Source organism: Helianthus annuus, chromosome 2 (assembly GCF_002127325.2).
Source record: "Helianthus annuus cultivar XRQ/B chromosome 2, HanXRQr2.0-SUNRISE, whole genome shotgun sequence".
NCBI classification, from domain to species: Eukaryota; Viridiplantae; Streptophyta; class Magnoliopsida; order Asterales; family Asteraceae; genus Helianthus; species Helianthus annuus.
The window spans coordinates 82388314-82460402 of NC_035434.2; the positions used below are offsets into that span (position 1 = coordinate 82388314).

The 72089-nt window shown below is 40.0% G+C and overlaps 1 protein-coding gene across 1 annotated transcript; it reads left to right on the plus strand.

Annotated features, from left to right (window-relative positions):
• Positions 1-16031: 16031 nt before the first annotated feature.
• Positions 16032-21788, plus strand: LOC110917705 (ribosomal RNA-processing protein 8). The gene is made up of 10 exons (XM_022162170.2): positions 16032-16198; positions 16711-16896; positions 16958-17019; positions 17707-17758; positions 19985-20099; positions 20185-20279; positions 20390-20496; positions 20579-20693; positions 21334-21378; positions 21465-21788. Exons 2-10 carry the CDS (start codon positions 16738-16740, stop codon positions 21531-21533), a joined length of 819 nt encoding a protein of 272 aa, XP_022017862.1. The 5' UTR covers positions 16032-16198; positions 16711-16737; the 3' UTR covers positions 21534-21788.
• Positions 21789-72089: the final 50301 nt, after the last annotated feature.

Sequence of the window (72089 nt, forward strand, 5' to 3'; positions counted from 1 at the left end):
AAACAAAATTAGGATTTTCATATGAAATAGGTAATTTCGTGTGAAATACCCAAACGAAATATGTTTTCAAACGAAATCAGCTAATTTCGTATGGAATAGCTAAATTTTCAAACGAAATAAGGAATTTCGTACGAAATTAAGTAATCTTTTCAAACGGAATTATAATTTCGTGTGAAATTATCAAACGAAATTACAATCTGAAACGAAATAATGTAATTTCGTGTGAAATAAGAACCTAATTTCGTGCGAAATTATGCTGATGTCATCATCTCGAACTGAATTTTGTCAAATTGATCAAGTTCTAGGCCGATTTTAGGTCTGATTCTTTCAAGGATTTGTTAATTCAATGTTTCGCACATTATATGTGAAAATCAGTCCATTTTATCCGTAAAAACTTGATTAATTTTGAAAAGAAGGTGTAGAAATCAGAATTTTCCAGCGAAAACGAACTAAACGGTAAGAACTCTTCCTCCTGAGCTCTGATACCACATGTAGGATCGTTTTGTGACCCAAACGAGTCGATCAGAAGAGTTCTCAGACAGAATCAGAGGCGGAATTCATTGATTCGGTCTTCGTTTAGCTTGTATTCACTATTAACTGTCTTGTTTATTGATCTGACAAAGATTTACAACACAGAGACACTTCGGCAGCACTTCGGCTCCGGAATACACCTTCGTAATTTCGTAACAAATGAAATCTCAAGACTCCTATATATAGGCTAGGTAATTTCGCTTGAATGGTTCATGCGAAATTATACTTCAAACGAAATTAGAATTCCAAGTGAAATTACCAGGTAATTTCGTGCGAAATTACTAGTTGGTAATTTCGTGTGGAATTAACTTCTAACCTATTTTTGTCAGTTTTCTCTTATTTTGTGTCTTGATCTTTCAATACTAATCTAAGACTCGAACGAAGACGAAGTCGACAGACGTATGCACCAACAATCTCATACGCAACCTCTTTGGCCTTTTTATGCCCATCATTATCATCAACACTTAAATCAAATGTGTTATTCAGATCATTCAGTACCACGTCTTTGGTCCATCTTCTCATAACGTACTTGTTGGGAATTTCTTTCACTTTGAACATCTTGAACACAAAATATATATGTTTGCACAACAACCCATATTGTTCAAACCTGCGACAACTGCATGATGCAATTACATCCTCCCCCTTCTTGAAACAAACCTACACAAAAAAATTTGAAAATTAAAAATCAAGGAAAAAATGAATGGTGTTATGTAATAAAGCATGTTAGCTGGTGTAGATAGGGTTACCTCTAATAAACCGTCACCGTGGGCTTTCCAATCCTTCATACTTATCTTCAAGAACGGTTCCTCGATTTTAGTCTCCATAGGAAGACTCTCGGACAGTGTTCCATATAACTCTGCCTGTTGATCAGCAAAGATGGACCTGGTGTAAATTTTCATAGCATCATCCTCTGAGGTAGTTTCAGACCAGTTATTTGAGGTTGTATTTCTAGAAATATGGTCATTTTTCCGATGGTTGAACCTTTGCACGTCCATTGCCCATCAAAATGGTTAAAAAACTCAACAAGGGTAAGTTGAGAATTCGCCACCTGACATAAAAAATGGTTTTCGCTCTCTAATCTGGAGGTATCCGCATGAGCCCAGACATAGGCTCATGACGATAGAAAGCTGGAATCCATGAAGATCTCATGCCAAACATATCGTCAATCCATTTATTCTCGGTTAGGCCGAATTCAGTCATTATCAGTTTCCATTCTCTCTCAAACATTTCTGGCGCAATCGAATCAGTCCATACAATGTCACACATACGTCTTTTGAAGTCTTCGTTGTTACACAACTCATGTCCCACCTATTAAAACAAAGGATTTGAATGAACAAAAATCAGAAATCTTAATAATTATTCACGCTTTAAAAAAATATGAGTGTAGGAAATAATAACGCATGCTGAACTTTTTGTACAAGTGCATATAAAAAAACTGAGTGTTGGAAATAAACCTTATCGGCAACTTTCTTCATTATGTGCCACATACATAATTTGTGCCTACTCTTATCAAACACCGACTCGATAGCTTGTTTCATTGTCGGGTCCTGATCAGTGACGACAACCTTCGGCTGCTTACCAAATGAGTCCAAAAATGATTGTAACAGCCATTTGTATGATTCAATACTTTCGAAAGCTAGCAACCCGGCTACAAGCATCACATTCCGACAGTGGTTATCAACACCAGTAAAGGGTACAAAAACCATTTTATACCTTCAAAATGATGAAATAAATTGAATAAAAAAACAACAAAATTATACAAAAAAAAAGTAAAAACATTAAAGTGAATACTAACTTGTTGGTTTTGAATGTAGCATCAAATGATATGACGTCTCCAAACTCAGCATAGTTACGTTTGCACAAACCATCAGCCCAGAACAGGCCAGTTAATCGCTTGTTTTCATCAACAGAATGTAAAATTGAATAATCAACCAGAAACTGCTTTTTATCGGTCAACCTATTTATAACCATATCTGCATCATACTCCCCTATATAGCTATGTATCCTAGCTCTAAAATTCTTGCAGTCGTCTTTAGTTGCGCCAACATTTTCAAAACCTTCGTATCTTTGTCTCATTATATTGAACGCTGTCACACCCCCAAAATCCACACGCGGAGTACCACCGCTTGGAGGCGTGACATGACCAGGATCAAGCCACCAATCATATCGAACGTATAAGTGAATAGTAATCGTAAATGTATATCAACCCACAATATGAAAGGTGTTCAAATAACATAGTTTAAGTAGCGGAAGCATAGTATGAAATCCGACGTAATTAATAAGTTTTCAACTGTCATAAGTGTTTATCAAAACGTCCACGATCCATGTCCACAATGACTGTGCCTCCCGTGCAAGCTCCAAGTTTACCTAAGGTCTTGCAAGGCATGTAACAGAGAGTCAACAACTAGTTGAGCGAGTTCCCAGTGGTTTGTTCAGTTATAGTAATCGTATTGTAAATCGTATGTTCGTTTAGTAATCCATGTATTGTATGCATTTGTATCACAGCCCTCTAGGCATGTGTGCGAAGATCAGTGGGAGTTTCCCAAGTATTTCTAGACTAGGTATATTTGTATCGCAACCCACCCGGCATGTGTGCGAAGTTTAGTGTATGGTTCGCAGCCATTTCAGGCATGTGTGCGAAGATTAGTTCTATTATCGCAGCCATTCCCAGCGTGTGTGCGAAGAGAAGTATTTGTATCACTAGTCTAGCAGTATCTATCAATATCCTTTCCTCTCCCGAGGCCCATAGTACGTAATCCCGATAATAACATAAGTACAAGAAATCTTCCAATCCCATTCCCGACCCTGGGAACCCATGCCTTGGTAAGGGTGTGAACTCACCTTGGTTTGCTCGGCAGATACACAGAAAAGTCAATCAAGCTATATGGTGGTCAACCACGTCCTACCATGGTTACCATACAAGTCAGGTTCGTGTTCAAACAGTGCACTTATGTTCTACACGTATTGTACACAAGTAACGATCATAGCATACACGTCTAGCATGGCAGTTCAACAACAGCACAAGTTCAACAGTGTCATCACGTAAACAAACAAGCCCAACAGTGCGGCCCAATTACTTGGGCCCGTAACAGTGTGCAAGTCCAAGTTAGTGTGCATGTGTTCGTGGTCTCGAGTCGAGACAGTGCGGTCTCGAGTTGTAGTCCTGGAGTTCTCGAGTCGCAACAATGGAGGTCTCGGGTCATACTTTCATCACTCGAGACTAGGCGGTCTCGAGTCGCAACCGGACCCGCAACCATGGTCTCGAGTTGTGCTGTTTGTGTCGGTGTTGTGGTCTCGAGTCGAGACAGTGGGGTCTCGACTCGCAATCCCTTGTCGAGACTATGAAGTGTAACCGATTTCCTGATTTCCTTAATTCAAGCTCATCAATTCTGTAACATCAGTTAACAACTTTGGCAGTTTCACAAATCAGATCAAATAGCATTCAATTCATAAATCATGCATATTCATACTACTATAATCATCACGAAATCAAGAACAGTCATCAAGCACCCAATCGGATCATATGATTAATGAGTTCAAAGACTATCATGCAATCCTAAATCATGATCTAAGCAAGAACAATCAATCCATTATCATGTGGAACATACAATCGGATCTTTAAACCAGCCGATTCTAAACTATCATGCACCCTAATTTATGTATACATCAAATCTGTTAACATGTTTTTCAATTCATTCGATTGATACGAACACCATCCAATATACATATATGAGTTGATTACCATATCAACATTAACAGTTTATACATCATTAACCATATTCACCACATAGAGCATGCATATCACAACATCATTAACCATGAAATCGGTAAACATACACTAACCGGTTAGGGAAAGGAATGATCCGAATCAAAGCTTCGAGAGGGGTGGGATGTTCACCGTCGCACAAGGGAGAGAAGAGGAGAGCTTTAGGGTTGATGTGTGTGTTGGTATTTTTGAAAGTAATGAGAAACTACACCCCCTAAGGTTCATGTATGCGTACAAGGAGTGAGTGGGCCGAACCCTTACTTGGGTTGGCCTCTTGGTCTCGAGTCAAGCATAGTGGGCCGAATGGGTTTGTGTAATCGGATTAAGGTTCAAACATTCACAAAACATAGCATTCGCTTAATCAACAAAATTCACGTAATGACATAGAGTTCATACAGGTTAACACGTAATACAAGAGACGGTTCTGAAATACGAGTTGTCACATTATCCCCAACTTAAAGGAAATTTCGTCCCGAAATTTGGTACGTACTCACTGAGGAAGCTAGGTAAGTTGTATCGTTTACTGGTTTTCCTGGGGTGTCACATCCTCCCCCTGTTGATCTGGAATTTCGTCCCGAAATTCCGTGGTAGCTTCAGCCTCAGTAGTGGTTGTGCTGTTCGCGAACAATTGGGGATACTTTTGTTTCATCTGATCTTCGCGTTCCCTGGTGAACTCTGGGCCATAACGGGAGTTCCAATAAACTCGAACAAGAGGGATTCTCATGTTCTTGAGGACCTTGACATCCCGGTCTGTGATTTCAACTGGTTCCTCGACGAAATGTAACTGTTCGTTGATAGTGAGTTCCTTCAGAGGAACTATGAGGGTCTCATCTGACAGACACTTCTTCAGATTCGACACGTGGAAAACGTTGTGAACTGCACCGAGTTCTGCTGGTAGGTTCAGTTTGTAGGCCACTTTGCCTATTCTTTCTATGATCTCGAATGGTCCGACATACCGCAGATTGAGTTTGCCCCTTTTGCCAAAACGAACCACACCCTTCCAGGGTGAGACTTTGAGTAGCACTCGATCCCCAACTTGGAACTCGAGTGGTTTCCTGCGCTTATCAGCGTAACTTTTCTGACGGTCACGAGCCGCCGCCATGCGTTGCCGTATCTGTGCAATCCGTTCAGTAGCATCAACTACCATTTATGGACCTGTGATTTGACTATCCCCCACCTCTGCCCAACAGAGAGGTGACCGGCATTTACGTCCGTACAATGCCTCGAATGGAGCGGCTTGGATGCTGGTATGGTAACTGTTATTGTACGAGAACTCCACTAAAGGGAGATGTTTTTCCCAGCTGTTGCCGAAATCAATAACGCATGCTCGGAGCATGTCTTCTAGGGTTTGTATCGTGCGCTCAGACTGCCCACCCGTCTGAGGGTGATATGCTATGCTCGTGTCTAATCGAGAGCCAAAGGATTTGTGCATTGCTTGCCACAGTTCTGAAGTAAATCGTGCATCACGATCCGAAATAATAGAGGTTGGCACCCCGTGCCTTTAGACAACTTCCTTGAGATATACGTCTGCTAGAGTGGAGAACTTGTCCGTTTCATTGATTGCCAAGATGAGCAGACTTTGTGAGTCGATCCACGATCACCCAAATAGTATCGTTCCCACGCTGAGATCTAGGTAGGCCAGTAACAAAATCCATGGAAATTTCTTCCATTTCCATTGTGGTATTTTGGGTTGCTGAAGTAGGCCTGATGGTTTCTGGTATTCCGACTTGACTCTCGCACAAGTCAAGCACTTGCTAACGTAGGTTGCTATGTGGGCCTTCATGCTAGGCCACCAGTACGTAGTTCTGAGATCGTGGTACATTTTGTCCGAACCTGGATGTACCGAGTAGCGTGACTTATGAGCTTCGTCCATTACCAGCTCACGTAAGTTTCCATAATGTGGGACCCAAATACGCCCCGTTACATAATAGGCACCGTCTTCCTTTTGTTCTAATCGTTGCCTTGAGCCACGTAAGGCTTCAGCCCTTACGTTTTCTGGTTTCAATGCTTCTACCTGAGCATCTCGTATCTGTGCAGGAAGACTAGACTGAATAGTGAGCTGTAGTGCTCGTACGCGTCTAGGTAGAGTGTCTTTTCGACTGAGAGTTTCAGCCACAACGTTGGCTTTGCCTGGGTGGTACTTGATGGCACATTCGTAATCGTTCAGTAGTTCAACCCATCGATGTTGACGCATGTTCAATTCCTTCTGCTTGAAGATATGCTCGAGACTCCTGTGATCGGTGTAGATAGTGCACTTGGTACCGTACAGGTAGTGTCGCCATATCTTAAGTGCAAAAACCACGGCTCCCAGCTCTAAATCGTGCGTCGTGTAGTTCCGTTCGTGAACCTTGAGTTGGCGCGAAGCGTAAGCAATAACTTTATCCCGTTGCATCAATACACAACCAAGCCCATGTATCGATGCGTCACAATAGACCACAAAATCGTCCGTTCCCTCTGGCAATGAGAGGATAGGTGCACTCCAAAGTCTATCCTTTAAGTGCTGAAAAGCGGTTTCCTGAGCATTACCCCAACGGTAGGTGACACCCTTCTGTGTCAGTAGTGTAAGCGGCTGTGCAATCTTCGAGAAATCTTTAATGAATCGCCTGTAATAACCCACCAAACCCAAGAATTGGCGTATTTCCGTTGGTGTACATGGTGCAGGCCAGCTCCTGATCGAATCTACCTTGGATGGATCAACATGGATCCCATCCTTGTTTACCACATGGCCTAGAAAGTGGACTTCACGAAGCCAGAAGTCGCATTTTTAAAACTTGGCATACAGTTGTTCCTTTCGAAGGAGTTCCAGAATAAGTCGTAGATGCTGCTCGTGTTCCTCCTGACTCTTGGAGTAGATCAGAATGTCGTCGATGAAAACAATCACAAACTTGTCTAGGTAGGGCTTGCATACCCTGTTCATAAGGTCCATAAAGACTGCCGGTGCGTTTGTCAACCCGAATGGCATGACAAGAAACTCGTAGTGGCCGTAACGGGTTCTGAATGCGGTTTTGGAGACGTCCTCATCCCGGACTCTCAGCTGATGATAACCTGACCTCAGGTCTATCTTGGAGTAGTAGCTCGACCCTTGCAACTGGTCGAATAAATCATCGATACGTGGAAGAGGGTAGCGGTTCTTCACTGTCACCTTGTTCAGTTCACGGTAGTCAATGCACATGCGGAAGGTACCGTCCTTCTTTTTTACAAATAATACTGGAGCTCCCCAGGGCGAAGAGCTAGGTCGGATAAATCCTTTATCCAAGAGCTCTTGTAGCTGTGTCGAGAGTTCTTCCAACTCTGATGGAGCTAAGCGATACGGTGCACGTGCTATCGGTGCTGCTCCTGGTGCTAGCTCTATTTGAAACTCGACCTGGCGATGAGGCGGTAGACCAGGTAAATCTTCAGGGAACACCTGAGGAAAGTCGCGTACCACTGGAATATCTTCCAATTTCTTTTCTTTTGCTGAAGCATCGGTAACAAGTGCTAGAATGGCAGTGTGGCCCTTACGCAAACACTTCTGAGCCTTTAAAAAGGAGATGATGCCAACCACTGTACCACTCTTGTCGCCTTGAACTTCGAGAGGTTCTTGACCAGAACGGGGAATACGAACTATCTTCTCCTTACATAGGATCTCCGCGTGCTGTTGGGATAACCAGTCCATTCCAATGACAATGTCGAAGCTACCCAGAACTATGGGAATGAGATCGATAGAGAAAGTCTGACCAACGAGGATAAGATTACAACCCTGAACTATGTGTGTGGCCTCTAGACTTTTACCGTTAGCTAACTCTACGACATGCTTGGTGTTTAAAGGAGTTGGTGCACGTTTTAACATTTGGCTAACTTTCAAAGACATATAACTTGTATCCGCAATACAGTAACATAAAAGTCGTCAAGGAGAAACTTACCCATAACTACGTTGGGATCAGTCCTTGCTTCTCCCTGCCCCAGCACAAATACACGTCCCCTAGCTTCATTGCCATTGTTGTTTCCACCGTTGTTGTTCCCATTGCCCTGATTATTATTATTGTTGCGGTTCTGGTTCAACTAGGGGCAATCCCGCTTGAAGTGGCCTTCAGCACCACACTAAAAACATCCCCTGTTGCCTCGTTGTTGCTGCTGCTGGTTTTGAGGAGCTGGTGGTTGTTGTTGGTTCGCAGGTCGTGAGTTCCTGCAATCTTTAGCTTCGTGCCCTATCTTGAGACATCTCTGACAGCGGCCCTTGTGGCACTGACCACTGTGGTGTCTGTTGCACCTGTTACACAAGGGGTGAATTCCCCGATATCCACCATGCCCCTGACCACCAAAAGTCTGCTGACCCGGGCTCTTGTAATCATTATTCTTGCGCTGCTGCTATGCTTGAGACTGAATGGTAGCTGAGCCCTTGCTGGAATCCCCGTCCCATTTCCGCTTGTTGTCATTAGGAGTAGCAGGAGTGGTAGCGGTAGTAGTAGCGCTGATACGTTTGGGCAGCTTGTTCTGTTCCACTGCCTGATCTGTGAGGCGATGAGCAAGACGCTGAATGTCTTGGATATTGTCGAGGTTAGCCGATGTCATCACGCATGCAGTATTCTCACTTGATCAGTTCCTTGAAATCGTTCCAAGGGGTGGCGTTAGCAGCTGCCAGCCCTAGAATCTGAACTTGCGCGTTCCACCAAGTCAGCGCAATTCCTTCCAAAGTACCAGTGGCGTATTTCACCCTGCGAGCCTCAGGGCATTCACACATTTCAAACACTGACTCGAGCTTCTCAAACCAATGGAGGAGTCCAACTGCTCCTTCAGTGCCACTAAACGTACTAGGACGACAGTCCATGAAATTCTTGAAAGTGCAAACAGGTTGTTGTGCGTGTTGACCTATTGTGTACGAATAGGACAAAGTTAAACACAAGAGTTGGTCTAAAAGTGTAGGATCTAAAGACCCTAGTGTGAGTTACAACTGCAGGGTATACCTCCTGCTTGGGCGGCTGCAAGTGCCGCAGCAACTTGTTCGTTAATGAGAGCCGTCAACTGGGCTTGAGTCATGTTAATACGTCCAGACGTGATCTTCATAGTAAAGGTAACATAAGTAAGAGAGAGGTTCGCGAAACGTGCGATGACAGAAGAGAGTAAGCACACAAGTGTTCTCAAACAATAGTGGTTATGTGTATCTAAGCATACCCTGAGCAAAGTTCTATGTAATCTAGCAAGTAGGCAATATAAACATAAACCATATTACCTAGGATGTTGAGTCTTGCACGTGGAGCGAAGCGTCGGTGTGGATCGTTGAGAGCACTGTACTGGTTATAGTAAACGTTTTCCCCTTATTAAAACCAAGTTCTCTATAACCAATGGCTCTGATAGCAATCTGTCACACCCCCAAAATCCACACGCGGAGTACCACCGCTTGGAGGCGTGACATGACCAGGATCAAGCCACCAATCATATCAAACGTATAAGTGAATAGTAATCGTAAATGTATATCAACCCACAATATGAAAGGTGTTCAAATAACATAGTTTAAGTAGCGGAAGCATAGTATGAAATCCGACGTAATTAATAAGTTTTCAACTGTCATAAGTGTTTATCAAAACGTCCACGATCCATGTCCACAACGATTGTGCCTCCCGTGCAAGCTCCATGTTTACCTAAGGTCCTGCAAGGCATGTAACAGAGAGTCAACAACTAGTTGAGCGAGTTCACAGTGGTTTGTTCAGTTATAGTAATCGTATTGTAAATCGTATGTTCGTTTAGTAATCCATGTATTGTATGCATTTGTATCGCAGCCCTCTAGGCATGTGTGCGAAGATTAGTGGGAGTTTCCCAAGTATTTCTAGACTAGGTATATTTGTATCGCAGCCCACCCGGCATGTGTGCGAAGTTTAGTGTATGGTTCGCAGCCATTCCAGGCATGTGTGCTAAGATTAGTTCTATTATCGCAGCCATTCCCGGCGTGTGTGCGAAGAGAAGTATTTGTATCACTAGTCTAGCAGTATCTATCAAAATCCTTTCCTCTCCCGAGGCCCATAGTACGTAATCCCGATAATAACATAAGTACAAGAAATCTTCCAATCCCATTCCCGACCCTGGGAACCCATGCCTTGGTAAGGGTGTGAACTCACCTTGGTTTGCTCAGCAGATACACAGAAAAGTCAATCAAGCTATATGGTGGTCAACCACGTCCTACCATGGTTACCATACAAGTCAGGTTCGTGTTCAAACAGTGCACTTATGTTCTACACGTATTGTACACAAGTAACGATCATAGCATACACGTCTAGCATGGCAGTTCAACAATAGCACAAGTTCAACAGTATCATCACGTAAACAAACAAAGCCCAACAGTGCGGCCCAATTACTTGGGCCCGTAACAGTGTGCAAGTCCAAGTCAGTGTGCATGTGTTCGTGGTCTCGAGTCGAGACTAGAGATCTCGAGTCGAGATAGTGCGGTCTCGAGTTGTAGTCCTGGAGTTCTCGAGTCGCAACAATGGAGGTCTCGGGTCATACTTTCATCACTCGAGACTAAGCGGTCTCGAGTAGCAACCGGACCCGCAACCATGGTCTCGAGTTGTGCTGTTTGTGTCGGTGTTGTGGTCTCGAGTCGAGATAGTGGGGTCTCGACTCGCAATCCCTTGTCGAGAGTATGAAGTGTAACCGATTTCCTGATTTCCTTAATTCAAGCTCATCAATTCCGTAACATCAGTTAACAACTTTGGCAGTTTCACAAATCAGATCAAATAGCATTCAATTCATAAATCATGCATATTCATACTACTAGAATCATCACGAAATCAAGAACAGTCATCAAGCACCCAATCGGATCATATGATTAATGAGTTCAAAGACTATCATGATCTAAGCAAGAACAATCAATCCATTATCATGTGGAACATACAATCGGATCTTTAAACCAGCCGATTCTAAACTATCATGCACCCTAGTTTATGTGTACATCAAATCTGTTAACATGTTTTTCAATTCATTCGATTTATACGAACACCATCCAATATATATATATGAGTCGATTACCATATCAACATTAACAGTTTATACATCATTAACCATATTCACCACATAGAGCATACATATCACAACATCATTAACCATGAAATCGGTAAACATACACTAACCGGTTAGGGAAAGGAATGATCCGAATCAAAGCTTCGAGAGGGGTGGGATGTTCGCCGTCGCACAAGGGAGAGAAGAGGAGAGCTTTAGGGTTGATGTGTGTGTTGGTGTTTTTGCAAGTAATGAGAAACTACACCCCCTAAGGTTCATGTATGCGTACAAGGAGTGAGTGGGCCGAACCCTTACTTGGGTTGGCCTCTTGGTCTCGAGTCAAGCATAGTGGGCCGAATGGGTTTGTGTAATCGGATTAAGGTTCAAACATTCACAAAACATAGCATTCACTTAATCAACAAAATTCACGTAATCACATAGAGTTCATACAGGTTAACACGTAATACAAGAGACGGTTCTGAAATACGAGTTGTCACAAACGCTTTCACTGGCCCAAAATTCAATGTACCAAGATCTCATATCATCTCTTCTTGTGTTTCGGACAGATGCCTATAAGCCGGTTATAAATGCATATCTTTGGGGCACACAAATGAATGATTATGCGCTTGAACAAACTTATCAACCTTATACAACACCCCATCCGTCGAACAAAGCTTAATTTGAGCTTTACACCTGGTTCGAATAGTCGGTCTGTTCCTCCTTTTATATGGCTTAGACAACTTCGAATAAGGATCATCAAAAGCCAGAGGTTTATGCCCCTCATTTGAACACACAAAGTATTTAGTCTTGATAATACCACCAACATGATGTTCACCTCCTTTTCGAGCAGAGAACCCTGACTTCTTGGCATATGTCTGATAAAACACATATGCTTGCTCTATGGAAGTGAATTTCTTCCTATAACAGGAATACATGATGAAGCTACCTCAGGAATATACAATCTTTCATCTGCACATTTTAAAATAACAAAAAAAACATTAGCTCTAAACCAAAACACACAGTCACTAATCTAGGAAATTATCCAAAATAAATCACGCAAACACAAAAATCACGCATGACAACCTAAAATAATAATGCAGACTGTATACTTCATAATAATAACGCTTATTTGATGGAATTACACAGGTTTCCTACACTATATAGCTTATAAACATGCGTGATTTATGACACGTTCATTTCAAAAAACTAATTATCAAATAATGATGCACGATCAAATACAAAACATCATATAACAATAATTTCGTTGATTTCTAGAAAATTAAAACAATTAATTGACAACTTACTGGTCTGATCGTCTAATAGAACGGGGTTGTCTGATGTCGGATTCCTCAAATGCTCAGCAACATCATGAACGACATGGAATTCAGCATCTTCAAATTCAACATCATCCGAGTTTCGTGCGTTACTGCTCTGTGGATCCATTTCAAACAATAAGTGATAGTAACCCTAATCGCACACCAATAACCGCTAATTTGATACTTTGAAAAATGGAAAATATTTGAAACTGATTAGAATCGTAATTACCGAGATGCAGGAGATAATGAACTCACATAATTCTCTTGATTTTAGTAAACGTCTGAATTACCCTGCCTCAAGAATGAAAAATGTCTAATTTGCCCTTAATGAGAAATCTTAAACTGTGCCACGCGTTAAGATCTCCTTGTCGCGTACATGAAGTATGATTAGGGCTTTTGTACATTATACTTCCTCTATATATATGTGTGTGTGTGTGTGAGAGAGATTACATTTAGTATTATGTTTTTTTATTTATGTCCATTTTGGTCATTTTATATATTTTTATTAAAAACTCCAACTACTCTGCCAAACACCTTAATATCTAAAAAGCTACAGCTACCAGTTTTCAGCTACCAGACACCGGCTAGTTTTGCTAAACATACCCTAAGACTACTAGCGTTTAGAAGGAGCTACAAGCTTTTAGGGAAAAAAATGACTATTTTAACCTCTAAAGATAATGAACTTTTTAATTATGGTTTTTTAGTTATGTCCATTTTGGTCATTTTATACATTTTATTAAAAGCTTCAGCTACTCTGCCAAACACCTAAATATATCTAAAAAACTATAACCACCAGCTACAACTACCCAGCTTCTAGCCATCAGCTACCAGCTTCCAGCCACTAGCTACTTTTACTAAAGATATCCTAACTAACTAGTGTTTCATTATTGCTTCTTCCTCACACAAACACATATTTTATCTATCCACTGATTCTTCATTTATTCGATTAAATGAATACTTAAGTACTTATGTTCAATTTAGTTCCTTTCTATTAAAAAATGGGCTTGTATATTTGATTTAACTAAATAAGTTCTACCTCTAGAAATTGAAATAGAAAACAGAAGAACTAGTGTCATCAAAACATGAGTTAAAGAAATCCAAAAAGTTTGAAACAAAAACATTAAATGAAATAACAGAAACAAAAATCAAAATTGAAAGACCTGTTGAGTTTGATTTTTGTACTATAAGTTCATTCAAGAAAACAAAATTTAAATAAAAAAGCAATGGGCCATGTTCATTCATGAAAACTAACCGAAGATATGAACATGAATACAGGGACGAATGATCGAGCTCAAGTTAGGAGTTAGGACGAGAGGACAATTTTAGCAAATCAATTTGTATAAGCGGTAAGACCATGTGTAGTTGGGCGTTTTTTTTTTTAAATTTCAAAAATAATGCCCAAAAACGCCCCCCCCCCCCCATTACATAGGGCGTTATTTGGCACTTTTTTGAAAAAAAAAAGTGATTTGGCGTTTTAATTATAACGCTGAATTGTGCGTAGGGTAAATCAATTCCATTCTTGTTTGGCCAATAAAAACATTCCAACAAATATTATTTATTTTATTTTTATTTTTTTAAATAATTGGGTAATCATTGAAGGGGCGTTATTGGGCATTATTCCCACTACGGCACTTTTACAATAACCCCCAATAATGCCTCATGTTGACTGAACTGCCACGTGTCGCAAAACGCCCCATGGTGGGGGCATTATTTAGGTAAACCACTACACATTGTCTAATAAAGGATTTTTAGGGGTGCTTCAATTTTAATGGGTAGTTTTGTCTTTTATCTTTTTCATATTCTAATTCCATAAATAAAAAATTTAATTTTCAAATTTCATTTGAACGAAACGCCCTTAGACCATCCGTACTTGTTAAATTTTGGGCCTTTTTTTTTGGAAGAAAACGCCAAACCACGCCCCTCTATCGGCCCCCGTGGGCCTTTTTTGGCCAAAATTCGTTTGGAGCGTTGTATATTACACGCCGGATCGAACTTGAATGGACCAATTACCATTGCCAATGACAATAATTAACGGCTAGTTTCTTTTATTTTTTTTAATTTAACCTTTTTATATAAATACTCTCACACTCTCATCCATTTTATACAAACCATAACCAAAAAAATCTTTTCACCCACAACTTCAAACATCAAAATTTTATAAAACCTTCACCCATTTATAAAAAAATGGATTCCCCCACTTCCTCGTCGTGCATTGAGCAAAGAAAAAAAATGAGAGATGCTATGTACACTTGTATAATAATGCATAATATGATTTTGGAAGACGAAGGAAAAACAATATGCCAAAACTATGTACCGGAAGACGTTTAGGAGTATCCACAAGCAATAGTGGAAGAAAGAGTGAAGAATGCATATGAATTGTGGTCTGAAGCGTCACATAGTGAGTTAGCGCTTGATTTGGTCGAACACGCGTGGTCGGTTTGTTATATTCCAAACGAGGGAGAGCAAGAATCAGATGACGAAGAAGACGAAGATGACGGGAATGACGAAAGCGAAGACGAGAATTAAAAAAAATATTATGTTTATTTGTTTTATTATTTATGTAATTTTTATTTAATTACTAGAATATTATTTGTTTTAAAAATATAAAAAAATTGGGTAATTATGGAAGTGACAATGCTAAGGGTGTGACATTATTCCACTATGCCCATTTCTTCAAAACGCATATTTGCTGATAAGTATGCCACGTAGCGGACAACGCCCAAAAATAGGGCATTATTCATCCAAACCACCACATATCGTGTTAGGTCTCTTCGTTAAGGCCACATGGTATACTTTAACATCCATAGGTGTTAATCCTAGTTGGCATCCGTTAACACCTGTTAAACCGCTCCTGAAAGGTGTTAAGAGGCATTAAAAGCTTCACATGTTAGAGCATTCACATCCAATCCATCATATTCTCACCCTAAATTACACTAAAAAACACTACATTCTCTCTCTCATTTTCAATTAAATAATATTTTTTATGCCTTTATCATTACCTTTTCTCTCTCCTCCACTCACAACCATTTTCAAAATATATTAAAAAAATTATAGGGGTGAACAATGTCCCCCCAAATATACTGATGAACAGTAACATTTTCTCTCTCCTCCACTCACAACCACTTTTTATACTCTTTATATTTTAAAAACAACACACACATAATTTAGCTCCTTGGATGTGAATGCTCTTAAGAAGTTAACTAGGAGAGAGAGTGAGAGAATCAAGCATTGCAAAATTTGCGCACACACACAACAACATGCTATATGCTATATATATGTATTTTAATTAATTTTAAGGGGCGTTAATGAGGTTAAACCATTTTCTTGGTGTGCGGTGAAGTGAAAGAGGGTTAAATAGGTGATGTGGTGCCTACATGTAATGTAGTTAAGGGGTGCGAAAATATACCCATAGCCTAAGTAGCAAAGAAGGTGTAGGTTCGATGTTTTTTTTTTTTTTTTTTTTTTTTTTTTTTTTTTTTTTTAATAAATCACATTTAAAGCCTAGGGTTTTAAACAAAAATTGAAAAGATCGGTGACGACTGCTTACCCTCAGCAACATCGTCCCCTGCCTGCCTTCTCCGCCCGTCCGTGGCTCCGCCGATAGCCACAGTTAAAGGTAATTTTTTTGAGAGGCCTTTTATTTTAGTTTCCTATCATGGTATGCTATCCTATCTGATCTTCTGTAGTCCTGATTTATTCAATTTTTTGTGTTAGAACTTACATGTGTTGATTATCTACAGTTTGTTTTGTTTTCACATATCTATCTTTATGTATATAGGGTGGGTTTCTTTGTTGATAATTATGTGTAGTATTTAGAATTTGTTTCTTAAAACCTGACTGAGCTAATTATGCAAAAGAAATTCATCTTCAAATTAAGAAAATGAAAGTTGTGATTTTCCAAAACCAGATATTGGATTGGTTTGATGATTTTCCCAATCTTTACTTACTTGTATTTTGTTATGTTCCTTGCCTCCTAACCCCAACCCAAGACTTTGAAACAGTAGCATGTATGGTTTACAACATTTGCTATGCTTTCTTCTTCCTTTCTTTCTTGAACACAACATATATTATATACATACGCACGCATGCCATTATCGTTAAACCAACTTCCATGTTCTTATTATGTAGGTCAACACCAACAAAGGGGAGAGAACAATGACTCAAGAGGCGGGTCGAAAGCGTAAGAGGAGGAACAAAAGCCGCAAAACTGAAACCACCTCAACACATGCTGCTGCTAGTTTGACTGTCAAACAATCACCTTCTGCCTCTACTGTTTTCAAAGCTTCTTCAAAACCCTCATCTTTCCTTGAAAAGGTCCATCTCTACTCATATGAGTTATACCAGATGAATTTTGATATCTGTTTTCTACTTGTAGATGAAAGCAAAGTTATCAGGAGGTCACTTTCGTATGATTAACGAGAAGCTTTATACCTGCTCGTAAGTCCTAAAATTTGATTTGCATTTTCGTTTTATGTTTTTTACTATTTGCATGCTTAACCATTTTATTCTCAAATCTCAACAAAATATTATCATAACCACTTAAGTTAATCACTATACTCATGGAAGAACCTTATCTTTTTCTTCTCAACATGTTATGTTGATTAGTTTTTAATCTGAAGAACGTAGCTTTTTTTTTTTTTTTTTTGTAATGGTTATTTGCTATGTTGATTCACACAATTTTCCCTTTTAACAACAAAGTTGAAGGCTAGCGTTTGGCTTCTTCTTCTTCTTGTTTTTTTTTAAGGATTATTGGATTTTAATTTTATCACCCCCAACTATTGGCTATTGGCCGCTGCCACCCCCAACTATCACTTTGGCGCTCGTTACCCCCAACTTAACACTTAAGTGTGTTCTGTTACCACGTCGTTAACGTACTATACTTTTGGGAGTGTCATAGGGATCTTAGGAAGGTTTTAGGGATCTTATTTTGATCAGTTAACGACATGGTGACAGAACACATTAAGTGTTAAGTTGGAGGTGGTGGGCGTCAAAGTGATAGTTGAGGGTGGCAGCGGCCAATAGCCAATATTTAGGGGGTGATAAAATCCAATAACCCTTTTTTTAATAGTCAAGTTTGATATATGAATTGTCAAATGGTGTATCTGATAATTAATATGTATGCAGTGGAGACGAAGCCCTTAACTACTTCAAGGAAGATCCTTCATTGTTTAACATGGTACGATATAGATATGTTGTCCTGGATGATTTGTATATTATTGTTCAGGTCATGGTTATAGATGATTTTCTTCAAAGTCTTGCTAATGTTAAATCATGATAAAATAGAAATTTGAGCATTGGTTTACATAGTTTATGATTTTCATAGTTAGACACTTTAAAATCAGAGAAAAATGTCCGCATAGTCCCTGTGGTTTGTCCATTTTTTACCTTTAGTCCCTAACTTTCTAAAATTACAGCTATAGTCCCCAACTTTTGCAATTTCGTACCCGGATAGTCCCTGAAACGGATGGAGGTTAGTTTTTTATGTTAAGTGGGTGTGAAATGACAAGATTGCCCTTACTAATAAAATGTTAATAAAAATAATATTAATTATCTAATAATAATGAGACCCAATTTTACCCACCTCTCTCATTCCACCCCTTTTCTCTCTTTCTTGTTTGTTTCCACAAGTCGATTATCATCTACAGTTTCACACAAATTATAATTGCTTACTCCAGTACCTTCCCATAAAGCTCTAACCACCATTTGTTATATATATATATATATAGGAGAGGGTTTAAATGAGAACGCTAAATATCGCGAGAACCGTGAGAACAAATGAAAAAACCACAAGAACTTGGTCAAAAACAATTCAAATTCAAAATTTCTTTTTACACTTATCATTATTGTTCGAATACAATATTAGAAATTAAATTTACACGTTTAAATTTACGTGAATTCGTAAATAAAGAAAATTTACACATGTGTAAGTTTGTCATTTACACATGTGTAAATTTGTTATATTTACACATGCGTAAAAAATCTAGTAACAGTGATTTTGAGAGGAGAAATGAATTATTTGATGTTGTAAATTCTTTATTGATGTTGTATTTTAATTACAATGAGGTTTGTATTAAAAAAATCCGGTTTTAATTGGTTTTTTCATTCGTTCTCACGGTTCTCGCAATATTTAGCGTTCTCAAGATAACCCTCCCCTATATATATATATATATATATATATATATATATATATATATATATATATATATGCAGACCCACAATCTTTTCTTGCACACACACACTGTGTCTGAATAAAATAAGTTCATTTCACAATCTTTTCTTGCAGACCCACAAAAGAAACACACTTTCCTACAATACCCATAAATTATATTTCATTTTCTTGAAAAAAAGTTCAAATTTTTATTTACAAAATGGTGGTCAAGAAGCCAAGAATAGTGATCTTGGAGCAGGAATAGCAGGGTTAACAGCTGCAAACAGGCTTCATAAATCTATGGGATCAAAAGGTGGAATTGATCTTTGTGTTGTTGAAGGTGGGAATAGAATTGGATGGAGGATTAAGACCTCAGAGTTTGGTGGTGATCGGGTCGAAATGGGAGCTACTCGGATCCATGGAATTGGCGATAGCCCAGTATGCAATTCACCCCGTATGATAATGGGTGCAGGCACAAACAACAAAGAGAGAAAAGGGGTGGAGTGGGGTGGGTAAAAGTGGGTTCCATTATTATTAGATAATTAATATTATTTTTATAAGTAAGGGCAATCTTGTCATTTCACACCCACTTAACACAAAAAACTAACCTTCATCTGTTTCCGGGAACGAAATTGCAAAAGTTGGGGACTATAGGTGTAATTTTAGAAAGTTAGGGACTAAAGGTGAAAAATGGACAAAACACAGGGACTATCCGGGCATTTTTCTCTTAAAATCATGTTAAATGACAACAAATACTTCAATTCTGTAACTATTTCAGTTCATAGTTGGCTTAGGTGGTGTTTGGATGTGTATTTGAAACTAGTTGTGTGGATATCAATCATCAAAATTAGGTAATCAGTGACGGTGATTGGTTTTGCTTTTGATGTTTGTAGCTGTAATAATAAGGAAATTAGTTATATGAGCCTGACACTTTTGATTATTTAAGTAAGTAATTGGAGTTTAAAACATCATCAGCTTAAATCTTATCAAACTGTAAGTTTAAATTATGTTAATTAATTTTTATTACCTTTAATAATATATATTGTATTGTAAGTACCTTGTCAATAAATGAAACTTCATCATCTAAACTGCATTATTTTTTTTTATAATGAGACCTGCTGATGAGAAGCATATAAAATACGGTAAAGAAAGGGCAATATGTATTTTTAGAATTCCTTTCAATAATCCTTTGCCGTTTATACAAATTGATTTGCTAAAATTTTGATGCAACTAATATATAACTCATGTTGCCAGTATCATACAGGATATCAAGAGCAAATGTCACGATGGCCTGAACAGCCGGTTAATATTATCATGAAGTGGCTAAAGGATCACAACTCTTCTTTAGTTGTGGCCGATTTTGGGTGCGGTAAGAACAGCTTTTCAGTTTTTTAGATCTATATTCTGATGTTAAATGTTTGTTATCCCAAGTGTTACATTTTGGTGTATAATAGGGGATGCACGTCTGGCAAAAGGTGTTGAGAACAAGGTCTTTTCTATAGACCTTGTCGCGAATGATCCTTCAGTGATCGCTTGTGACATGTCGAAAGTAAGCCTCTTATTAATTTTTTTTAAATGGACCTGTTTATTATTAAACGGGCTGATATAACCCCCCCCCCCCCCCCCCCCTCCTCTCTGAATTGATCTGTCATCTTGCAGACACCCCTTGATTCTTCATCTATAGATGTTGCTGTTTTCTGTCTTTCGTTGATGGGCACCGACTTCCCAAGTTTTATCAAGGAAGCACACCGAGTACTTAAACAAAAGTATCTATCTTCATACTACCATTTCGTGTACTTTATTAGCGTAGAACTTGTGTATAACTATGAGCTCCTAATTTTGTCACAGTGGGTGGCTTCTGATAGCGGAGGTGAGAAGTAGATTTGATCCCAACAATGGTGGAGCAGATCCAGATAGCTTTTCTAAAGCCGTCTGTAGCTTAGGGTTTACTTCTGTATCCAAAGTTAGTTCATCTTCTCTGCAAACACCTTTTCATTAGTTTTTTTTATAATATATGTAATTAATTAATGTGTTCTGTAACTTAAAATAATACTGTTTTTTTTTTTAAATAAAGCTAGTTAGGAGGTTGTATGCACCAAAAATACTCTTTCGTCAAATCCCATTTTTAGTATCTTATTCATTTAATCTGTTAAGAGATGAAATATATACCATACACGACACATTTAGGGGGTGTTTGGGATTGCTTTTTCAACCTGATTTTTTGATTATTGTGTTTTGAAATCGCAAAAAATCTATTTTGAGTGTTTGGTAAAAAATTAATAAAAACTGATTTTTTACGTTTTGTAGAGATCAAAACGTGATAATCCAAAAGTACGTCACCCCATACTGCAGGAAAACGTGATAATTAGAAAACTGATTTTTTTTGTCATTTCACTTATTTTTTAAAATATATATATTTGCCAAACACTATCTTTCTGCAGCACGTTTTGTTACAACTAATTATCTGATTATGATTATTCAAAACGCATAATCTATTTTCAAAACTCAACCCCAAACACCCTCTTATAAGTAAAAATCTGTGACAATGCTTTCGCTAGTTTTTGTTATCTTGTTTCAATGCTAATTTATATCTTAAATTGCAGGACTTCTCAAATAAAATGTTCATACTTTTATACTTCAAGAAAAAGGTCAACAAGCTTATTTACCTCATTTTCTTTCTTTGTTAATCAGGAGGAAATGACAGTTAAAACTGATTTTTGTAACCTTTTTGCAGCCAAAGAACAATTCTGGAAAGGAGATTAAATGGCCTGAACTGAAGCCATGCCTATACAAGCGTCGCTGAGCGCATAGCAGATCAAATTATCGGGCATGTTTTTATGGTGTCAAATGCTTATTAGGTGCCCCTATTTTACTTGCTAAAAGGGGTTTTGAAAATTAATTCTCTTTTTATGTAGAAGTAGCTTGTATTTAAAATTATTTCATGTTTGATTATGTTCTAACCATGATTTTGATTGGTCAAAATAAAATTGCTAATTTTGACCAAGTAGGCTTGGGATCGAGAAAGTTTAATATAAACTCTATGGTTGATTATGGTCGACTATTATTTACTAGCTAATTTTAACCATGTTCCAAGTGTGCTCAACTATGAACGACGACTAACTTGAGTAAGTTGACTATGAAGGATCAAGTTTTAACTACGACCAATCAACTTTGATTGTAAATTTGTAATTGACACCGTGATTTTTTATTAGTCTTTGGCTATCTAAAATTGGGAAAATTGAAACCGACTGAGCAGCCTGCCAGTGCCAATCTCAACTGCTGGAATACCCAGATCCAAATGATATTGAATCAGGGCTGCAAACCCTTGAAGCATATTACGCGTTGGCGGCTATGATGGTGTGCAGGGAGGATTTCCGCACAAGGCTCGTGATTTCGAGGGGCATGCGATTTAAAAAAAATCTGATATATATATGTTATATCTTTAAAATGAGTTAATTGCCAAAATCGTCCCTGAAGTTTGGGCACGTTTGCCATTTTCGTCCAAAATGACACTTTTGTACCAAATTGCTCCCAACGTTTGTAACTTTTTGCTATTTTTATCCAAACCACTAACTTAGTTTATTTTTTCTGTTAAGTTAAGGATATTGGATGAAACTGGCAAATATAAAACCACAGAGACGATTTTGGGAATTTACTCAAACCCTTTTTAATTTCTTTTATTTAATTATTTTTATTACATATATAATAAAAAAAGAATATACATAGAGTTTTTAGAAAAAAAAAATTAATTTTTTTGTCACATAATTTTTATAAATTTTCATCCAAATCACTAACTCAGATTATTTTTTCTGTTAAGGTGAAGGATGTTTTAACTTTTATAAATTAAGACAGAAATTAATTTACAGCTTCTTTATATAAATCAGTTTTATAAAGAGAAAACGTCATTGGTGTGCAACACATAACAATCGATTACAACTTTTAGTATTTATCAGTTGTACGTTACATATTTTTTTAATGTGTTGAGCACCTAGGAAATATGTTGGTAGAAATAAAATATTTATTTAATTAAGATTATGAGGGTAACTAACTAATACTTATTCTGAGTGGCTTGAGTAAAAAAACTTTTAGTTCATAGCATTATAATTACAATTGGTGGGTAATTTTAAGGTTTGGTAACGATACGTTGTTTGATTGGGGGTGGGGGGTGTGACAACCTTCATTAAACCAGGTATCCGTACAACTAATTAATCTTAATTACGTGCTTAACGACTGTGCTTGATTACAGTTGATGACGTAAACTGCTTTCTGATTTCTGTAACCTACATATATATGCATCTCATACTGTCACTCCACTCATTACATACAAACTTTAGTGACATACTTGATGCACAAAGCACAATTAGCACAGGTAGCGGATAACTCAGAAATATACTGACAGTGCCAGTACATAGACAAACAGTGTTTTGAGACCCAGTATGGGCCAGGGACAAGTTACTACACTAATATGACGTGTAAGGAAGTGAGGACCATAAGACTGTGTCACTAGGTGATAGTTTGAGTGCCGGAAAGTGCCTAAAACTCATTTTAAGTGCAGAATTCTGCATTTTCAGCAAAAATTCAGCTTTTAACATACTCGTATTATGCAGAGAATTGACTAATGGTCTTGAATGCTTTCCTAAGTGCCGGGAATTAATTGTGTTACAAAAAGATACATAAAAGATACTATACGGTACAATTTAACACTTTAACGGAACAATACCTAACCGAACAACCGGACATTACCCGGGACACCAAAATTTTGTCAGAAACATTTTTTTATTATTTTTAACTAATTATGGTCTCAAATACCCCAACACACTATAAAATATGTCATGCACATAATACCTTAGATAATACACTTAACCTACTAAATAATTACCTACTTAAGATCAAAATTTACAATTACCCCCCCCCCCACCCTCTCAATATTTACGGCCCATAGGGGACCCACCACCATCATCACAAATATATTCCCTAGATTTCTTTTTGATATTACTTGATTTAGTTGCCAAGATATAAGATCATGATCACAAAATGGCCAATAGGATTAAAAGAAATCATTATAACTTCACACTCCCCAACTTCACTTCACCTCCCTCACACTCTCTCTCCCTCTCTCGGCCTACACATAACCGCCACCCCTCCCCCTTTGCAACTTTCATTCATTCCATTTCCAAGTTCAAATCAAGAGTTAGAAGGAGCCTTGTGGAGTTTTGAAGCTTGAAGACCTTGAGGAACCTTCATTCATAAGCTCTCATCCACCATTCTCATCATCCTTCTTTAGTGGTCTTCCCTAGCCCTTAAGCTAGTGGTAAGTTTCTTACTACTAGTCTTGTTTCTTATTTTGTGGTTAAAGAGATATATAGATCGTTGTTTAATGTTTAACACAAGAACACAAAAAGATAATGAACAAGGAACATGAACATAAGTTTACATAAAGATGAAATCTTGTTGGATTAGGGTTGATTAAAGCATGCATGACATTTGATCGTTGATTTCTTGATAAACCCGTTGTTAGAACATTTGTTGATACTTAGTAACATTTAAACTATAAAAAGCATGCTGATTAGCATTTTCAGCCAACTTCAACTGGCTGTAAACGGATCATTATAAATCGAAAAACTGATTTTCTAAAGCCTAAATTATGTATTTTTGAAAAACGGATCAAATGGCACTGAAATCGTAATTTTTCGAGGTCGTTTACTATTTTTAAAGGTCTGTTTTTGGACAGCAAGCAGCTCAAGCTGCGTTTTTACTGCAGAAAATGTGTGTCATGTTTTTCATCATAACTTGAAACCTGAGTAGAACTAGCTCATGAAATTTATACTGTAGATGATCACTGATGTCGTTGTGATCCTCCAACTGAAATTTCGTCAATCGGAGCTACGATGAATTTTAAACGAATTATTTCGCAGACTGCAGTCAGAAAGTGACAAATCTGATTGCAGTCTGGTAATTGATTTTCTATAAAATATTGGTAATGAACTGGACCCCGATATTTTTACACAACAATATTTGGATCGTATAAGACATTTTGTAAAAATTTGAGAATTCTTGGAATGAGTTAACTATTTTATTAAAATGCTCGAAAACAGTCCAGTTTTGAATATTAAAGCTGAAACAACATAAGTAGTATTTTGCATGTCTAAATGTCGGGTTGGTTATTTGAGAACGATCTAACGTGATATATATTAAAGAAAATGATATGCTATTTAGCATGGACACCTCCATTTACAAAGAAGACTATGGCGAAATTTTCTGAAAATCCTAACACTTAGTAAATATTTTCTAGACAAGTGTTTACTAGTATATTTTAGACTATGTTTTTCAAACATAAACCTCGCCATAATTTTTGTAACAAAATACAAAGTATCAGAGGTTGGTTTCATATATGAAAATGGTTAAATATATATTCTCTAAAAGGGACTTAAAAATATGATTCCAATACGAGCATACATGTGTAAAATATCCCATCCTTGGGAAGGAAATGCGTATATAAAATACTTTAGAAGTATTAATACAAGAATATTGAATAAACAAATATTCCAACACGACATATGATTAAGTTGAAATATTAATTATCTTGACAAATAATTACCACTCGGAATAATATAAGAAACGTAACTCAAAACATTAAACTCTAAGCCAAGGCACGGCCCGTTCGTCTAATAGACATTAGTACGTTGTAGGTTGTCGTGTAGCTGACAGAGTTTGAGATACGGTACAAGACGCACTACAGTGAGTTCATGTCCCCCCTTTTCTCTTAACTATTTTTAGTTTTATACTTCGGGGGTAGAATACATGTTACAATTTATTACAGACATTTTATACATGGTATGGTTAGCTTAAGGAGGGTTTTTACTGCGCGATCAAGTGAGTGGTGGGCATGACACTTAAGGCCATTAATTCTCATTGTAGGACCACGGGACATGAGTGATAGATCTATTTGGGTGTAGCGAGCCCACACCCATGAGGCCGGGGCGGCCCATAGTGGTGACTATGTCTTCATACCGGAGACAAATTTTCTAGGTTTGAGTCTTCCTGCACCAGTTTCACACATACCATTGGCTTTGCAACCCATTGGTGATCAGTGTTTCCTTATTGCTACATACCAGGGACTTTTATACATATAAGACATATTTCAAAGGTTTATACTCACAGACATACACATGAACTCGCTCAACTTTTTGTTGATATTTTTAAACTACATGTATTTCAGGGAATTAATCGGATCTGGCAAGTGATGCATGTTAGTCAAGCTGCGTACTAAATAAAGATGTCATCCAGGGTCGTAGGGTTTGGGAAGTGTAACTCCTTCCTGGACGGGTTGCATGTCTCTAATCCTCGTTTTGTTGGTAGTCTTTTGTTGAGTCTTATGAACTCGTTTTAAACAAGTCATGGTTTGTAATGTATTTTGGGGTTGACATTTTAAGACAATTGTTGTTGTGCATTTTTCTAAACTATATAAATGGATGAACATCACGTACGTTTATCATATAGCATTGTTGTGATTGTTGCTATGGTATTAAGAAGTCACACCAAATAATCCACGCTTCCGCAAAAGCCAGGGTATGACATCTTGGTATTAGAGCCTCGATCATAGCGAACTAGGATTCTTTCTCGAGTCTAGATTATGATCACTAGGGCTCTCACGAAAACGCTTTCAAACACTTTTTACATTGCATACACAAAATGTCCAGATCCAGGGAACAAACGTTTTTACAAACAAAAGGCACAAATACACATTTCAAAAGGCTATGTGTCACACCCCAACCGATGGCGGAATCATCGGGGCGCGGAACTGAGCGAAACAGATTGTCCAGAAGTTTCCATAACAATTATCATTACTATTCAATTTAAATTAACACGTCCCATACCATGTTTCAAATAGTAAACAATTTATTACAGGCAAAAGTCTAGGCAAATAATTCTGTTCCGACAACTCAGATTTAAATATAGCAATTGTTTATCTGCTTCTAGAGACCCTTAATTTGACTACTACAGACAACTATTTGTTAGGCTCTAGAGCTTTATTCTAGCCTCGTTTTCCTAGAAGATAAGCATCCTAAAAACCTGTCACATACGTTAAAATAAAGTCAATACACATAGTGTAAATGCGAGTATACAAGTTTGCAAAAAGCATATAGAGTTCGAAATAGTTTACGCATAACCAGCACGTACACAGAGGAAAACGATGCATGTTAGTTATCGACATGAACCTATCGATACCAATGACTGCGGGTTGACTGCCCGAGGCAGTGCGCAATACATGATTACCACTGTAATCCATGCAAGTAATTGTCCTTAACAACCCCCGCATGAGCGGGTGCTGAGTCCAAACTATAGTACTATCATCGTTAAGGCAGGTAGACATCATTCCATGTGTAAACATAACAAACAAGCATTCATTAAGTCACGCATAACATGCGGTAACGGTAAGCGTTTAAAAGTATTGCGTAGTGTGTTCGATTGTGATTTTAGAATAAGTAACGTATGTAACACCCAAAAGTGCTAAAGCAAAACGGGATCGAGTATACTCACAGCGGTTGATGGATTGAAGGGAGCGCTTGAGAGTAGGGTTAGCCTGAATACTTCGATAGCATAATGATAAGCAACGCGTAAAGCGGAAACAAGTGTTGGGGGATCGGACAGCTGGTCGATCGGACGGTAGTCCGATCGGACGGCTGACCGTTCGGTTGACAGTCTGTTCGGACAGTTGTCCGGTCGGACGGCGGTCCGATCGGATGGTTGTTCGAGTGGATTGTTTCTTCCTTTGTGTAAGATGTGTTTGTGTATGATGGTTGACTTTTGAAGTTTTCGTTGTAGCATTTGAAAACATTGAAGTACCTTTACCTTTCAGGTCGGTCGATCGGACGGTCGTTCGATCGGCCGGCAATTCGATCGGCTAGTACTTCAGTGAAGAACATGTCCTCAGCAAAAGGTCACTCGATCGGACAGCAATTCGATCGGGTGGCATTCCTTTTGCATTGAACATGCTGCAAAATCGATTAAGTGTTGAAGTCAAGTATCTCATGATCCGAAGAGTAATCCAATCGGACGGCAGTCCGATCGGATAGCAGTTCGTTCAATACCCAACTCCAAATAACTTGATTAAGTGTGGGACCCATGTGTTAGCAGATCGGCTGGCCAGTCGTTCGGCTTGTCTGTCCGTTCGGCTGACTGTCCATTCGGACAACAGTCCGATCGGACAGCACGTTGTCCTGGTCGGCCTGTTCGTCTAACACTTGGTTGTTTTGATTTGTCGTTTTATCGAGGTATTTTGAGAACGAGTCAAACAACAGAACCTCGTCACTACTTGGTCCTCCTATTCGGACAGGAATCACCCAAATCCGTCTAGCAAACGTTTCAGAACGGTGTTTCATGTTTAACCCGAAATCGGTGAACCTCGTGGATAGAATCCGGATCTTAGGCCACTCAACCACCGGAATGATTAGCAAGTTGGCACAATCTTCGTTTCTACCGATTTTGAAGACATTGAGTGTAAAAGAGTTGAAAGAAGGTCGGAAATCCATCTTTCAATCTCTTTCACCGTGAATATGTTTAGATCTGTGAAAGATCTTTGTTTGTTCATGTGGAAATCGGTTAGACCCAAGTTATTCTTAGTGGATTGAGGCCAAAACATGAAGTTCTTCAAGAACACCATGATGACATCATCCTAGAACACTTGAATCTTGATGATTTCACGGTTAAAAGTTAAGATTTAAAAGATAGAAAGGTGTAGGAGTGCGTGTAGATCAAGAAAATACAAGATTTAGGATGAGATCTTACCGGAATCGAGAGGAATTTGCGAAAAGGTGGAGAGCACGAACTGGTCGGTCAGAGGGTTTCCAAAAGTGGAAATGATGACAATGACAGGGGTATTTATAGGATGCCAAAAGAGGAAATGGCTGGCCGATCGGCCAGGCAGCTCGATCGGACAGCCTGTCCGATCGGACAGCAGTCCGATCGGCCGGCTGTTCGATCGGCTGGCAGCCTGATCGATTAGTCGCCTTATTTGAGAGTTCGGTGCGACGATTTTTTTTTATATTTCGATTTCGATTGCGAGCGATGCGAATGCGATAGAGTTTACATTTCAAATTACTTTTAATCCCAACCACTCATATCTCGCGCTGTCTTTTCGCCACTAATTATCATACTATATTATCATATAATCATCCTTAATTCGTATTCGATTTGCGATTTCGATTCGATTGCGATTCGATTGATTACCACACATACATAAATAATCATGCACAAGTAACACATAAGGCACACACACGTATAACAACAACCAAAACGCGTATATTCGAGTTTGCGAGCGCGATGATGATTAGATTAGTTCGATTTTCGTTTAATTAACTTTATCGCATTGTTACTTCCTATTATTCACAGTCATAAAGCGGTTCGTATTGAGAAATATACTTCGATTACTTCGATTTTAGCTAATTACTCCACATAATACAACTAACGTAAAAAAACATAAAATAGACTATCTACAGTCAAAGAAGTCAAAACAGGGATTGAGCAAGAAGAGACAGATTGCAGTTAGGGATCTTTCCTCCTTTGACTTCAATCTTGACTTTGACTTTGACTTTCGAAACACTGGGGTGTTACAGCCTCCCCTTGTTTAGGGAATTTCGTCCCGAAATTAGGTCGAAGCCGTAACAAACAACTGCGGGTACTTTGCCTTCATGTCACTTTCGAGTTCCCAAGTGAACTCTGCGCCTCGTTTACCTTCCCATCGGACTTTCACAATAGGAATGCGCGAGCGTCTGAGCTGCTTGGTTTGGCGATCCATGATTTCAACAGGCTTTTCCATGAAGTGCAGTTTTTCGTTTATTTAGAGGTCATCGAGCGGTATAATTAAATCCTGCTCAGCCAGGTACTTTCAGTGGTTTGACACATGGAAAGTCGGGTGGACGTTACTAAGTTCCTCCGGTAGCTCAAGTCTGTAGGCGACTTTTCCGATTCTTTCCAGAATCTTGAAAGGTCCAACATATCGAGGCGCTAGTTTCCCTTTCTTGCCGAATCTGACCACACCCTTCCAAGGTGATACCTTTAGGAGTACGTAGTCGCCAACGTCAAATTCAAGGGGCTTGCGTCGTCTATCGGCGTAACTTTTCTGTCTACTTCGAGCTTTCAACAAGTTGTCTCGAATTTGGAGGACTTTGTCAGTCGTTTCTTGCAATAGCTCAGGACCGGTTAATTGCGAGTGACCGATCTCGTGCCACACAATAGGTGATCGACATCTTCTTCCATATAAAGCCTCGAATGGTGCCATTTGGATGCTGGTGTGATAACTGTTGTTATACGAGAATTCGACTAACGGCAGGTATTTGTCCCAATTGCCACCGAAGTCCATGACACACGAACGGAGCATGTCTTCAAGAGTACGAATCGTTCTCTCAGTCTGGCCGTCGGTTTGAGGATGGAATGCGGTACTCAGGTTAAGCGCAGTACCAAGAGCAGCTTGAAACGTTTCCCACAATCGCGAGGTAAACCGAGCGTCATGGTCAGAGATGATGTCACGAGGCGTCCCATGATTACAAATGATCTCGTCGGTGTAGATTCGGGCTAATCATTCCACCTTGTAGTCTTCTCGTATTGGCAGAAAGTGGGCTGATTTGGTTAAGCGATCAACAACAACCCAAATGCTGTCGTGACCCGATGACGTGTGCGGAAGCTTTGTTATGAAGTCCATAGCTATACTCTCCCATTTCCACATAGGGATTGGGGGTTTCTCGAGTAAGCCAGAGGGCCTTTGATGTTCAGCCTTGACCCTTGCACAAGTCACACACTTCCCAACGTAGAGAGCGATATCCCTTTTCATGCCCGGCCACCGGTACTTGTAACGAAGATCCTGGTACATTTTATCGGCACCGGGGTGAATAGAATACCGGGATTTGTGGGCTTCGTCCATCAAAATTTTTCGCAGTTCGGTCCGCTTAGGGATCCAAATTCGGTCCAGAAAATAGAAGATCCCATTTGATTTGCTTACCAGCTGAGCTCCATCGTGATAGATTCTCTCCCTCTTCAAGGTGCGTTCATTAAAACAGGCGTGCTGGGCTTCGCGGAAGAGGACTTCGAGATCGTATTGGGCTTGGGTATTACGAATGCTGAGCAAATAACTCCGTCTGCTGAGTACGTCGGCAACGACTGATGTGTGTAAAATGCAACATATAAATCACATCAATTAAGGCATAAAACTAACCCTTTTTAAGTACTAATGTTGGAAAAAGAGTGTTTTTGTCTTTCTTTTGTATTTTCAGGATGAAATGAGCTCAAAATCACAAAAGAAGCAAAAAGACAACTAATTCTAGCATAAATACAAGAAAAGGAATAAAAGTAGACTGCCCGGACCCTCAACGGCACCTCCCAAGGCAAAGAAGAGAAAACAGAAGACTGAACGCGCCCCGTGTCCAGCGAACACGGGGCCGTGCCCAAGAAGCAGCAGAAAAGACAAACCAGTAGAAGCTTCCATTGCCCACCACGGGGCCGTGTCCAGCGGGCACGGGGGCGTGGTGAAAGTACAGCAGGCGCATTAATTGTAATTGCGAATTACAATTAATGAAGAGAGAGAATGTCAGACGGGCACGGGGGCGTGTCCAGCGGACACGGGGCCGTGCCCAGCCTTCTGTTCAGCCTATAAATAGGGGTGCTTGGTTTCATTCCATCTAATCCCTTGGCACACCACCTCTCTCACACTTCATCCACCACCCACCACCACCATAACACCATCATCCACCACCATCATCCATTGTCCATCATAGAGTGTGTGAGTCGTCTCGGGATCCAAGATTGATCGTAAGAGTTCTTGACAATCAAGGCCATGTTTGCCTAAGTCTCTTACATCACTTGGTGAAGACAAGTGTTTAGTATAATACTTTTTATTTTTAATCTTTTGCACTTTTTATTTGGTTTTGTATTAATGACTTTAATAACTAGTTATTTATGTTGAAGGTGATATTTCCTTATCGTTTGTCCGTTGTGTCTTGGCGTTATTTTACTGTCTATATAAAATAAAAGATTTTCACCATTCATATCTCCACGGTCTATATGGAGGTATGTTGGCTACCTGGTCGGGGGTTAAGGGAACGGTTTGGTAAGGGTCTTGCCCTTGTTCAGCGTTTAGAGGTCCTGCTTGGGACCTGGGTCAAATTTAGTAGGATCTCCTTCAATACCCATAGGTATTGGATGGCGGGGATCCAAACTAACACACGTGTCGGATCCAAGTGATTCATCTTGTCTATCTGTTTTTATTTAATTTTATTTTTCAGCATTTAGTTAGTTTTTATTTTTCTTAGTTTAAAACATTTTTTCTCACTTTTTGATTTGATTAGACGTTGAGGATAAACCGGTATTAAAAGCTCTTGTGTCCTTGGACGACCTCGGTATCTTACCAACACTATACTACGTCCACGATGGGTGCACTTGCCCATATGTGTGTTTAGTGTTAGTGAATATCGTGTTTTATAAATTTAAAACTTGGCTAAAAGTGTAAAAAGGGGCTTAAATATACATCTAAAATATATTACACTACACACGCATCAAGTTTTTGGCGCCGTTGCCGGGGACACAAGGATTTTAAGAAAGCTTAAAATCGACGGCCTAATCAGTTTTTCAAAACCTTTTCAAAACGCGCGCAAATTTTTCTGCATTTTAGTTTAGTTTGCATTTACAGTAGCCTGAACACGGGGCCGTGCTCGCTGAACACGCCCCCGTGCTGCATATTTTTAGTTAGATACCCAGATACAGAGTCTGAACACGGGGCCGTGCTCGCTGAACACGCCCCCGTGTCCAACGTGACCAGTAACTTTAATTAAAACGCCCAGATACAGACCCTGACCACGGGGCCGTGTTCACCCAACACGGGGCCGTGTCCAGCTTCTGTTTCCGTCTTTATTTTTGTTTTCTGGTCCCGAGACTCAGTTGTGGTCTGTTGAGTGATTCTTATGGATCAATACTCAAGAGGTTACAACTACACCTATGATGAGGATGATTATAGGGGTAATTATTGCACTAATTTTCGTAACACACGCTCGGTTCAATATAATAACTCATATCAACCATCCAATTCATACAACTACTATGAGGACCCCAGGTACGAGCCATCAACTTCATACACATCCTATGAAGACCAAAGGTATGAACCTCCTCCCTCATATTCATATTTTGAGGAACCAAGGTATGAGCCTTCATACTCATACTTTGAAGACTCAAGATATGAGCCACCACCTTCATATTCTTATTATGAGGAACCATGGTGTGAACAACCCACCTCATATGAGTACTATGAAGAACAAAGTTTCGACCCTTACCCATCATATACTTACAATGAAGAACAATGGTGTGAACCATCTACTTCATATGAGTACTATGAGGAGCCAAGGATCGAACAACCGGATTCAAGCTTTGAGGATCCAAATTCTTTTTCTCTCACCGAAGTGACCAATAGGATATTAGAACACATTAAAACTATCGAACGTTACATGAAAGAATCTCGCGCAAGGGAAGAGGAATCCCGCGCAAGAGAAGAATTAAAAAATAATAACGTAGAGGTAGTTGAAAATGTAAAAATGGAAGAACAAGAAAGTGAAAAACCGACACATGAGTTAAACAATGAAAAAGGTGAGTCCGATAATGTTAAAATTCAAGAAGAGTCTAATTTTGAAGAAATTACTCTCTTGTCACCTACTTTCGAAAATCATTGTTTAGTAACCCCTCATGCCAAGTTTTTAAAAGAGTTAAACAGTAGTGCTAAAATCAAAGACTTAGTAAGTGTTAAGTTAACTAATGATCAAACCTCGCTAATAAAAGAAGACCCTTTTGAAATTAACATTACACCGGTTCCATGTTTTTTTCAAAATTCATTTATTAGCAATATCACCATTGATAAATATCTTTGTGTTAACATAATGCCTAACTACATTTTTGAAAAATTAAGTATTGGTGATTTTACTCCACTTAAAATTCCCATTTTTCTATCCGATCGAAAAGTGATAAAATCAATCGGTGTAGTTGAAGATGTTTTGGTTCAAACAAATCAAATGGTAATCCCAACCAACTTTGTCATCCTCGATGACGCTCCACTAGTCTTGGGAAAACCTTTTGTACAAACTCATAAAGCTTTGAAAAACCGGAAATTCAACAATCTACCTCTTCAGTTAGGGGCATTCAAAAGGAGCATAGACCTTGAGCGTTCAATGAAATATCCTTTTGGTAGTAATGACCCCCTAATTGAAGATGAAGCGGAACCACCTGATACGACTAACGAAGAAGACCACTTTGTCGAAGAAGAAATAGCCATAGAACAAACCTTTAAGGTTCTTAATCTAGATGAGCCACAAAATAAGGTGTCTTCTAAAGACCCACCCATTGAGCTCAAAGAACTTCCTAAAGGTTTGGAATATGCTTTTCTAGGCAAAGATGGTAGTTTACCTGTAATTATTTCATCTAAATTAAGTAATGTAGAAAAAGAGAAATTAATTAGCCTACTTAAAAAACACAAAAATGCGATCGCTTGGAAGCATGTAGATATTAAAGGAATAAGCCCTTCCATGTGCACGCACAAAATTTTAATGAATGATGACTACAAAACGGTAATTCAACCACAACGAAGAGTGAACCCCAATGTTCAAGAAGTGGCTAAGAATGAAGTCATTAAACTACTTGACGCCGGACTAATCTACCCTATCTCCGATAGCCCGTGGGTAAGTCCCGTTCAAGTAGTCCCAAAGAAAGGAGGTATGACGGTAATAACTAATGAGAAAAATGAATTAATACCAACAAGAACCGTCACAGGATGGAGAGTTTGTATAGATTATAGGCGATTAAATGAAGCAACAAGGAAAGACCACTTTCCTTTACCCTTCATTGATCAAATGTTAGAAAGATTGTCCGGTCATAAATTTTATTGTTTCTTAGATGGTTTTTCAGGTTACTTTCAAATACCGATAGCACCAGAAGACCAAGAGAAAACAACTTTCACATGTCCCCACGGAACTTTCGCATATCGACACATGCCATTCGGTCTATGTAATGCGCCTGCAACATTCCAACGTTGTATGGTGGCCATTTTCCATGATATGATAGAAAAGACAATGGAAGTCTTCATGGACGACTTTTCCATCTTTGGAGACTCATATGACCAATGCCTCGATAATCTTGAACGAATGCTATCCCGATGTGAGGAAACTAACCTCGCCCTTAACTGGGAAAAATGCCATTTCATGGTAACAGAGGGAATAGTACTCGGTCACAAAATCTCAAGCGAAGGAATGGAAGTTGATCGAGCAAAAATAGAAACTATTTCTCGATTACCTCCTCCATCCTCCGTAAGAGCAATCAGAAGTTTCCTAGGACATGCCGGATTTTATAGAAGGTTTATCAAGGACTTTTCAAAAATTTCAAGGCCTCTAACAAAATTACTTGAAAAAGATGCACCCTTCATCTTTGACAAGGAATGCAATCAAGCATTTCTAACCCTCAAGGAAATGCTAGTCAATGCACCTATCATGATAGCGCCAGATTGGAAATTTCCTTTCGAAATCATGTGTGATGCAAGTGACTTTGCTGTTGGAGCAGTCTTGGGACAAAGAAAAGAAAAGCATTTCCACCCAATTTATTATGCTAGTAAAACTCTTAATGATGCACAAGAAAATTATACAACTACAGAAAAAGAATTACTAGCAGTGGTATTTGCTTTTGATAAATTTCGTTCTTATCTTGTTCTTTCTAAAACAATAGTCTATACAGACCATGCAGCCATCAGGTACCTCTTCAAGAAACAAGAAGCAAAACCCCGTTTGATCAGATGGATTCTACTCCTCCAAGAATTCGACATCGAAATCAAGGACAAAAGAGGAGCAGAAAACACTGCTGCAGATCATCTCTCACGCTTAGAAGACCCAGCTTTGGAGACAACCAGAGACGAGCAAATCAACGAGAAATTTCCCACGGAATCCTTGGAAATGATGGAGAGTAGACAAGAGCCATGGTATGCCGACTACGCTAATTTCCTAGCTAGCGGTATAGTCACCAAAGGATGGCCACATCATCAAAGAAAGAAATTATTTGCTGATGTAAAGCATTACTTTTGGGAAGACCCCTATCTTTTCAAAATGTGTGCCGACCAGCTCATCCGAAGGTGTGTCCATGGTAATGAAGCACGAAGAATTCTCCGTCATTGTCATGAAGGTCCATACGGAGGACATCATGGTGCCGCAAGTACCGCACGAAAGGTATTTGATTCAGGATTTTACTGGCCAACCATTTACAAGGATGCACAAAACCTTGTAAAGACGTGTGACGCCTGCCAAAGATCAGGTAATATTTCTTCCAAAAACGAAATGCCTCAAAATGGCATTCTCGTCTGTGAAATCTTTGATGTGTGGGGACTCGATTTCATGGGACCTTTCCCACCTTCAAAGGGAAACAAATATATACTTGTGGCAGTCGATTACTTGTCTAAATGGGCAGAGGCCGAGGCTCTTCCAACAAATGATGGAAGAGTAGTGGTAAAATTTTTGAAAAAACTGTTTTCTCGCTTCGGGACACCAAAGGCTTTAATAAGTGATAGAGGTACCCATTTTTGCAATCATCAACTCGAAAAAATATTAACAAGGTATGGGGTCTATCACCGGGTCTCAACAGCATATCACCCTCAAACAAATGGGCAAGCCGAAGTGACTAATCGAGGTTTAAAACGAATACTTGAAAAAACAGTAGGAATAAATAAAAAAGAATGGGCCGACAAATTAGACGACGCTTTATGGGCTTTTCGAACTGCTTATAAAACCACTATAGGCACAACCCCATATAAACTTGTCTATGGAAAAAGTTGTCACTTGCCAGTAGAAATAGCTCACAAAGCCTACTGGGCAATAAAAAACGTGAACTTAGATTTAGAAAATGCCGGTAAAAATCGATTTTGTCAAATAAATGAATTAGACGAGCTAAGGAATTATGCATATTCTAACTCCGAAATTTATAAAGAAAGAATGAAGAATTTACACGATAAATATATTAAATCTAATGAATTTCGGGTAGGAGATCAAGTTCTATTGTTTAATTCACGACTTCGATTATTTCCTGGTAAGCTAAAATCTAGGTGGTCAGGACCTTTTTCCATCACCCATGTTTTTCCACAAGGTGCAGTAGAAATTAAAACTCGAAATGGGATACCATTTAAAGTCAATGGCCAACGGCTAAAACTCTACCGAGGATCCATTGAGGATGAGGAAGAGGAGATCTCACTTCAAACGGTTAACGAATAAACTCATACCCGACATGTTACAGGTAAGTGTACATTTCAAAACCGGTAAGTCTTCTAGCCATTTTCGGAAATAAGGGGCATGCACACAAGCACAAAAAAAAAAAAAATTTCAAAAACTTTGCTCGGCACGGGGCCGTGTCCGCTGGACACGGGGCCGTGTCGAGGCAACTGTCGGGATAAAACCCTATTTTCCTATCAGTTACATCATTCCACACGCCCCGTATAGCCGAAAACGCTCTGGTTCCAGGCGATTTTCCGCAGTTTTCCGACGTCACTACCGAGTTTAACAACGTCAAGGTATGATTCTATCATCTCTAGTAGTTAGATTAGTTACTTGCATGTAGTTAAAACATCAAAAAATTGGGGAAAAATCTAGGGTTCTTCATGTTCATCCGGATCGAACTCAAAATTTTTGATGAAATCTGTTAGTAGTAGTTTAGATTAGTATAGTAGGAAGTAAATAAACATGTATTGTTGATAGATTCGTTTGATTTCCAACTAAAAACCCAAACCCTTGTTCTTGAACCGAAAAACACGAAATTGAAAGGGTAAACGGGTTGTTTTGGGAAAAACGACACTTAGGGTTTCATTTTCGGGGGAAACCGCTACTATTGGGCTAAAAATTTTCAGGTTTTCGAAACCGGGACAAAAAATGAATTTTTTGGGTTACAGACGCCTGGACACGGGGCCGTGTCCGCTGAACACGGGGCCGTGTCCAGCCCACTGTTTGCAGTTTCACTACAATTATCCTTGTTTCGTACTAACTTTTGATGTATTCTTCCAGATGTCAAAATTCACGAGGTTTAACGCAAGCGAACTTGACGCTAGGGTACAGTATGAGATACTACAAACAAGACCGGAGGAGTAACCTAGGCGGGCATGTACCGACTTGTTAACCATGGTGAATCAACTTGACCGATTCAACAACATCATGAGAGGTCCACTGGCAGTTGCATTGAACACCCGGCTTCGGTCGGTGCATCAATGCACAATGGAGTTTTACAGTACTTTCATTTTCAACTCAAGGTGTGACCCGTTTGACCATGAGGCGGTCACATTCCGATGTGGAGGGACCACGTTCACAACCTCCATGGCACAGTTTGGATCTATCAAAGGGTTATATAGTGAAGAGGAATCGGGAAATGAAGAGAATACTGGAGGGTTACGAGACTTGGATGCAACTGAACGTCAAGCCGCATGGGCTCAGATCGGTGAAGGAATCTACAACCCTAGCAGCACCAAGAGTACCAAACTGAGGGACCCGCTTTACCGCTACATTCACAGGCTCCTCACCTACTCGCTGAACCAGCGTCACGACAGTAGTGGCGTTGTAGGGTTGAAAGATTTGGTTGTCCTTCACTGCATCCACAACCAGAAGCCTCTCGATGTTCCATATCTCTTGTTACGAAACATGCACCTAAATCGCCTTGCTCACGCTCCTACACCTATCTTCTTCGGGGGGTGGGTGTACCGTCTTTTCAAGCATTTCACGAATATCCCAAGGTCCTTTGAAAGGAGTCCATGGTCGGGACGAGTTGACTACCACATTTGCCGAGCCATGAACTTACTTTATGAGGTGGAAGACGGGACGGTGAGCTTTCAAAGGACACAAGGCTATGCATGGAACCCGCAGGAGGCTCTAGTTCTTCATGCACCACCTCCCCATTATCAGTACCAACCCCAGGGCGATCCGGGTCAATCCTCCTCTCAAGGAGGCGGTTTTCCTAACTTTCAAAGTTTACATGATCTTTTGCAGGAAAACCTCATGTGCACCAGGAACACCTACAATCTCTCCAACAACACATACCACCGGGTTGGAGCTATCGAGCGCAACATTAACGATATACAAGATGATATCGGTAGCATCCGGGAGTACATGGCGAGGCATGGGGGTGGAGGTGATGGTAGCGATGAAGACATGGAGTAGATGGCTTGAAGGAACAAGGGGCAGGTTGGTGATAAGCCCACAGGTTTAAGTACCCTTCTCTATCGAACAATTTACGGCCTGCGTGCCGCTTGTTGAACAATTTACTTTCTTTAACTGTTTTTTTTATCTTTGTTTTATTTTTACTTTATGCGTGGAGACAATTAACGTTGGTAATTTAGGATGGTTTATGTTTGTTTGGTTTGGTATTGAGTGATTAAACAGGTGCAATGCAAGGGTTAGAGTGCTAAACATTAGCACTTGCAGCCCCAAAATGGAGAAACCGGGAGTCAAAACCTGTTTTTCAGGCTCACAGACTGTCCACACGGGGACGTGTCCAGCCGACACGCCCCCGTGTTCATCTCCCAGGCCTGCTGTTTGGTTACTGACCTGCAATTATTTGCCAGACACGAGGCCGTGTCCAACCGACACGCCCCCGTGTTCATCTTCTGTAAGTTTTCATTACTGGCAGTTCGCCACGGGGCCGTGTCCACTAGACACGGGGCCGTGTCCGGGATGCCAGTAACATAAATCTTTGCTTTTTAACCCACTTTTACACATTCTAATCAACCAAAAAAAAAAACCTTATTTTTGGACACATTGAGGACAATGTGTAATTTAAGTGTAGGGGGGATGCTAAAACCTTGAATTTTGCAAATCCTAAATACAAGCCTTACACAAAACTCTATTGGAACCGCTAAACACCCCAAATTTTTTCAAAAACTTTTTCATTTTTTTTTATCATTTACTTGTCTTAGTTTAAGTTGGGAATAACAAGTTCTAAAAAGGTTACATTTTTACAAATTTACAATCGATAGCGTCGTGATAACAAAGAACCAACATAAGAAAATTACAAATAGGCATAACAAGTCTAGTTAAAAATTCGATTATATATACTTGATCACATTAAAAACCCATTCCCACAAAAGTGAGTTTTGAGCCTTTATTGAGCATAAAAATATACATATTTAGACTAAATGCTCATTTTTCGTTTCTTGTGTGAATAGCCGCTTGGTTCTTACAACTCTAGAACTTGCCACGACGATACATTCCCGGTCCTTACCAACTTAAACCCAAGTAAGTAAGTGATGGAGGCATTAGGACTAACCATATTTTTCTTTCTAAACCATTATTTTTCATTTTTTTACCACCTACCCAAAATCCCCCTAGATAGCCCCTTTGAGCCTAAACCTTTCATTTCATTACCCCAAAACCCTTTTTACCCACCAAAAAACCCTTTTTATTTTTCACCCTTTATTTTAGTAACAAGCTCGGTTTTTCGTAAACTCGCCTTTTTATGTGATGAAAAAAAAAAAACAATGATGAAGTCAAAAACAAACAAAAGCTATATAAAAGCTTGTTTGGAGAAATACTTCAAAATAAAAAGTCACTAAAAATAAGGTATGTCACGGAAACCGACGCTTTTTACGATTTTCGCCTTTTTTTCTAACTAACCCAACCAACCACCTTTAACCCAAGCCTAACCCTTTACCCCAAAAAGTCCTCTTGATATTTACAAAGGTAAAAAGTTAAAAAGGAGGAGGATTGATTGCTTGGCAAGCCTATGGAAGGCGTAAGCTCCATGCCGCTCTCGAGTGATTCACTAAAAATTACACCTTTGGCCGAGTGTTGAGTGATCTCCCGCGAGGTATGTGAACTTGTATATAAATGGAATTTTAATAAGGCATGCTATGCCCAATTAAGTAATTTATCTTATGAAACGTTCAAAATAAATCATAACGAATAGGATTGTAAATAAATAAAAATAAAACTTACAAAGACCTTGGATTCCCGACACTCTAGGACAAGCTAAAAACTTTCTCTTCTACCTATTCCATTTGGGAGTGTAAGCCACATTTAAAGAGTTTTGCTTGAGGACAAGCAAAAGTTCAAGTGTGGGGGTATTTGATGTGTGTAAAATGCAACATATAAATCACATCAATTAAGGCATAAAACTAACCCTTTTTAAGTACTAATGTTGGAAAAAGAGTGTTTTTGTCTTTCTTTTGTATTTTCAGGATGAAATGAGCTCAAAATCACAAAAGAAGCAAAAAGACAACTAATTCTAGCATAAATACAAGAAAAGGAATAAAAGTAGACTGCCCGGACCCTCAACGGCACCTCCCAAGGCAAAGAAGAGAAAACAGAAGACTGAACACCCCCCGTGTCCAGCGAACACGGGGCCGTGCCCAAGAAGCAGCAGAAAAGACAAACCAGTAGAAGCTTCCATTGCCCACCACGGGGCCGTGTCCAGCGGGCACGGGGGCGTGGTGAAAGTACAGCAGGCGCATTAATTGTAATTGCGAATTACAATTAATGAAGAGAGAGAATGTCAGACGGGCACGGGGGCGTGTCCAGCGGACACGGGGCCGTGCCCAGCCTTCTGTTCAGCCTATAAATAGGGGTGCTTGGTTTCATTCCATCTCATCCCTTGGCACACCACCTCTCTCACACTTCATCCACCACCCACCACCACCATAACACCATCATCCACCACCATCATCCATTGTCCATCATAGAGTGTGTGAGTCGTCTCGGGATCCAAGATTGATCGTAAAAGTTCTTGACAATCAAGGCCATGTTTGCCTAAGTCTCTTACATCACTTGGTGAAGACAAGTGTTTAGTATAATACTTTTTATTTTTAATCTTTTGCACTTTTTATTTGGTTTTGTATTAATGACTTTAATAACTAGTTATTTATGTTGAAGGTGATCTTTCCTTATCGTTTGTCCGTGGTGTCTTGGCGTTATTTTACTGTCTATATAAAATAAAAGATTTTCACCATTCATATCTCCACGGTCTATATGGAGGTATGTTGGCTACCTGGTCGGGGGTTAAGGGAACGGTTTGGTAAGGGTCTTGCCCTTGTTCAGCGTTTAGAGGTCCTGCTTGGGACCTGGGTCAAATTTAGTAGGATCTCCTTCAATACCCATAGGTATTGGATGGCGGGGATCCAAACTCTTTGACCCCCTCATAAGTTAACTACTATTAATACTATAACCCGGCTATTTAGGACTGTATCCCTGCTGACTCAGACTACTTAGCCGAGGGTAACGTCACCGCCGAAAGCGGGGCCTACCACAATTTGCATTAATAACTTAATTCATTATCTTTCAATAATCCGACCCTTTAGGATTGTATCCTTGCTGACTCAAACTACTGGGTTGAGAGTAACGTCGCCTTCAAAAGAGGGGCCTACTACAATAACTAAGATAATCTCTTAAACAAGTGCAAAAGTGCGAAAATAATCAAAGGTTATACTAACACACGTGTCGGATCCAAGTGATTCATCTTGTCTATCTGTTTTTATTTAATTTTATTTTTCAGCATTTAGTTAGTTTTTATTTTTCTTAGTTTAAAACATTTTTTCTCACTTTTTGATTTGATTAGACGTTGAGGATAAACCGGTATTAAAAGCTCTTGTGTCCTTGGACGACCTCGGTATCTTACCAACACTATACTACGTCCACGATGGGTGCACTTGCCCATATGTGTGTTTAGTGTTAGTGAATATCGTGTTTTATAAATTTAAAACTTGGCTAAAAGTGTAAAAAGGGGCTTAAATATACATCTAAAATATATTACACTACACACGCATCAACGACATTTGCTTTGACTGGGTGATAACGAATCTCACAGTCGTAATCGTTGAGAAGTTCTAGCCATTGGCGTTGACGCATATTAAGTTCTTTCTGATCAAAGATATGTTGCAGGCTCTTATGATCGGTGAAGATCGTACACTTGGTACCATACAGGTAGTGTCGCCAAATCTTTAACGCAAAAACAACTGCGCCTAGCTCGAGATCATGGGTTGTATAGTTCTTCTCGTGGATTTTGAGCTGACGAGAAGCGTAAGCTATAACCTTGTCTCGTTGCATAAGAACACAACCAAGACCGAGGTTGGAAGCATCACAATAGACAATGAAACCGTCGTTTCCATCGGGCAATGTGAGAACAGGAGCATTACAGAGCATATGCTTGAGGGTTTGGAAAGCAGACTCTTGTTCAGTTCCCCAAACAGAAGTGTCACGGCCCCCGACCCGGTTTGACCCGTTTCAGGAGCCGCGGGACAGAAATCCTGTGGTATTTTAATTTAGGCGACAGCGGAAGTTTTTTTTTAAAAACAGGATCTTTAGTATTAAAACTGCTCATTACATAATTTAGGGATAAAACCCAGTAATTTACAATAATGTGATTTCCATGGAAATCTTTATTTTTTTAAAACATGTTCCTTTATTTATTTACACTGAGCCACTTTTCTAAGCTGGTAGTGCTTCCTGGCACTTTTCTTTGCTCACAACAGATTACCTGAAACATGTTTGAAAAAGGTTTTGTCAGCGGGGAAATACTGAGTGAGTTCATTCAGTTTTTTAGGAAATGACCCATAGTTATAAATTACAGCATAAGAGCGATTACAATGGTTTACATCTTTATCTTTATCTGGCTTTCTGCCACAATGGTGACAAGTCACAATGGTGACGATGGTCATACCACTATTAGGTTAATGAACTCTAATAGTGACGTTTCTCCCTAGTAGGTCAATGAACCTAACTGGGAGAAATAGTAATGTGCACAATACCCCACTAACCAATAAATCAAGATATCCACGACTTAGTCCCTGTAATTATAACACTTTGAAAATAATTTGGGGTATTGTAAAACAGTTGATAAAAAGAAGAATGACTCACATTGCAGATTTAACGAGCAGTGTATAAGCCTACTGATTAGCCTTGATTATTTCTAATTTAACAATAATGCACACAAAACAGGATTAGTGATCAATACAGCAGTTACGATAATTTCCCGAGATCAAATACTCGCAATGAATGACCAAGTGTAATACTTCAACTCATTTATCAAAGTGACAAACGACAAAGTATAGTACTTCAACTCGTATATCAAATCGTCGACAACGACAAAGTACAATGCTTCGGCTCATTTATCGGATTACCGACAAACGATAAAGCATAGCCCAATGTGGGCGGCACTTAGACATTCTTTGAATGTATTGATTCCGGAAACTGAATCGTAATAGCGATCGAGTAATTACCCTGTTCTGCGGCAGCGATTCGATAATTGTGTGTGTGTGTGTTGGACTGTTTTGCTTATAACTCGACCTACGTAACTCCGATTTTCGTCGTTCAAGTGCCAAAATTCAAGTCCCAACCCCTGCTATTTATACTGAAATTTTGACACCGTCGCGTAGCGCGAGGGGGTACCCCCTTAGGCGTCGCGCTACGCGAGTGACCACCCTATTTTCATAGAGTAGCCCTTCGTGCATGTAGGCTTGCTGTGTCGACGGTTTTGTTAATTTCGAATTTTACACAGAGTTATGAGGATAATCGTTACTAGGGTTTTGCCCCCCCTGAGTTTTAGGGCCCCTGATCCTGATTCTGATTGTTCTGGAAATTCTAGGGTTAGTGCAGAATTACTTGGGTGTCTCAATTAGGGTTTCCTTAATAGCTAATTACCATCCTAATTAGGGATTTTAGTGACAGTTGTTACATCCTCCCCACCTTAAGAAAAATCTCGTCCTCGAGATTCACTGAAATAGATGAGGGTATTTTCATTTCATCTCTGATTCCAGTTCCCAAGTATACTCCTGTTCTCTTCTGGATTCCCATTGGACTTTCACTAACACTGGTCGTTTGTGTTTGAGAAACTTAATTTTCCGATCTTCTATTTGTAGGGGTTTCTCTATCATTTATCTCTATATCTTGAAGAGGTACTACCAAGGATTCGCCTGATAGACGTTTCTTGAGATTGGATACATGAAACATATCATGTACTTCAGCTAATTCTTCTGGTAGTTGTAAATGATAAGCTACTGGTCCTATGTGTTGGATTACTGGTAATGGTCCTACGTATAAGAGACTTAGCTTCTTCTCTTACCGAATTTATAAATTCCTTTCCAAGGAAATACTTTCAATAGCATTTTGTCTCCAACTCGGACTTCGACGGCTTTTGTTTATTATTTGTATAGTTCTTCTAACCGTCTTCAGCCTTTCCTTCGTGATACTGAATATCACAGTCGTAATCATCGAGGATTTCCCCTTTTTCCTCATGTTTAATTCTTGTTGCTCAAATATGTATCTTAAATTCTTATGACCCATATGGATAGTAAGCTTGCTTAGATAATGTTTCCTAATCTTAAGGATAACTTGTGGTTTCTAATTTTTAGGTTTACAAGTGGTAAAGCTTTCTTCGTGCTTTTGTAATTGCCTTGATGCATACACAATTACCTTTTTGTGTCGCATTACCATATATCCAAATTTTAACTTTGAAGCATTACCGTATACTTTAAAATCTTCTGTTCCTTCTGGTAAGGCTAGCTAGAGGCTTCTTTTTGTTTAGGTTCTTATTTAGAATTAACTGTGTTAACTTAGTTAAGGATGTATCTATCTAAAAGAATCCTTAATAAACTGCCTATAGTATCCGGCTAAATTTACAAAATACTTACTTTCCATTTAAAGATTGCGAACTCTTCCATTGCTATCTTAGCAGGATCTAAGTGAATATCTTCATGATTTATCATGTGACCTTACGTGGTTTATTTCCTATAATCATAAATACTTCTCTGGCGGTTACCTGGATTTTCTATAAAGTTCTTATCACAGAGAATTCGAGTAGGGTTGGCTACTAACCAATCTATTTCTAACACGACATTAAACTTGGCTAATTTCATAGGAATTAGTTTAGCGAAGAATTATATGACCTGAGAGTTATATTTTCCTTTTTGCATGTTTTGACTGTAAAGATTTATCTTAAGTTAAGAGTTTGACAGAATGAAGTATTTATAAAACTTTGGTGTGCATCAGATTCAGTTAATACTTTTTGTGTAAACGTTGTAACCTAGGACGTACCGGCTATTACATCTGGAATAAGCTCTGTTTCCTGAGCAGTCAATTGAAAGGCTCTTGCATTCCTTTTTGCTTCTTCTGCAGGTTTGGCTTTAGTGTCAGATGGTTTGTTCAGTTTTGGACAATTTGGCCTAAGATGTCCAGTTTCTCCACAGTTGTAACAAACTGAAAATTTCTTCCTCCTGCAGTCTTCTTCCTGATGCCCCGGAATTTTGCAAAAATTGCAGTATCCTTTGCATCTTCCAAAATGCTTCCTTTTGCAAAAATTGCAAAATGAACTAGTAGAAGATTGCCCATTCCCTCCTTTCTTAAAATCGTTATGGTTATCTGAACGGATTACCTGGGTAATCTTTTGGGCTACTTCCTTCCTTCTATTTTCTTCTCTTGTCCGTACTAGTTCGTCAGTCAGAGTATTGGCTAAATCTACCGCATCATCAATCGTGCGAGGTTTCGCAGCCTTGACGATGTTACGGATTTCAGAAATCAATCCCCAAATATATCGAGAAATAAGTACTGGCTCTGGCGAAGCCAGGGTTGGTACTACTCGAGCATATTCGAAGAATGTCGTAGTATACTTTCGACAATCTACATCAACCATTCGGTGGGTTAAAAACTTGTTTGTCATTTGTTCCTTTTCATATTCGGGACAGAATTTTCTTTCTACCAAGCTTTTAAATTCTTCCCAGTTCATAGCATACGCCATTCTTCTTCCTTTTGATTGTAACACCGTATTCCACCATTCTAGCGCTCCTTCTTTGAAAAGGTTTGACGCGTACATGACCTGATCATCCTGAGCACATTTACTTATGGCAATTACTGCCTCAGTTTTCTCTAACCAACGTAGTGCCGCAGTTGCTCCTTCGTTGCCTGCAAACTCAGATGGTTTACAAGCAAGAAATTCCTTGTAAGTGCAACCAGGTGTTGCAGCTTTCATTTTCTTAGGGAGCGGCGCTGGTTGTGGTTCATTGTCATGATTAACATGATCATTGCCTCCGTTTACGCTATTACTGAAGTTATCTTCGGAAATACGTTTGCTAGGAACGGGTTGTTGTGGTTCTATTGGATTTTTAACAGCAGCAACGATGGCTGGAATAGCGTTGGCTATCCCTTGAGCTATCATTGCTGGAATAGTGTTGGCTATCCCTTGAGCAACGATATTTTCTATATCCTGCCTAGTCATATATTGATCCCCCGGTTGTTGCTCAGAATCATTAACCTCATTAACTGGTTCATTATTAGCGTTTTCCATTTGACAACTAAGTTATAGATAAATAATTAGTATACAAGAAATAATCCAATATCACACTTAATTGCACATAATCACGTATACGAACAAAATTTGTAAATTTTCTAAAATTTCATGCTTCTATATATATAACTGTTTTATTATTTATCTTACACATACTGATTTTACTATTATTATTACACAATAACAGTTTCATAAATCCCCTATCCTTTTTGTCAACGATATTCTAGTAACTGTGTTCCCTCTTATCGTAGTTCCAGGAGATCTGTCCCCCAATCTCTTGGATCCTATTCCCAGTATCCATTAGTTCTTCACCAAAGCGAAGTTCAGTCTTATTCTTGTTACTCATTGGTGGATTTGGTAAAGGTTCTAGATGGAACTTGAGGAAAAAGCTTATAGGGATAGTTTTGTAACTGTATTTCATTAATTAACCATTCGTCTATTTGCGAGTGGATTGAAGGGTTTGGAATAGATGGTTCTAAGTTCATTGGTAGTGGTGTTTCAAGAGAGCGATTAAAAATATTTTCATTAACAGGCTTAATAGTATTATGGCTTGCCATTATAGAATCTAACTCTTCCTGAGATGGTAACTTTTCAATTTGCCTAGAACTTTCCCCAATTTCTATTTCCTTGGGCTTGGGTTTCTCGAGAGGTAAAGCATCGAACTCTATAGGTTCTTCTATATCTGGTATATACCTATTGAAATCTCTGGAAACTTCTAATCTTACTGGATAGAGATTTAAATTCTGAAGGGCCTCAGACAAGTTACTCATGCTGTTTAACAAAATAGACATAGTCAGAATTCATAAAATTTATAGAAAACTTTTTTTTTTTATATTAGTTCCTACTGGGTACTATTGAAATTTACATCATACGAGGTTTTATTTGAAAATTTTATGATTTTCTTGATAAGACTTCTAGATTGTAGATAATAAAGGTACTAATATTTGAATCAAATTATTTAAGAATTTGTATGACTTACTACATTGACTAGCATATAAAGATCTGCTCATACTGTATACAATTAGTCAGATAAATAAGCAAATAATCACAAAATAGCAATTAATGGAAATTAAGTATTTTCTAAATACTTAATTGGCTTAAATCAGTGGCTTGAGAAGTGGCTCTGATACCACCTTATTTCTGTCACGGCCCCCGACCCGGTTTGGCCCGTTTCAGGAGCCGCGGGACAGAAATCCTGTGGTATTTTAATTTAGGCGACAGCGGAAGTTTTTTTTAAAAACAGGATCTTTAGTATTAAAACTGCTCATTACATAATTTAGGGATAAAACCCAGTAATTTACAATAATGTGATTTCCATGGAAATCTTTATTTTTTTAAAACATGTTCCTTTATTTATTTACACTGAGCCACTTTTCTAAGCTGGTAGTGCTTCCTGGCACTTTTCTTTGCTCACAACAGATTACCTGAAACATGTTTGAAAAAGGTTTTGTCAGCGGGGAAATACTGAGTGAGTTCATTCAGTTTTTTAGGAAATGACCCATAGTTATAAATTACAGCATAAGAGCGATTACAATGGTTTACATCTTTATCTTTATCTGGCTTTCTGCCACAATGGTGACAAGTCACAATGGTGACGATGGTCATACCACTATTAGGTTAATGAACTCTAATAGTGACGTTTCTCCCTAGTAGGTCAATGAACCTAACTGGGAGAAATAGTAATGTGCACAATACCCCACTAACCAATAAATCAAGATATCCACGACTTAGTCCCTGTAATTATAACACTTTGAAAATAATTTGGGGTATTGTAAAACAGTTGATAAAAAGAAGAATGACTCACATTGCAGATTTAACGAGCAGTGTATAAGCCTACTGATTAGCCTTGATTATTTCTAATTTAACAATAATGCACACAAAACAGGATTAGTGATCAATACAGCAGTTACGATAATTTCCCGAGATCAAATACTCGCAATGAATGACCAAGTGTAATACTTCAACTCATTTATCAAAGTGACAAACGACAAAGTATAGTACTTCAACTCGTATATCGAATCGTCGACAACGACAAAGTACAATGCTTCGGCTCATTTATCGGATTACCGACAAACGATAAAGCATAGCCCAATGTGGGCGGCACTTAGACATTCTTTGAATGTATTGATTCCGGAAACTGAATCGTAATAGCGATCGAGTAATTACCCTGTTCTGCGGCAGCGATTCGATAATTGTGTGTGTGTGTGTTGGACTGTTTTGCTTATAACTCGACCTACGTAACTCCGATTTTCGTCGTTCAAGTGCCAAAATTCAAGTCCCAACCCCTGCTATTTATACTGAAATTTTGACACCGTCGCGTAGCGCGAGGGGGGTACCCCCTTAGGCGTCGCGCTACGCGAGTGACCACCCTATTTTCATAGAGTAGCCCTTCGTGCATGTAGGCTTGCTGTGTCGACGGTTTTGTTAATTTCGAATTTTACACAGAGTTATGAGGATAATCGTTACTAGGGTTTTGCCCCCCCTGAGTTTTAGGGCCCCTGATCCTGATTCTGATTGTTCTGGAAATTCTAGGGTTAGTGCAGAATTACTTGGGTGTCTCAATTAGGGTTTCCTTAATAGCTAATTACCATCCTAATTAGGGATTTTAGTGACAGTTGTTACAAGAAGACCTGTCCTTATGTGTGAGAGCGGTAAGCGGCACAACGATCTTTGAGAATCCTTCAATAAATCGTCGATAATAGCCCGCTAGTCCGAGGAAAGAACGGAGTTCAGACGGGTTCTTTGGCGTAACCTAACTCTTAACTGCTTCAATCTTCGCAGGATCGACATGGATACCCTGACTATTAACTATGTGACCCAGAAACCGAACCTTCTCCAACCAGAATTCACACTTTGAAAACTTGGCATAGAGTTGATTCCCCTGGAGTAGTCAAGAACCAAACGTAGATGTTGTGCGTGTTCGGCTTTCGATTTGGAATAGATCAAGACATCGTCGATGAACACGATGACGAAACGGTCAAGATATGGTTTACACACGCGATTCATCAGATCCATGAAGACCGCGGGTGCGTTGGTTAAGCCAAATGGCATAACAACGAACTCGTAGTGGTCGTAGCGGGTGCGGAAAACGGTTTTGGGTATATCTTTTTCTTGAATACGTAGCTGGTGATAGCCTGAACGGAGATCGATCTTTGAGAAACACGTAGCACCTTGCAGCTGATCGAACAAATCGTCGATGCGAGGTAGGGGATAGCGGTTCTTGATGGTTAGCTTATTCAATTCCCGGTAGTCGATGCACATCCTGAACGACCCATCCTTCTTTTTAACGAAGAGGACTGGCGTGCCCCAAGGAGAGGTGCTCGGGCGAATAAAGCCTTTTTCAAGTAATTCCTGGAGTTGGTTCGAGAGTTCTCGCATTTCGGACGGCGCGAGTCGATAAGGAGCTTTGGCAACAGGGTTGGCTCCAGGAATGAGGTCGATACGGAAGTCGATATCACGACTTGGCGGTAACCCTGGAAGATCATCAGGGAACACCTGAGGAAATTCACGGACTACAGGAACGTCTTTAACTTCGGTCTTCCTTTTCTTTTCCTTCTCCGCTACTACAATGTTAGCCAAGAAAGCTCTGTATTCCTTGCGGAGATACTTGCTAGCTTGGACACATGATATGAGCTTGAGAGCTTTCGAAGCAGTTTCACCATATACACACAATAAATCACCATTCGCGAGCGAAAATCAAATCATCTTATCGAAGCACACAACTTCAGCATGGTTTTCGCGAAGAAAGTCCATGCCTACTATAACGTCAAAACTTCCGAGTTGCATCGGAATAAGGTTGATTGGGAAGATGTGATTGTTGAGCTCAAGAGTACAATCACGAAGAACAGAGTTAACAGTGACAGTTCTTCCGGTAGCGACTTCAACATCGAATGACGAGGGCAGATAAGAGCGCTTACGACTAAGGAGCTTTTCAAATTCGAACGACACAAAGCAATTATCGGCTCCAGTATCAAACAAACACGATGCACAAATACCATTCACAAGAAACGTACCATTGACCACGTTGTTGTCGGTCTGGGCTTGGCGCACGTTGACGTTGAATGTTCTGGCGCGTGCGGCTTGTTGTTGCTGCTGAGGCTGCTGCTGCTGGTGAGGCTGCTGCTGCTGGGGCTCTTGTTTCACCACCCTGTTCGGGCACATGTTCGCAAAGTGGTTGGGATCACCACATGCGAAGCAGACTCTGGCTTTGATCGCGGGTGCCGGAGTCGCATGTTGGCCTTGCGGGGCAGGAACAAAGCTTGATGAGCAGTGGCAGGAGCTGTGGTGTTGCGAGGACCAGTACGGCAGTTAGTAGTGAAGTGGTCGTACATGTTGCAGTGAGCGCAGAAACGACAGGCAAGACCCACCGGATGATGATATGAGCATGTCGGGTAGAGCGGGTGGGGACCTGTGTATGCACGCTTTGCTGGAGGTGCATAAGTAGTTGGAGCTGGACGGTGGTGCTGCTGCTGTTGGGCCGGTACGGCCTGAAGAGGAGCAGCAGTGGTAGTGGCAGCGAAGTTCTTGTTGCTGGAGCTGCTGTTGTTGTTCTTCTTTTTGTGGCGTAATGACTTTGATGGTTGAGCAGTGGCGGTTTCAGCGGTTGGTACAGTGGTGGCTTGATGTACAGACTTGGAGGGCTTATCCCAAAAACCAGCCTTTACTCGCTTGTCGTTGATTTCGGCGGCAAGCAAGTAAGTCTCCTCAATCGATGATGTCTTCATGGCGTGAAAAATCTGTAACACAGTCGGGTAGAGCTCGAATGTACTTCTTGATCGCCATGTCTGGCGTCTTGACTTGATCGGGACAGATAATGCTGAGCTGCTTAAAGCGAGCAGTCAGGGTAGTGTTGTCTCCATCCTTCTGCTTAATGTTCCAAAACTCGTCCTCCAGCTTCTGGCGTTCATGGGGAGGGCAGAATTCGTCCATCATGATGGCTTTCAGCACTTCCCAGGTCAGCTCATAAGCTGCATCATTCCCACGTTTGTTTCGTTCGGCCGTCCACCAGTCTAGAGCGCGGGACTGGAAGACGCCGGTTGCGTTTAGGGTACGGAGATTTTCAGGATAGCCACTTTGGCGTGGAGTGACTTCAACGGAATCGAACCATTGAAACATATTTGTTGGGCCATCTTCTCCGGTAAATTCCTTTGGTCCGCATGCCTTGAACTGTTTGAAGCTGAAAACAGTCTTGGTAGCATCTTTAGGAGCTTCGGTTCTCGACTCCTCAGACGATTTGCTGACGTTCTCATAGACATCGCTTACAGCTTTTGCTACTTGTTTGGCGATGATAGCAGCAAGACGTTTGTCTCTCTTTTCTTAGCGAGTTAGTGGGTGTCGGTGTCCAGATGACGACATTGTCTTCAACAGACATCGCCGTAGGTCTCAGACACATCATAATCCGAATCTCACCTCACACGTCTAGTTCTAACTAAAGGTCAGAAACACATTAAGACATGTAATCACATAAATACATAGGCACATAGTCACAGATTCACATAGTCACAGAAGCCCATAAGCACGTAGGTCACAGAGTCACAGAAGCACATACGATCACACAATTCTCTAGAGTACATGGAAGCAGTCAGAATACAGAAACCTGTTATTCAAAGTTTGCGAGTCGTTCGAATATAGCAATCGCGTATAGTATATCGAGCAGTATAGGATATGCGTATAGCATAGCGTAATGTCGTCCATTTTGCAGCGACTTGTCAGCGTTTTGAGGTAGAAGTGCAGTGAGAGTCGCGCGTGTCGATCGAAGTGAACGCAAAAATCGAATAATTCTCCAAAAATTTTAAACACATAAGCAGGTAAATACATAAAATCGACGAATTATCAGAGTCAACAGTTGCAGGCTCAGAATCGAAACACATAAAAATCGAGAAATAGATTGTCTGCGGCTATTAGACATCGGCTGACCAGAGCGATTCAACTATTCTCAAAGACTTGTCATCACATTCCGACCTTCAGGATCGTGCTTCTGCCTCGATTCTTGGGCATTTGGCACGTACTCCTTTGGTCGTTTAGTGACTTCAGGTCGTTGGAGTCCGTTGAGGCCTTGGTGAGAGTTTTTTTTGTAAAGCGGAATAAGTTGTCAAGGTTTGGGTTTCACCCCTGACTTAGCAACTTCTTCCTTGGTTGAACAAAATGGCGGCGTAAATTTGCGCTGAAGTATAGATTTCACTCCTGGTTCAGTGCGAATTTTTCGCGTTTTATAGATAAATACAGACCAAATAGCAATTTAATCGAGAGTTTTGCGGCTTTCACACCTAATCTTGATTAAATTACTTGTTTAGTTTTGAATGATTGTGTGATGATAGTGTGGTGCAAGCGAGAATGGCGAGATATAGCACATAAGCGCGGTCTGTTGGTTCCTAACTATAGTCTAGGTCTCTAAGACATCGACCCGGACTAGGTCGTGTCTAGCCTAATTCCCTATAGTTATGGCTCTGATACCAATCTGTCACTCCCCAACCGATGGCGGAATCATCGGGGCGCCGCACTGAGCGAAACAGATTGTCCAGAAGTTTCCATAACAATTATCATTACTATTCAATTTAAATTAACATGTCCCATACCATGTCTCAAATAGTAAACAAATTATTACAGGCAAAAGTCTTGGCAAATAATTCTGTTCCGACAACTCAGATTTAAATATAGCAATTGTTTATCTGCTTCTAGAGACCCTTGATTTGACTACTACAGACAACTATTTGTTGGGCTCTAGAACTTTATTCTAGCCTCGCTTTCCTAAAAGATAAGCATCCTAAACACCTGTCACATACGTTAAAATAAAGTCAATACACATAGTGTAAAGGCGAGTATACAAGTTTGATAAAAGCATATAGAGTTCGAAAGAGTTTACGCATAACCAGCACGTACACAGAGGAAAACGGTGCATGTTAGTTATCGACATGAACCTATCGATACCAATAACTGTGGGTTGACTGCCCGAGGCAGTGCGCAATACATGATTACCACCGTAATCCATGCAAGTAATTGTCCTTAACAACCCCCGCATGAGCGGGTGCTGAGTCCAAACTATAGTACTATCGTCGTTAAGGCAGGTAGACAGCATTCCATGTGTAAACATAACAAACAAGCATTCATTAAGTCACGCATAACATGTGGTAACGGTTAGCGTTTAAAAGTATTGCATAGTGTGTTCGATTGTGATTTTAGAATAAGTAACGTATGTAACACCCGAAAGTGCTAAAGCAAAACGGGATCGAGTATACTCACAGCGGTTGATGGATTGAAGGGAGCGCTTGAGAGTAGGGTTAGCCTGAATAGTTCGATAGCATAATGATAAGCAACGCGTAAAGCGGAAACAAGTGTTGGGGGATCGGACAGCAGGTCGATCGGATGGTAGTCCGATCGGACGACTGAACGTTCGGTTGACAGTCCGTTCGGACAGTTGTCTGGTCGGACGACAGTCCGATCGGATGGCTGTTCGAGTGGATTGTTTCTTCCTTTGTGTAAGATGTGTTTGTGTATGATGGTTGACTTTTGAAGTTTTCGTTGTAGCATTTGAAAACACTGAAGTACCTTTACCTTTCAGGTCGGTCGATCGGACGGTCGTTCGATCGGCCGGCAATCCGATCGGCTAGTACTTCAGTGAAGAACATGTCCTCAGCAAAAGGTCACTCGATCGGACAACAGTTCGATCGGGTGGCATTCCTTGTGCATTGAACATGTTGCAAAATCGATTAAGTGTTGAAGTCAAGTATCTCATGATCCGAAGAGTAATCCAATCGGACGGCAGTCCGATCAGATAGCAGTTCGTTCAATACCCAACTCCAAATAACTTGATTAAGTGTGGGACCCATGTGTTAGCCGATCGGCTAGCCAGTCGTTCGGCTTGTCTGTCTGTTCGGCTGGCTGTCCGTTCGGACAGCAGTCCGATCGGATAGCACCTTGTCCTGGTCGGCCCGTTCGTCTAACACTTGGTTGTTTTGATTTGTCGTTTTATCGAGGTATTTTGAGAATGAGTCAAACAACAGAACCTCGTCACTACTTGGTCCTCCTGGTCGGACAGGAATCACCCTAATCCGTCTAGTGAACGTTTCGGAACGGTGTTTCATGTTTAACCCGAAATCGGTGAACCTCGTGGATAGAATCCGGATCTTAGGCCACTCAACCACCGGAATGATTAGCAAGTTGGCACAAGCTCCGTTTCTACCGATTTTGAAGACATTGAGTGTAAAAGAGTTGAAAGAAGGTTGGAAATCCATCTTTCAATCTCTTTCACTGTGAATATGTTTAGATCTGTGAAAGATCTTTGTTTGTTCATGTGGAAATCGGTTAGACCCAAGTTATTCTTTGTGGATTGAGGCCAAAACATGAAGTTCTTCAAGAACACCATGATGACATCATCCTAGAACACTTGAATCTTGATGATTTCACGGTTAAAAGTAAAGATTTAAAAGATAGAAAGGTGTAGGAGTGCGTGTATATCAAGAAAGTACAAGATTTAGGACGAGATCTTACCGGAATCGAGAGGAATCTGCGAAAAGGTGGAGAGCACAAACTGGTCGGTCAGAGGGTTTCCAAAAGTGGAAATGATGACAATGACAGGGGTATTTATAGGATTCCAAAAGAGGAAATGGCTGGCCGATCGGCTGGCGGCCTGATTGATTAGTTGCCTGATTCGAGAGTTCGGTGCGGCGATTTTTTTTTATACTTCGATTTCGATTGCGAGCGATGCGAATGCGATAGAGTTTACATTTCAAATTACTTTTAATCCCATCCACTCATATCTCGGGCTGTCTGTTCGCCACTAATTATCATACTATATTATCATACAATCATCCTTAATTCGTATTCGATTTGCGATTTCGATTCGATTGCGATTGAGTTCGATTGCGATTCGATTGATTACCACACATACATAAATAATCATGCACAAGTAACACATAAGGCACACACACACGTATAACAACAACCAAAATGCGTATATTCGAGTTTGCGAGCGCGATGATGATTAGATTAGTTTGATTTTCGTTTAATTAACTTTATCGCATTGTTACTTCCTATTATTCATAGTCGTAAAGCGGTTCTTATTGAGAAATATACTTCGATTACTTCGATTTTAACTAATTACTCCACATAATACAACTAACGTAAAAACATAAAATAGACTATCTACAGTCAAAGAAGTCAAAACAGGGATTGAGCAAGAAGAGACAGATTGCAATTAGCGATTTTTCCTCCTTTGACTTCAATCTTGACTTTGACTTTGACTTTCGAAACACTAGGGTGTTACACTATGTATATAATTCAGTCTTAGAGACTGAGGGAGTTCAGTCTTAGAGGCTGGGGAAAATTTCAGTCTTAGAGGCTGGGGAAAATTTGAGTCTTAGAGACTGGGAGTTAGTCTTAGAGACCAGGGATTTAGTTTGAGAGACTAGGGAGTTCAGTCTTAGAGATTAGGTGGAATAGTCTGGGAAGACTAGGATACATACATGATTACATTGCTATTTGCTTACATGCTTATCTGATATATGTGCGTATGTTGTGGTTGCGTTACAGACACCATGGCATCTTCTTCTGGTAGTGGAGTGTCCAACGTGATCGACCCTATGGCTATTACCTTGGATGACGAGATAGCCACAAACTTGGAGGTTTATACATCAGACACCACGAGTACCGACGGGGATGATTTTCAGCCTTTTGCCCTACCAGACTTCGGAGACGACTTGCCCTTAGCTGATGGTCTACCAGGAGAGGACCTACCCCTTGCCCCGATCCCTGCCCCTCTCCCATTTGCCGCAGTTCCCTTCGAGGAACAGCCTCTCGACGCGTTACCTGATGGCGACATCGATCTACTTATCGAGGGTCCCCCGGAGGGTGACCAGGATGGCAGGGCCCCGATGGAGGACGATGTTCCACTAGCTGATATCCCATTTGTTGACACCGTTGTTCCTATGATTGAGATTCCTGCTGTTGATGCCCTTGTTGTGCCACCTGTCGAGGTGTTGGTGCAGTCATCTGTCGTCTTCGTCTTATGTCGAGTCTCGGGTTTGTTGCAGATCAGATTGGACAAGAAATCAAGATTTATGATAGCTGGCCGTTTGAAGAGGAGCTGTTCGTTTGAATGAAGATGTTCCGTTTGAAGATGTGTCCGTTTGAGAGTCATCCGTTTGAGTGTTAGGTGTCCGTTTGAGTCTGTTCAAACGGTAGGGTACGATCTATATATACCTCTCAAACGGTAATCATTAGAAACGGTTCGGAAAACTGATACCGAGGTGCTGTCGGTAGTTTCTTGTACTGTAATCACTGTTATATCAATAGAAAAGAGGTTTAAAGTGTATTCAAGCTGTTTTCTAGTGTGTTTCTTAGTATTCCGCCTCTGAAACATATGAGAGCTCTTCCAAACGACTCATTCAGGTCGCGAAACCGATCCTACACGAGGCTCCTGTTGTGGAGGCCTTACCCGATCCGTCCGATTCCTACCCGCTTCAGTCAGCATCATCCGCCACTATTCACGCCCAGGACGTGCATCACTACTCCACCGACACTGATTCAGACATGGCGATGGCTGCTGCACCCATTGTTTTCCATGACTTTGACCCGGAGCCTGAGGTCGAGTTTTTACCTGCTAAGCCTGCTCCAGCTGATCCAGAGCTTGGAGTTGCACCAGAGCCTGTTTTCGCTCCCGACCCTATTCCTGTTGATGCAACAGTTGTTGCACCACCAGCTGTTGAGGTCCCAGTTGTTGCACCTATACCTGACCCTATGCCGATGTTTGATGACCTTGCACCTTTTGCTACACATATTGATCCAAGATATGCCGACACCCGTAACAGGTGGATTGAGGATGACAATGATTATCCTCCATTTGTTCTACCCGTCACTCCACTTGCTGCACCTATTTCCGCACCAGTTGATGCTCCACTGTTCCACCCACACGTATCTGACAACCACCGTATCGAGTTACCCACTACATTTCTTCAGGACATACCTCCTCCCCGTCCAGGGGAAGGACCTTCTACTGGGCCGCATGGTCACATGCCACCCTTGACCGCATCTTTTCCATATATACCCCCTTTTGCACCGACTGCACACACGGCTTTCACTTCCTCAGCACCCTCGGGCGAGCCATTTATGTGGTCTTCGCCCAATGTTATGCCTTTATCAGACCCGTACCACCCTTTCCATGTGGGATATACCACGGATGATATACTCATATCCTTGCAATTACAGCAGGATGCGTTGAGCCCACGAGTCCAGGCGCTGGAGAGGATTCCACGTCCTACCCCTTGTCATTGCCAGTCTCCATTTGCGACACCACCAGCTCTTCTCGGGCTGCACCCTGATTCTGATGTCCGTTTCCTCACCACGGACCAGCAGATTGCTTACCTCATACATGTTGTCCATGCTCTCGAGGAGGATTTGGCTCATTTGCGCAGATTAGTTCTCACTCCTCCTCCTCCCCCACCATCTGCTTAGGGGTTCCAGGTCTCCTACAAACAGGCTACTTTTGGTAAGAAGACAGCTATTGAGCCATGATTATGAAGACTTTTGAAGACCACGTTTTTGATTTTTTTTTATTTATTGGTTGTTGTACTTGTTAGACCACTCAGACAAGGGTGATGTGACCCTTAGTCTCTTTTGACATATGATACAACTCTAAACTATATTGGTGGTTTTGTTTTATGCAAAGCTTAATCGCAGCCTTCTCATTACATGCATTGTTGAGTTATCTGTTTATGATTATGACATGGGATGTTATGTGTTATTGTGTTGATTAGTGTTATTACATACGCATATTACTTACTATACTTACTATGGCCTGACTATTACAATCTTTTTATAAAAGATGCCTCCACGACGCGACACACGCTTGCCTACTACTGAAGCAGAATTACGGGAACGTATATCAAAAGCAATAGCAGATTCTGAGGCCTCGCGCGCCGAAACGAGCACAAATACCTCAAACAACAACAACAACCCGCCCAATGGCTGCACTTACAAACAATTTCTGGATTGTAAGCCCTTAAATTATGACGGCACTGGGGTGTTGTTGCTTTCGTCAGATGGACGGAAAAGACGGATTCTGTTTTAAGGATGAGCAAGTGTGCTCCTAAACATCAAGTTACATATATCTCAGGCCTCTTTCTTGATGGTGCTTTATCCTGGTGGAACCTTCAAGTACAGACCCTAGGGGAAGCGGCAACGTATGCTTTGACATGGACTGAGCTGAAGGAGCTCATGAGGAAGAAATACTGTTCACGGGCCGAGATACAGAAACTGGAAACTGAGTTCTGGCACCTCAAAATGGACAGTCCAAAGATTGCTGAATATGTGCAAAGGTTCCACGACTTGTCACGCGTTGTGCCGTATATGGTTGATCCCGAGTTTAAGCGCATTGAGCGTTTCATCTGGGGATTGGCACCCCAGATCATGAGCATGGTGACGACGTCCAAGCCTCCAACGATTACCGAAGCCATTGATCTCAGCGTGGCACTTACAGAGGAAGCCATCAGATTGACCAAGTTTTCAATCTCTGAACCGAAAAGGAAGGAAACACATGTTGAATCATCACCAAGTGAGAACAAGAGAAAGTTCTCAAACTTCAAAAAGGGTACCAGCAGTGTCAGCAGGAAAGATGAGGGAAGTGCACCAGCCAGGGCCAGAACTGGTGCCGAAAACAAAGGAAGAGGATACATGGGCACCCTGCCAAAGTGTGATGCATGCCAATATCATCACCCCGACCCATGAAAATTCAGGAAATGTGAGTCCTGTGGGAAGACTGGCCACTAAAAGGAAACATGATGGGCTGGTAATGGTGTTGGTCGTGGAAATCAAAGAGGTCATGGAGGAGGGAATGGAAACCGCCAACAGGGAGGAAATGGCGGGAATGGGAATCATGGGAATCAAGCTGGTAACCGGGGAGCTAACACCAATCGAGGCGGAAATGGAAATGGTATCGGTCGAGGACCGGGATGTTTTAACTGCGGAGACATCGGGCACTTCAAGCGCGAATGCCCAAAACTCAATCAAGCTCAGGGAAGGATATTCAACATTGGAGCAAGGGAAGCACGCCAGGACCCGAACGTTGTCACAGGTACGTTCCCGATAAATCAACGCTTTGCATCTGTTTTATTTGACACTTGTGCCGACTATAGCTTTGTATCATTAGAATTTAAGAGTATGCTTGGGTTAACTGCTAGTAAGTTAGATATTCCGTACTCAATTGAGCTGGCTAATGTAGAGCTAGTTGAAACGAATGAAGTCATCAGAGGATGCGTAATAGAGCTGGGAGAGCAAGAGTTTACACTGGATCTACTGCCAGTCGAGTTGGGAAGCTTCGACGTGGTAGTAGGAATGGATTGGTTGTCAAGCAACAGAGCCGAGATTGTATGTCACGAAAAGACCATTCGCATCCCTACGACGAATGGAGAAACAATTGTGGTACACGGAGAGAAACGTGATGCGCCCTTAAGGATCATTAGTTGCTTGAAGGCTAGGAAATGTTTGAAGAAGGGATGTGTTGCCTTCTTGGCACACATCGCGAATAAGGAAGCCGCTGAGCCAAAGATAGAAGACATTCCTGTCGTAAGGGAATATCCTGAAGTCTTTCCAGAAGACTTGCCAGGATTTCCACCGCAAAGACAAGTCGAGTTTCATATTGACTTAGTCCCAGGCGCCGCGCCGGTGACTAAGGCACCTTATAGACTTGCGCCTTCAGAAATGCAGGAGTTGTCGACGCAACTTCAGGAGTTGCTAGACAAGGGATTTATCAGACCAAGCTTCTTGCCTTGGGGAACTCCAGTCCTGTTTGTTAAGAAGAAAGATGGTAGTTTTCGCATGTGCATCGACTACCGGGAGCTGAACAAGTTGACAATCAAGAACAGATATCCGTTGCCAAGGATTGATGACCTATTCGATCAGTTGCAAGGTACAAGTTTCTACTCAAAGATCAATCTTCGATCAGGATATCATCAGTTAAGAATACAAGAGGAAAGTATTACCAAAACTACTTTTAGGACTCGCTACGGACATTACGAGTTCCTGGTTATGCCGTTTGCTCTGACAAACGCGCCCGCAGTATTCATGGATTTAATGAATAGATTCTGCAAGCCGTACCTCGACAAGTTTGTGATTGTGTTCATTGACGATATTCTGATTTACTCAAAGACAAAAGAAGAGCACGAGCAACACTTAAGAGCTATTCTAGAGCTGCTTAGGAAGGAGAAGTTGTACGCGAAGTTCTCGAAGTGCGAATTCTGGTTACACGAAGTTCAGTTCCTAGGTCATGTGGTAAATGGAAATGGAATCCATGTGGATCCCACAAAGATCGAGGCAATCAAAAAAATGGAGTCTCCGAAAACGCCAACTGAGATTCGGCAATTCTTGGGTTTGGCTGGGTATTATCGCAGATTCATTGAGGACTTCTCGAAGATCACTCAACCTTTGACCTCTCTCACGCAGAAAGATAAGAAGTTTGATTGGGAAGACAAACAAGAAGAATCATTCCAATTGTTGAAGAACAAACTTTGTGACGCACCGATCTTATCTTTACCCGAAAGCACGGACGACTTCGTGGTGTATTGCGATGCTTCACGTCAAGGTTTGGGCTGCGTGTTGATGCAACGACAAAAAGTTATAGCCTATGCTTCGCGCCAGCTGAAGGTTCATGAGAAAAACTACACCACGCATGACTTGGAGTTAGGCGCTGTGGTGTTTGCATTGAAGATCTGGCGACATTACTTGTATGGCACGCGGTGTACCATCTATACGGATCACAAGAGTTTGCAGCACATCTTCGATCAAAAGGAGCTTAACATGAGACAAAGACGCTGGGTTGAACTGTTGAACGACTACGATTTTGAGATCAAGTATCACCCAGGAAAGGCGAATGTAGTCACCGATGCCTTAAGTCGGAAAGAAAGGATTAAGCCCATAAGGGTTAGGGCTTTGGAAATGATTGTTCGGACAGACCTCTCGTTGCGCATTCATGCCGCGCAGAGGGAAGCTCTCAAAAGGGAAAACCTCGTGAATGAATCCCTCCGTGGTATGGAGAAGCAATTGGTACCAAAGGAGGATGGAACATTATGTTTCTTGGGAAGAATTTGGGTTCCTTTCTTTGGTGGTCTGAGAGACGTTATCTTTGACGAGGCTCACAAGTCACGGTACTCGATCCATCTAGGATCGGATAAGATGTACCAAGATCTTAATGATTTCTATTGGTGGCCAAGAATGAAAGGCGATTTAGCGGTATATGTCAGCAAGTGTTTAACCTGCGCAAAGGTAAAGGTTGAATACCAGAAGCCTTCAGGTCTCTTGCAACAGCCTGAAATACCCCAATGGAAATGGGAACATATTTCTATGGACTTCATAATGAAATTGCCAAGAACACCCAGAGGTCACGATACGATTTGGGTAATCGTGGACCGTCTGACCAAGTCTGCACACTTCTTAGCAATCAAGGAAAAAGACAACACGAGCAAGTTAGCTGAGCTATACCTGAGGGAGATTGTTGCACGACATGGAGTGCCTCTCTCAATTATTTCTGATAGAGATGGAAGATTCGTGTCAAGGATTTGGCAATCCTTCCAAGAAGCTTTTGGTTCTCAGTTGAACCTGAGTACTGCCTTTCACCCGCAGACAGACGGACAGAGCGAACGAACGATTCAGACGTTGGAAGACATGTTGCGAGCTTGCGTAATGGATTTAGGTGGAAGTTGGGATACTCACCTACCATTGGTAGAATTTTCATACAACAACAGTTATCATGCAAGCATTCAAGCCGCACCGTTCGAAGCTCTTTATGGACGCAAGTGTCGATCACCGATATGTTGGGCTGACGCCAGAGATAGAGAGCTTGTCAGACCGGAATTGGTCCAGGAGACGACAGACAAGATCGCACAGGTCTGAGAGCGCATCAAAGCGGCTCGTGATCGACAAAAGTGTTATGCGGATCGAAGAAGGAAACCTCTGGAATTTGAGGTAGGAGATATGGTTTTGTTGAAAGTTTCACCCAGGAAGGGTGTGGCACGCTTTGGGAAGCATGGGAAGTTGAACCCGCGGTACATTGGACCATTTAAAATCCTGGAGAGGATTGGTTTGGTAGCATATAAGTTGGATCTACCTGCTGAACTAAATGGCGTACATGATATATTCCATGTATCAAACTTGAAAAAGAGTCCAACTCAAGAGACAGTGGTCATTCCAGCCGACGAAATCCACATTGACGACACACTCCACTTTACTAAAGAACCAGTTGAGGTCACGGATTGGAAGATTAACAAAACACGCAGGAGTAGTGTCAAACTCGTCAAGGTTCGATGGAATGCACGACATGGCCCGGAATTCACGTGGGAACGTGAGGATCGAATGAAGGAAAAATACCCACATTTATTCCCCAAGACCCCTGCAACTAGAAGCAGAACTTAAAATTTCGGGACGAAATTTTCTTAACAGGGGGAGAATGTGACAACCCTCATTAAACCAGGTATCCGTACAATTAATTAATCTTCATTACGTGCTTAACGATTGTGCTTGATTACAACTGATGACGTAAACTGCTTTCTGATTTCTGTAACCTACATATATATGCATCTCATACTGTCACTCCACTCATTACATACAAACTTTAGTGACATACTTGATACACAAAGCACAATTAGCACAGTTAACGGATAACTCAGAAATATACTGACAGTGCCAGTACATAGACAGACAGTGTTTTAAGACCTAGTATGGGCCAGGGACAAGTTACTACACTAATATGACGTGTAAGGAAGTGAGGACCATAAGACTGTGTCACTAGGTGATAGTTTGAGTGCCGGAAAGTGCCTAAAATCATTTTAAGTGCAGAATTCTGCATTTTCAGCAAAAAATCAGCTTTTAACATACTCGTATTATGCAGAGAATTGAGTAAATGGTCCTGAATGCTTTCCTAAGTGTTGGGAATTAATTGTGTTACAAAAAGATACATAAAAGATACTATACGGTACAATTTAACACTTTAACGGAGCAGTACCTAACCGAACAACCGGACATTACCCGGGACACCAAAATTTTGTCAAAAACATTGTTTTATTATTTTTAACTAATTATGGTCTCAAATACCCCAACACACTATAAAATATGTCATGCACATAATACCTTAGATAATACACTTAGCCTACTAAATAATTACCTACTTAAGATCAAAATTTACAATTAACCCCCCTCTCAATATTTACGGCCCATAGGGGACCCACCACCATCATCACAAATATATTCCCTAGATTTCTTTTTGATATTACTTGATTTAGTTGCCAAGATATAAGATCATGATCACAAAATGGCCAATAGGATTAAAAGAAATCATTAAAACTTCACACTCCCCAACTTCACTTCACCTCCCTCACACTCTCTCTCCCTCTCTCGGCCTACACATAACCGCCACCCCTCCCCCTTTGCAACTTTCATTCATTCCATTTCCAAGTTCAAATCAAGAGTTAGAAGGAGCCTTGTGGAGTTTTGAAGCTTGAAGACCTTGAGGAACCTTCATTCATAAGCTCTCATCCACCATTCTCATCATCCTTCTTTAGTGGTCTTCCCTAGCCCTTAAGCTAGTGGTAAGTTTCTTACTACTAGTCTTGTTTCTTATTTTGTGGTTAAAGAGATATATAGATTGTTGTTTAATGTTTAACACAAGAACACAAAAAGATAATGAACAAGGAACATGAACATAAGTTTACATAAAGATGAAATCTTGTTGGATTAGGGTTGATTAAAGCATGCATGACATTTGATCGTTGATTTCTTGATAAACCCGTTGTTAGGACATTTGTTGATACATTTTAGTAACATTTAAACTATAAAAAGCATGTTGATTAGCATTTTCAGCCAACTTCAACTGGCTGTAAACGGATCATTATAAATCGAAAAACTGATTTTTCTGAAGCCTAAGCTATGTATTTTTGAAAAACGGATCAAATGGCACTGGAATCGTAATTTTTTGAGGTAGTTTACTATTTTTAAAGGTCTGTTTTTTGACAGCAGCTCAAGCTGCGTTTTTACTACAGAAAATGTGTGTGTCATGTTTTTCATCATAACTTGAAACCTGAGTAGAACTAGCTCATGAAATTTATACTGTATATGGTCACTGATGTCTTTGTGATCCTCCAACTAGAATTTCATCAATCGGAGCTACGATGAATTTTAAACGAATTATTCCGTAGACTGTAGTCAGAAAGTGACAAATCTGATTGCAGCCCGGTAAATGATTTTCTATAAAATATTGGTAATGAACTGGACCCTGATATTTTTACACAATAATATCTGGATCGTATAAGACATTCTGTAAAAAATTGAGAATTTTTGGAATGAGTTAACTATTTTATTAAAATGCTCGAAAACTGTCCAGTTTTGAATATTAAAGCTGAAACAACATAAGTAGTATTTTGCATGTCTAAATGTCGGGTTGGTTATTTGAGAAGGATCTAACGTGATATATGTTAAAGAAAATGATATGCTATTTAGCATGGACACCTCCATTTACAAAGGAGACTATGGCGAAATTTTCTGAAAATCCTAACACTTAGTAAATATTTTCTAGACAAGTGTTTACTAGTATATTTTAGACTATGTTTTTCAAACATAAACCTCGCCATAATTTTTGTAACAAATTACAAAGTATCCGAGGTTGGTTTCATACATGAAAATGATTAAATATATATTCTCTAAAATGGACTTAAAAATATAATTCCAATACGAGCATACATGTGTAAAATATCCCATCATTGGGAAGGAAATGCGTATATAAAATATTTTACAAGTATTAATACAAGAATATTGAATGAACAAATATTCCAACGCGACATATGATTAAGTTGAAATATTAATTATCTTGACAAATAATTACCACTCGGAATAATATAAGAAACGTAACTCAAAACATTAAACTCTAAGCCCAGGCACGGCCCGTGCGTCTAATAGACATTAGTACGTTGTAGGTTGTCGTGTAGCTGACAGAGTTTGAGATACGATACAAGACCCACTACAGTGAGTTCATGTCCCCCCCCCCTTTTCTCTTAACTATTTTTAGTTTTATACTTCGGGGGTGGAATACATGTTACAATTTATTATAGACATTTTATACATGGTATGGTTAGCTTAAGGAGGGTTTTTACTGCGCGATCAAGTGAGTGGTGGGCATGACACTTAAGGCCATTAATCCTCATTGTAGGACCACGGGACATGAGTGATAGATCTATTTGGGTGTAGCGAGCCCACACCCATGAGGCCGGGGCGGCCCATAGTGGTGACTATGTCTTCATACCGGAGACAAATTTGCTAGGTTTGAGTCTTCCTACACCAGTTTCACACATACCCATTGGCTTTGCAACCCATTGGTGATCAGTTTTTCCTTATTGCTACATACCAGGGACTTTTATACATACAAGACATATTTCAAAGGTTTATACTCATAGACATACACATGAACTCGCTCAACTTTTTGTTGATATTTTTAAACTACATGTATTTCAGGGAATTAATCGGATCTAGCAAGTGATGCATGTTAGTCAAGCTGCGTACTAAATAAAGATGTCATCCAGGGTCGTAGGGTTTGGGAAGTGTAACTCCTTCCTGGACGGTTTGCATGTCTCTAATCCTCGTTTTGTTGGTAGTCTTTTGTTGAGTCTTATGAACTCGTTTTAAACAAGTCATGGTTTGTAATGTATTTTGGGGTTGACATTTTAAGACAATTGTTGTTGTGCATTTTTCTAAACTATATGAATGGATGAACATCACGTACTTTTATCATATAACATTGTTGTGATTGTTGCTATGGTATTAAGAAGTCACACCAAATAATCCACGCTTCCGCAAATGTCAGGGTGTGACAGGGGGACACTGGCTTTTGTTTTTCCTTAGGAGCGAATTTAGATGAGAAGAAGATGAATTACAAACTTGGTACATATGATAAGATTTTTTTATTTGACCTTTTTCAATAAGGTCACCAGCATTTTAGTTTTATAAAATTTAGAGGTTTAAGTAGATTTTATTTTTATAAAACTGATCTATATAAAAATTAGAAATTAATTTCTGTCTTAGTTTATAAACATCCTTCGCCTTAATAGAAAAATTAACTTAGTGGTTGGATGAAAATTTATAAAATTTATGTGACAAATCTATTATTTTTTTCATATAAATATTGCATGTATATTCTTTTTTATTATATATGTAACAGAATTAATTGAATAAAAGAAATTTAAAAGAGTTTGAGTAAATTGCCAAAATCGTCCCAGTGGTTTTTTATTTGCCAGTTTCATCCAAATATCCTAAACTTAACAGAAAAAATAAACTAAGTTAGTGGTTTGGATGAAAATGGCAAACAGTTACAAACGTTAGGGACAACTTGGTACAAAAGTGTCATTTTGGATGAAAATGGCAAACGTGGCCAAACCTTAGGGACGATTTTGGCAATTAACTCTTTTAAAATAGTAAACAAATACCAATTCTAATATAGTCCCACTTATAAATATTTTTTTATGGTTTAGAATTTAGCCCCACTTGACATTTGTTTATAGAGCCCAATACTAATTTGATTTTTTTAAATAATAATAAAACATTACGGAAGGGCACATTTTTTTGAGCTCGAACAGGATACGTGAATTCTCAGAGACGCCTCTGATTTTACGTATTGAATTTTTCGGATCGGTGAGGCGCAGGGGAATGCGTGTTTCGGTGGTGATTGTGCTGAAAGTTTTAAGTAGTTTAATGCAAACATATTCGTGAGTCAGTAGCGATTACGCTAAAAGTTTTAAGTAGTTTAATACAAATATATTCGTCGGTGATAGTTCGAGTGGGTGTGGTGTTGATGTTCATTGGTCAAATGCCTGTTACGAAGGCCGATTGATTCTCTCTTCTTTTACCATTGTGTGATTGAAACATTAGATGATTCGTTTGTCATTATAATTTCGTATTCTTTATTAATAATATCATCAATCAATTACATATCACCTCAATTCATGTAGTATTTGATTGTTATGATACAACTCTAGGTGTTATTTATACATACTAGACATATGATTATGAAAAATGATGATTTAGCATGGTTAGATGATTAACCATGAACTTGATAATGTTAGTAAAATAATCTCACCCATAAGATGTTCGACAAAATGTCTAAATGATCTTGAAATATTGAAAAATATGAAAGGATCGCTTAATTGATTAGATAGACACATTTAGTGTTAAATATTGAAACATGAGTTCTAAACGATAAATTCGAATTGAACTCTATAGGCAAATTGGGCGAATCGTTGAGTGGTCAAGGCGGAACGGATACTCGCTTAAAGGGAAAGCTTTAAAGGTACGTTTCTAATATGCTTCGTAGATTTTCGTTAGTATATGTATGTCTATTTACATTGAATGACAAATGAAATGTTATGAAGTTCGGTTGATACTAAAACGGTGGATTAGGTATGAATAAACCGAACGGATTAACTAGAGTCTAGCGATAAGTTATAAAGTAAAAGTGATGGATTTCACTATAATATTCAAACGGGTCAAAATGACTCGAATGATGAAGGTTTGGTAATATGAAAGCGATGGACTTCGCTAATAAAACTAAACGGGTCATAATAACTAAAGTAATGACACTCTGGTTACATAAAAGCATTGGATGTCGCTAAGAAGACCGAATGGGTCAAATGCGAGTCTTGATGTAAACTGGGAAGGTTGCATAGTCAATGACTCCGAAATAATACATGGTTATGGGTAGAAAGCCATTATACGCGTTATCCGAGAATCAGAAACGCGAATTATAATTCAAAAATTCAGGTGTTGAGTATGACTAGAAATGCAAATTTCGAAAAAAGGGAATTGTGTTAAAAAAATGTTCGACTAGTTGTGGTCGAATGGGTCAAATAAACATAACACATAAACAGATAACATGCGCATAAATCTTATGAATAAAGCCTGAGTATTAGTAAACACCCATGGTTGCGACGCTAGTTTGAAACTGCACGTAATTAGATTAGTTTGATGTTTAAAACATGAACGGGTCAAACAAGTTGAATGTAAATATAAAGCCGAGAGTTAAAAATCAAGAATATTGTTATTTCGAATGTAGGATTTTAACTCCATATGATGGGGGAATGAATTACGATCACGTAGGAAGAAACGGGACGTAAATCGGATAAAATTTGAGAGAGTTATGTCCGTTTAGGAAAAAAATGAGTTTGCTGAAAATCATGCAGCTCTACATTATAAACTGTGACAACCCGAGTTTTCAAGGTCTTTCCTCGACACGTGACTCGTTTGCAATTCTGTTTTTGTAATTTGTTTGTGTTATAATTATGGTATTGAAAACTTATTAACTGTTTGAGATTAGATAGACTTTACCCTTGCACTCTCACAAACCTCGAAACACTGGATCCTCGTCACAAACCTCCACTCGACGAAACATTGGTTTTTCACCATCATTTCTACTTGACGAAAAATGGTGTTTCATCATCATGAGGCCCGACGAAATAGGTATTTCGTCAATGAGCTGGTCTTTCATCGATCATGGGCCTCGGCCCAGTACAGTTCGCGGCCCAGAGCTGATATGTTATAACTTCGTGACATCCTAGACGTAAAATAGAAACCCTAGTTCCTCCCATCTTTCCCTACACTTCGACGACAGCCTTATCGTCCGAACTCCTCCCTCGCTCGTTCCAGCATCATTGTATACGCGCAAACGTACGGTTAGTATCCTATCATTACTAGATTTGAACTCTTGTTATAACAGATTATGATCCTGTGAACTATTGATATTTGCTAAAACATGAGAATAACTATGATCTAGGAATGTGCATCGAAATCTATTCTGTATGGTTTGATTTCATGTTGAGTTGTATGGTATGGGTGTGAATGTTCATCAGTTTTTGTCGTGTCTGGCTACATGATTACATGTCGAGTGGTAGAGATTAGAACACAGGCTGAGTCCTGATCACAAATCAAGTTAGAGAAGGGTCTTGTATGATCGGTTTCAATGTTACTGTATGAATGTGAATTGGAAATCACAATAGTGTTAATTGATGGAGTAGTGTGATGTAATGTTTATGATAATTGAACGCGTGAAGACTGTGGTACATGTGATAGGATCGATGACTGATGTTGAAGATTGTAATGTAACTATTAGTCGATGATTATGGATCTTGATATGTTGAAACTGTAATTGACTTGATTCGCTGCAACCATCTGTTAAGGGGCGACGAAAGACCTCCTCGACGAATGACCTGGGAGTTTTGTCACTCACATTGTTGACGAAACACTCGATGTTTCGCCACTTGCATTGTCAACGAAACACTTAATAATTCTCCACCTTTATGTCGACGAAACACTTGGTGTTTCATCACCCAACTTATCGACGAAAAACTTTGATGTTTCGTCGCTCTGAAGGAAACTCATCAACAGACTGTGGTTTACCATGTGTATGAAACTTGAATGATTATTATCTGCCTGTTCATGATGTTAATTATGACTGAGGAAACATGATTTGGTCGTTATGAATTGCACATTTGACTGATAACTACTGTTACAAAACGTACGTGTGAATTGCGGATCTGTATGAGTTTAAATAACTGTTATGTGTCATGTGATATGTGTTGATTTGCGACGGTCACATGGGATGTGGATTCGTATGTGTATTGGATACTTGATACATGTCATACAATGATCTTGATTATGAATGCAATCTGTGTTAAATACGTGACTTGTTTGATTGTGAAACTGATTCGATTGGTAACCACGGTAGGGTTTGGTTGACCAACTTGGACCGGGTAAAGTAACTTAACAATCCGAGCAATCTAAGGTAAGTTCATTACTCTTGAGCATGCGTCCCGGTGGTTGGGACAGTCATTGGGTATCCCGGAGAGGGATAGGTTTTTGGGTAAATCAATTGGGTATTCCTGAGAGGAATACGTCTTGTGGGTAAATCTGGAATGTTGGATAATACACTCGTCCTATCACCTTTAAGTCCCATCTTTTTGTTACCGGAGAGGTAACGTGGTATTACTTGGTAGCGCTACTTAGGTTTGGCACCCTCACCCCGTACCGGAGAGGACGGGTGTGAACTAATGACCCAGTCATGCCCAGTGCTTTGATAGGAGCACTGGGGAACGGGCAAAACATAAATCAGGAGCCGTCTTGTATCCGAGGTATTATCAACATTGTAATCAATGAATGGAATTAAACACTTGGTAACTAACGTTTTCGTAAAACTATGAACTCACCAGCGTTGTCTGATACACGTGTGTGCATGCTCGCAGGCTGTTAATATGTGTAGATGTGGAACTTGCTGTCTGGGATGCTGGAGTGGTCATGGGTCGAGAAACATGGAATCGCGAGACAAGTCTAATGGCTTTTATATATATGGTTCATGAAACACATAACAAATGATTTATGCTTCCGCTGTACACGTTGTATTACATTTAATGTTTTGTAACACTTCATGTTAATAAAGGAAAGTTTTAATTAAAATCTTTATTTGAGTTCAATGTGATTGGTGGCTAGATCCTGGTACGTCACACGCCTCGCGGGGGTTTCCGCATGTGGTATGTTGGGGGTGTAACATAAACGTTCTGTCGAACTTCTGGTCTTGCGCCCCGTGACGGCCAAAGGCCTTTATGGTCGCGGCCCGCGACAGCCGTCGCGTCATGCGAAAGCTAATCAAATCCCATCGCGACACGCGATGGGTCTCAAAATCAGCAAAAGCTGTTATGATGTTTATTTTGCGTTGTGGACTCGTTTTAATATGTTATAAACTTTCACAACTGACGTTTATGACCATTTTGATTACAGGTAACTACGAAAATCTTTTGGATGGCGATCAAGCTTGCACGAGAACCGAACCCACATTAAATTGAAGCTTCCGCATCTATATTAGTTTCTTTTGTTACTAAACACTTGTGTAATACTTTGTAAACATAGTTTGAATGTTTTGAACTTTATATAAACGTCGTTACGATGATTTTTTCAAAATGGCATTTTTATATAAATGCACTCTTTGTTATATGAATTATTCAGTATTGTAAGGGTCTTACAGATAAGAAACCTAATTTAA

What these genes read in the sequence shown, in the direction of transcription:
- LOC110917705 (XM_022162170.2), top strand. Translation starts at nt 16,738, where the DNA reads ATGACTCAAGAGGCGGGTCGAAAGCGTAAGAGGAGGAACAAAAGCCGC. An exon ending in ATCCTTCATTGTTTAACATG is followed by an intron (nt 17,759 to 19,984) that starts GTACGATATAGA and finishes TCATGTTGCCAG; the next exon opens with TATCATACAGGATATCAAGA. An exon ending in TTTTATACTTCAAGAAAAAG is followed by an intron (nt 21,379 to 21,464) that starts GTCAACAAGCTT and finishes ACCTTTTTGCAG; the next exon opens with CCAAAGAACAATTCTGGAAA.